At 44.7% G+C, this 71,354-nt stretch overlaps 1 long non-coding RNA gene across 1 annotated transcript; it reads left to right on the plus strand.

Moving 5' to 3' along the window:
• The first annotated feature begins 26,727 nt into the window (after positions 1-26,727).
• On the plus strand, positions 26,728-60,744 carry LOC135276083 (uncharacterized). Its single transcript, XR_010343660.1, has 4 exons — positions 26,728-26,835; positions 31,303-31,420; positions 55,876-56,037; positions 60,580-60,744. It is a non-coding gene; the product is annotated as an uncharacterized LOC135276083 (long non-coding RNA).
• The last annotated feature ends 10,610 nt before the right edge of the window (positions 60,745-71,354 follow it).

Genomic DNA, 71,354 nt, shown 5'->3' on the forward strand with positions numbered 1-71,354 from the left:
GACACTGTCTCCCTCTGTCACCCAGGCTGGAGTACAGTGGTGTGATCTTGGCTCTCTGCAACTTCCACTTCCCAGGTTAAAGCAATTCTCCTGCCTCGGCTTCCTGAGTAGCTGGGACTACAGGCATGTGCCAGCATGCCCAGCTGAGATCTTTTTTAAAAAAGATGTAGTTGTTTCCTACTGTAAACTTCCTTTATTTTTTAATTTAGATTCATAGGTTATATTTGCATATTTGTCAAATAGATATATTGCATAATATATCCATTTAAGGTTTGGTTTGGCTTCTAGTGTATCTATTCCTGAAACAGTAAACATTGTATTCAACAGACTTTTTTTTGTGTGTGATAGTTTCTGCTTTGTCACCCTGGCTGGTGTTCAGTGTCATGATCATGGCTCACTGCCAACAGATAATTTTTTGACCATCAGCCTCCTCCCATTCTCTCACTTTTGGAGTCCCACTATCTATTGTTTTCATCTTTATGTTCTGTTGTACTCATTGTTTAGCTCCTGCTTTTAAGTGAGAACATGTGGTATTTGATTTTCTGTTTCTGAGTTATTTCACTTAGAATGACGGCCTCAGCTGCATCCATGTTACTGCACAGAGCATGATTTCATTTTTTATGGCTGCATAGTATTCCCATGGTATATATATACCACATTTCAAAAATCCAGTCCACTGTTAATGGACATTTAGGTTAATTCCATGACTTTACTATTATGAGTAGGAATGAAATACACATAAGAGTGACAGTGACTTTTTTACATAATTATTTCTTTACTTTCAGGTAGATGCCTAGTAGTATAATCACTGGGTCAAATGGTAGCTCTATTTTTAGTGCTTTGAGAAAGCTGTATATTGTTTATTATAGAAGTTGTGCTAATTTACATTCCCACCAACAGTGAATAAGCATCCATTTTTCTCTGCATCCACACCAACATCTGCTGTGTTTGTAGTAATATCCATTCGGACTATGTAAGATGATATCTCATTGTGTGTGTGGGTTTTTTGTTTGTTTGTTTTTTGAGGTAGAATCTCACTCTGTCACCCAGGCTATAGTGCAGTGGTGTGATCTTGGCTCACTGCATCCTCCACCTCCCAGGTTCAAGCGATTCTCCTGCATCAGCCTCCCAAGTAGCTGGGATTACAGGCTCCCACCACCATGCCTGGCTAATTTTTGTATTTTTAGTAGAGATGAGGTTTCACCATATTGGTCATGCTGGTCTCAAACTCCTGACCTCAGGTGATGAGATCCACCTGGCTCCACCTCCCAAAGTGTTGGGATTACAGGTGTGAGCCACTGCACTTGACCTTTATTCCAGTTTTAATTTTAATTTCTCTGATGATTGGTGATTTTGAGCAATTTTTCATATGTTTGGTGGCCACTTGTATGTCTTCTCTTGAGAAATGTCTGTTCATATCCTTTGCACTTTGTTAAATGGGGTTGTTTATTCTTTGTTGTAGTTGTGTTGTTAGTGTTCATTGTAGATTCTGGATGTTAGTCTTCTGTCAGATTGCAAAGTTTGCAAATATTTTGTTCCTACTATGTAGTTTGTCTGTTTAGTCTGTTGACTATTTCTTTTACTGCACTCTTTAGTTTAAGTCCCCTTTGTGTATATTTTGTTCATTGCATTTGCTTTTGAGGTCTAAGTCATGAATTATTTGTCTAGGTCAATGTCTAGAAGAGTTTTTTTCTAAATTTTCTTCTTTGTTTTTATAGCTTCTGGTCTTTTATTTAAGTTATAACTGCATCTTGAATAAAAGTCTGTATATGAGGAGAGATGGGAATTGTTTCATTCTTTTGCCTAGTCAATTTTTCCAACAACATTTATTGAATAGAATGTGCTTCCCCACTGTTTACTTTTGCCAACTTTGTCAAAGATCACTTGATTGTAGGCATGTGGCTTTGTTACTTACTCTTTATTCTTTTACAATTTTCTCTCTTTTTTAGCTGTATCTTTGCTAGCAATGGACTCTCTATTCCATTCCATTAATCTATCTGTATGTTTTTGTACCAATGCCATACAGTTTTATTTTGTATAGCATTATAATTTGAAGTCAAACCCATGATGCCTCTGGTTTAGTTCTTTTTGCCTGGGATTACTTTGGCTATTTGGATGCTTTTTTTGGTTCCATATGATATTTAGGATTTTTTTTCTAATTCTGTGAAAAATGACTTTGGTTATTTGGTAGGAAATGTTTTGAATCTGTAGATTGCTTGATTGCTTTGGTTAGCATGGTCTTTGTAATATTGATTCTTCCAATCCAAGAATTCCATAATTTTTTGGAATAGTTTCAGTAAGATTGGTATCAGCCCTTCTTTCTAATTCTGGCAAAATTTGGCTCTAAACCCATCTGTTCTTTTTGTTTGTTTGTTTGAAAATATTTTGTTACTCAGTGAATTTTATTTCTGGTTATTTGTCTATTTAAGGTATATATTTTTTTCTGGTTCAGTCTTAAGAAGTTGTATGTTTCCCGGAATTTCACCATTTTACCTTTTTTTTTTTAAAAAAAAAGGAATATAAGTGGATTCATACGGTATTTTTCTTTATTTGACAGGCTTATTGAATTTAACATAGTATCATCAAGATTTATGTTATGATAAATGTTAGAAGATTTTTTAAAGCTGAGTAATATTCCATTATTTTTTATATTCCAAATTATATGTATACATTCATTTGATGAGGGAAGCTTGGGTTGCTTTTACCTATTGGCTTTTGTGATGATGCCACAGCAAATGGTGTTAACAACTCATTTGACCATACATGTGAGAGTTTTTATTTGTGTTGCATTCTGTTTTATTGATGTAGGGTTTTACTTTTATGCCAGTACCAAAGTGCTTTGATTACCCTATTTTCATTTTGTATTTTGAAATCATTAAGCATCACACCTCCAATATTGTTTTTCTTTTTTAAATAGTCAAGCTCTTTGTTGTTTCTTGATATTCCATATTTTATGGATGTCGTTTTTCTATTTTTGGAAAAGTGAAATTTAGAGTCTGAGAGGGATTGTATTGAATGTGTAGCTAGATCACTTTGGTTAGCATGACCATCTTCACAGTATTAAGCCTTCCAACGTTTGAACAAGAGTATACTTAAGAGTATTTTGTTTAATTTTCATATTTTGTGAATTTTTCTTAGCATTAAGAAAATAAAAGAATTTATTCATCAAACCTCTGGAGAGCCAAGGATTTTCTTTCTTTTTTAATTTTGTTCAATTTTTTAAAAATTTATTTATTTAAGTTTAGGTGCATACTATATCTGGCATTTCTCCCATGTTACCCATCCCAACCCTCCCCTCCCACCCTACCACCAACTCTTTCTCCCTTACCACCCCATCAACTGCCCCCAGTGTGTGATGCTCCTCTCCCTGAGTCCACATGTTCTCATTGTTCAACACCCACCTATGAGTGAGAACATGTGGTGTTTGGCTTTCTGTTCTTGTGTCAGCTTGCTGAGAATGATGGTTTCCAGATTCATCCAACTCCCTACAAAGGACTCATCAATTTTTATGGCTGTGTAGTATTCCAGGGTGTATATGTACCACATTTTCCTTGTCCAGTCTATCATTGTTGGGCATTTGGGTTGATTCCAGGTCTTTGCTATTGTACAAAGGGCTGCAATGAACATACATGTGGATGTGTCTTTATGTAGAATGATTTATAGTTCTTTGGGTTTATGCCCAGTAATGGGATTGCTGGGTCAAATGGAATTTCTATTTCTAGATCCTTGAGAAATCACCACACTGTCTTCCACAGTGGTTGAACTAATTTACACTCCCACCAATGGCGTAAGAGTCTTTCTATTTCTCCACATCCTCTACAGCATCTGTTGTTTCCAGATTTTGTAATGATCACCATTCTAACTGGTGTGAGATGATATCCCAATGTGGTTTTGATTTGCATTTCTCTAATGACCAGTGATGATGAGCATTTTTTCATATATTTGTTGGCCTCATATATGTCTTCTTTTGAAAAGTGTCTGTTCATAACCTTCACCCACTTTTTAATGGGGTTGTTTGGTTTTTTCTTGTATATCTGTTTTAGTTCTTTGTAAATTCTGGTTATTAGCCCTTTGTCAGATGGGTAGATTGCAAAAATTTTTTCCCATTTTGTTGGTTGCTGATTCACTCTAATGATGGTTTCTTTTGCTGTACAGAAGCTCTGAATTTTAATTAGACCCCATTTGTCTATCTTGGCTTTTATTGCCATTGCTTTTGGTATTTTAGTCATGAAGTCCTCTCCTATGCCTATGTCCTGGATGGTTTTGCCTATGTTTTCTTCTAGTGTTTTTATGGTGTTATGTTTTATGTTTAAATCTTTAATTCATCTGGAGGTAATTTTAGTGTAAGATGAGAGGTAGGGGTCCAGTTTCTGCTTTCTGCACATTGCTAGCCAATTTTCCCACCATGATTCATTAAACATGGAGTCCTTTCCCCATTGCTTGTTTTTGTTGGGATTGTCAAAGATCAGATGGTTATAGATGTGTGGTGTTTCTTCTGGGGTCTCTGTTCTGTTCCATTGGTCTATGTCTCTGTTTTGGTACCCGTACCATGCTGTTTTGATTACTGTAGCCTTGTAGTATACGTTGAAGTCTGGCATTGTGATGCCTCCAGGTTTGTTCTTTTTACTTAGGATTGTCTTGGCTATGAGGGCTCTCTTGTGATCCCCTATGAAGTTTGAAGTGTTTTTTTCCAGGTCTGTGAAGAAGATCATTGGTAGCTTGATGGGGCCAGTGTTGAATCTATAGATTATTTTGGGCAATATGGCCACTTTCATGATATTAATTCTTCCTAACCATGAGCCTGGAATGTTTTTCCATCTGTTTGTGTCCTCTCTTATTTCATTGAGCAATAGTTTGTAGTTCTCCTTGAAGAGGTCCTTTACATCCTTTGTTAGTTGTATTCCTAGGTATTTTATTCTCTTTGTAGCAATTGAGAATGGTAGTTCGCTCTTAATTTGGCTCTGTGTTTGTCTGTTATTGGTAAACAGAAATGTTTGTGATTTCTGCACATTGATTTTGTAGCCTGAGACTTTGCTGAAGTTGCTTATCAGTTTGAGAAGATTTGGGGCTGAGATGATGGGGTCTTCTAGATATACAATCGTGTGATCTGCTAATGGAGACAGTTTGACTTCCTACTTTCCTAATTCAATACCCTTTATTTCTTTTTCTTGCCTGATTGCTCTCACTAGAACTTTCAGTACTATATTGAATAGGAGTGGTGAGAGAGGGCATCCTTGTCTAGAGCCTGATTTCAAAGGGAATTCTTCCAGCTTTTACCCATTCAGTATGATATTGGCTGTAGGTTTGTCATATAAAGCTTTTATCATTTTATGACATATTTCATCAATACCTAGTTTGTTGAGAGTTTTTAGCATGAAGAGCTGTTGAATTTTGTCAAAGGCCTTCTCTGCATCTATTGAGATAATCATGTGGTTTTTGTCTTTGGTTCAATTTATGTGATGCATTACATTTATGGATTTGAGTATGTTGAACCTGCCTTGCATCCCCAGGATGAAGCCTACTTGATCATGATGGATATGCTTCTTGATGTGCTGCAAAATTTTTGGATTTTTCTTCTGTTATTGATTTTTAATTTCATTCAGTTTTAGCCAAAAATAATAGTGTGTAAGATTCAAATTTTAGAAATTTATTAAGACTTCTCTTGTGAGCTAACAGATGTTGTATTTAGGAGAATTTTCTTAGGAGATACTGAAAAGATTGTGTATTCTGCTGTTGTGTGGTGTGTTCTGCATATGCCTTTTAGGTGTAATTGTTTTACAGTGCTTTCAAGTCCTTGTTTCCTTATTAATGTTCTGTCATGTTTTATTATTTATTACTAAAAGTGTTAAAGTATTCTCCTGTTATTATGTTACTTCATGTCTGTCAATGCTGCTTTATATATTTGGGAACCCTGTTAGGAGATATCAACAGTTTCCCAGTGTATGAACCATTTTATTATAATTTAATGTCCATGTTTGTCTCTTGTTGAGTTTTGACTTAAACTGTATTTTATTAAACATGGCAGCTTTTGACTTACTGTAGCTAGTTCTCCACCTCTCATGTGGTTAACATTTGCATGGAATGTTTTTTCCATCCTCCCACATTCAGTCTATTTTCACAATTAGATCTGAGGAGAGTCTCCTGGAGACATGACATACATGGATTTTCTTTTCTAAATTAAGAAAAAAATCCTTTAATTTACATTTCCCTTTTGATTGGGAAGTTTAGTCCATGAATATTTTAGTGCTTTACTGAAAGGAAATGACTTACAATTACCATTTTATTGTTATTTTTGGCTCTTGTAGCTATTTGTCCTTATTTAGTTCGCATTCCTTTGTGTCTTGTGGATATATGTAGTGGCATACTTTGGTTTTTTATTTTTATTTTTGTTTCTGCATTTTCTTTATGGTTACCATTTAAATTAGACTGAACCTCTTAAAGATACAACTGCATGTTTTAAACTGGTAACTTGCATTCAGTTGCATATGAAACATCTTGTCCATTTTATCTGCCCTCGACTTATAATATCACTAAATATATCATAAATTTATGGCTGTTTTAGTTTTCATGGCTTTCAGATTTTAAAGCACAATTGTTTCTGCCTAATAATTATAGTGCTACAAAGTTTTTCTTTTGTGTACAGGTGGAACCCATATAAATGTGAAGAATGTGGCAAAGTCTTTAACTGGTTCTCAAATCTTACTCAAAATAAGATAATTCATACTGGAGAGAAATCCTACAAATATGAAGCATGTAGCAAAGCCTTTAATCAGTGCTCACCATTTATTGGACATAAAGTAATTCATTCTGGAGAGAAACATTACAAATGTGAAGAATGTGGCAAAGCCTTCAACCAGGTCTCACATCTCACTAGACACAAGATAACTCATACTGGAAGGAAACCCTATGCATGTGAAAATGTGGCAAAACTTTTAACTGGTTCTCATGCTTTTCTCAATATGATAACAAGGAGAGAAATCCTACAATTGTGAAGAATGTGAAAAAAACTTTTATGCATAACTTCATCCTTACTAAACATAAGAGAATTCATACTGGAGAGAAACGCTACAAATGTGAAGAATGTGGCAAAAACTTTAACCAGAGCTAACATCTTATTGGACACAAGATAATTCATACTGGAGAGCAACCCCGCAAATGAGAAAATGGTGGCAAAGCTTTTAACTGTTTCTCAAATCTTATTAATGTAAGAGAATTCATTTGGAGAAAAACCATAGAAATGTGAAGAATATGGTAAGTCTTTGATCAATGCTCAATCCTTACTGAAAGTAAGATTATTCATGATAGAAAACCCCTACAATTATAAGGAATGTAGCAAAGGTTTCAATTTGTGCTTAACTTTTAATATAAGTGAATTCATTATGGAGAGAAACCCTACCAATGTATGAAATGTGGCATAATCATTAATGAATGCTGACATCACAATCTACATCAGTACTTTAATACTAAATAAAAGTGGTAGAAATGTCATGACTGTTAAAGAATCCTTCACAAAATATAACCCTTAAAGGGTACAAGATTATTTTACTGAAGATAAACATTACAAATATAAAGAAAGGCACAATACCTTACCTATATCACAGATTTTACTGTACACTGGAAAAGTTATATTAAAGAGAAACTCTCTAGGAGTGCCTCAAACCTTATATTGGGGAGAAATCCTATGGATGTAATTACTGTGGAAAAACTTCTATTTCATACACATACCTTAGAAAACACTGGAGAGTTTCTACTAGACAGTATATACAGATTTAGGAAATGTGAAAAAGTAAATTAGAAATCAAGTCCAACTAAACATCATAGATTGAGAGTAAAAAGCACTAAGGCAGTAACAGTTTGAGACATTACTCTTAACCAGGGTTGATTATAGAGAATAGTTTAATTTGCTTACTTACATGTAAGTTTAAATGGAGAAAGATTAATTTTCTCTTTTTTGGATAATTATAATTACATCCAAATTATACTTTTTGGAATTAAGATAATTTTAGTTATTTTGCAAAGCAAATATTTTTTCAAATTAAACTCACAAATTTCTTGATGTTGTATTTCTTTTTTTAGTGCTTATGTGAAAGCACATGCTTAATAGTTTCTGCATCAGAGCTCTGAACCATCTTTCTCTATTAGGTTGGCACCATTAATACACTTTTCTATAGAACACTAAGGACACTTGAATGTAAGATGCATAAAGAAAATCTAAGTGAAGAGGCCCTTTATAACAGTGTTGTAAGTGGCTCATGAGGTATTTTTTCAGGGTAATATTATTCTGCATTGTAGTAAAAGAGAAGCATTTTGTATCTTAGAAGTAAACCGTTTTACTAGTTACACATTAAAATGATGAAATGCAATGGAGCTTAAAATGCTTTTTGAGATAATGTTTGAACTTAATTTATTTTAATGGAATAATATTGTTTTTATTGTGTTAAAACTGTTTTCCATTGAATGAAATGCATCCTACCACAAATGTTAACCTATCCCACATTATCCCATGTTGTAGGTAACTGATAGTAGCAATATACTATTGAATAGCATGGTGAAGAATAACATAGTACAATGACATCTTTCATAATCCCTTTTCCCAGTGGAATTTTGTTACCAGAGGTAATATTTTTATTAGTTTTTGTAACTACAAGATCATTATGATGGTCATAATAAAGATTACTTAAGACTATAATAAAATATATTCACATATTTCCAAATTCTGAATGACTTTTAAAATTTTTTTACTTTACATTTTTCTGAATGTGCCCACTCTAGTCTGCAAAACACTGATTTTTAGTTTTGGTTTGCATGGGTTTATATAAACAAACATATCACTTTACAGATAAACTTCAGGTGTAAGAGTTTGTGGTGAATGTAATTACATTTGTGTATGAGTGTGCCTATTTTGAGAAGAAAAGACAAACCTTAGATCAATACAGATAATTTTTGAAAGTGTTGATCATTTACTAGGCAGATCAAACTTAATGGATCTAAAAGCAAAATTATTTTCTCTTCTTTTTAATGAATTCATTTATCTAAAACCTTATGGCCCAATTGGCTCAGAATTCCCATGGAAATGGTCTGTCTTTTTCTTGCCTGTTTCTTATGGTGGACTTAATATATAATTTTCTCATTTCAAGGTTTATGAAGCATTCTTTATATGATGTCCTATGGGATTATAAGAATGACATTTATGAGATTGAATAGTGCTCAGAAAATAACTTTTAGATCTTAGTGTTTCTACAGTTAGTGATTTCAGTTACATTCCATTGTTTTTCTTTTAATTGGATAACTTCATTTAAGCCACGTTTTCTTTCATGATTGTTCTTTTTGTAATGGACATAATCAAGTTTATTGAGCCAATTTGTTAATGTAAACAATAGGAGTCTTCATACATCATGAGGTTGTTTTGGCACATAAATGAACACACACAGGGCAGTGCTAGCTGTGTAACAGAAGCTCCATAATTAGCAGTAAATATCCAGAACCCAGGGACTGTCATCTTTGTTTATTGAATTATGCCAAGCATCTAGAAAACTGACTTTACACATTATGCTTAAAATATATGTATTGAATAAACAAATCTCAATGAGAACCTCCTTGATATCTAAATTGGAGAGAGACTCCTGTTTCAGAACCCTGGGAAGTTTGTTCATTCTGTGTCAAGGACAAAATCCAGTAAGAAGGAATCTCAAATGTAGCTTACAAATGCAAAAACAGCTTTGCTTTCTATGTGGTGTTCCAGATGCAGAGGGACACAGGCCAATGAGGCAGAGAACTTCTTGTGCAAAAAGACAGGAAAATGTATATATAAGCAACTAGAACATCCTAAGCAGCCTTTGTGCAGAGCCAGGCACTAGACATCTGCTCACTGTGTCTTATGCCATTTGGTCCCTACAAGAACTCTATGAGATTCATCTTCCCACTTTTCAGAGGCATAGATTGAGAGAGCTGCTGTGATATCCTTAGTACACACCTAGTAGCTTGCTGAGTCACCAGTGTGTCTTGAAGAAGATAGACACCTACACCTGGCCCAGGAACTGTGGACTGGGGGTGAGGTACTCTTAGGAGCCCAGGAAAGTGGTAAAGGAGAAGATGTCTCTACATAGAAGTCCAGTACCAGAGGCTCATTCAGCTTCTCCCTTGTACCTGGTTGAGAGTATCTGCATAATTCTCATCTCAAGGTTTAGGGTAGACTTACTTTCATATGGAGTGGAACAAGAAGAGACATATGCTCAATGACATCACTGTGAACCACTGGAAAATTGGGGGCTGGAGCTTACACCAGGAAGCTCCTATTCTTCAGACACTTGTGCATGTGGAGGACATATGTGTCCATGGTGAAGAAGGTTCTAGGCTTCCAAAGATGTATGTGGGCCAGGCACAGTGGCTTATGCCTGTAATCCCAGCACTTTGGGAGGCCAGGGCAGATGGATCACCTGAGGTCAGGAGATCAAGACCAGCCTGGCTAACATGGTGAAACCCTGTCTCTACTAACAATGCAAAAAATTAGCCAGGTGAAGTGGTGGGCAACTGTAATCCCAGCTACTCAGGAGGCTGAGGAAGGAGAATTGCTGGAACCCAGGAGAAGGAGGTTGCAGTGAGCCAAGATTGCACCATTGCATTTTAGCCTAAGTTACAGGCACAAAACTCCATCTGCAAAACAAACAACAAAACAAAGTTTTATGTGGAGGTGGAGAATAATTAAGCCATTAATACCTTCAAGGCATCTTCATGATACTTTTTCATCTGTGGAGCAACAGCACTCACCTATATTAACAGCCTGTATGAAGAGAATTATCCCAGCGAATCCTCATAAAATGTCCTTTTGTAGAGTTGGGAAAACACAAGTTTTGCAATGTCAAATGTCTGCTCAACAGCACATGGGTCAGAACTGAGAACTATAAACAGCAAGGGATGCAAGAAATTTCCTTCAATCTAATCGAGGCTGTGTCTGCTCCTCACATGGATTGAAAGGGCCTGAGGAAAGCTCAATTTCCATTTTAGAGACAGTGCACAAGGCAAGAGAGCCTAGGAGTACCTTTTTGACTTTAACACAAGTTTTTAACATTAAAAGCAACCTTGCCAAGCAGCTACATTCCAGCCATGACAAGGGGGAAAATGCTGGGAGAGTCCGGGATGGGAGAAAGTTGGTTTAAAAGCCAAGAATCTGAGCAGATGACTCAGGGAAAACATATGTATTAAGCAATTGAAAGATGACTTGAAAATTTCAGTCAGAAAACTGGAAATCCACATGAATCAATATGATTTTATTTTCCTCATGGACATATATTGACAAAAAATTAAAGTTAGCATCCAGGTGAATCTGAATTGAGAGACTCAGCTAAATTCAGAAATTTCTGTTGGTAATGTCCCTTCCAAAATTCTTTTTGAAAGTGATCTAGCTATAGCTATTACAGTTTTACATATGCATATACTTCCACTGAGTAACCTCCCAGAAGTTCATCATCTACAAGGGAATAAAACACTCAATGGGCTGAAAGATGTCCCTTCCCCAAAGGTTATGTACTAACACTGAGTACCTCATAATGTGACTGTATTTTGACATATGGTCTCCAAAGAGGTTATAAGTTTTAAGTTCACTGGAGTGGGCCCAAATCCAATATGACTGTAGTCCATGTTAGAAGAGGCAGTAAGGACACAGAGATAGAAATCAGCCATCTCCAAGCCAAGGAGAGAGTTCTCAGAGAAACCATCCCAGCTAACAGCTTGTTGTTGGACTTCTAGCATCCAGAATTGTGGGAAACTAAATTTCTTCTGTTAAAGTTCTTTGGTCTGCAGTGCTGTGTATGGAAGCTCTAGCAGTTGGTTACAGACTATTATGGCATGTAGAGGGTGTTTCCTGAGGACTGGCTGAAATGTAAATAGAAGATGATAGTGTTCAGGCTCCACCTGTATTGCAAGGCTGAACTGCTGAGGAAAATGGTCTCCTTTATGGAATATTATGAAGACATCTGAGGTTGCAGCTCCAACCCTAATGGGGCTACCAGAATGAGTTCTGTGGGATAATCAATACATAGAGTAACTTAGCCATCCTCCCTCCCTCTTTTAACCCTCTTTTTTTGTGTAAAAACCTCCCTAGTAAGAGTGTGGGCTTTTACATCTTAAAGGTCTGGCAGGGAGGTGGAGTTGCCTGCTACAGGAAACACCTGGGGTGGATGTTAAAAACAATGTAAATAGGCTTGGCATTGTGGCCCATGCCTGTAATCCTAGCACTTTGTGAGCCTGAGGCAGGAAAATCACCTGAGGGCAGGAATTCAAGACTAGCCTGGCTAACATGATGAAACCCCATCTCTATTAAAAACACAAACATTAGTTGGGTGTGGTGGTTTGTGCCTGGAATCTCAGCAACCTGGGAGGCTGAGGCAGTAGAATCATTGGACCCTGGGAGGTGAAGGCTGCAGTGAGCTGAGATCAGGCCACTGGACTCCAGTCTGGGTGACAGAGCAAGATGGTCTCAAAAACCAAAACAAAATATAAATAGTAGCAACATGCAAATATATTCACGGCCCAGTGTAAACAATACAAAACTATTTTCTCTCCTCTTTCTACAACTATGTGAGCAAGAACTTAGCACCAAACCAAGTTTCTATTGGTGATGAATAGAGGACCATTTCTTTTGGGAGGAGACTGTGGGTTACTTAGGTGTGAAAACCCTAGGACAGAAGCAATAGAGACTCCATATTTGAGTCTGAGTCCTGGGCCTGCCCTGATCTTGGATCTCTGTCTGAGGTGACCCCTCTGTTCCTACTGTCATCCCAGACCAGCACTGGCCCTGGTTGGTGGTTTGGTACTCCTGCCCTATGTCAATGGAGATAGAGTGGTTGAACCTATCACTCATTTCTACTGATCTACATGAAGTTCTGAAAGGAGAGTGCCCAGCAGCTGGGTCAAGAGGTGTCAGTGACCTGCCTGGCTAGCTCTGCATGGGGAAAGCCCAATTAGAAATTCTGTTCCCCAGATCAGGCACATAGGATCATCTGCATAGATTTCCAGCCAGAGAGAAAACCAGATTACAGTGTGAAATCTAGGGATTCTTCTCTGAGTAGAGAAACTTGTTCCCCAATGCCCAACTTATTCTGCCAGGCATGACCTGGGATATGATCCTGGCAGATCCACCAGACTCCCAACACTTGACAACCTGCTCCTGTCCGGGAGAGACCCCTCATCTCTTTCTCCCTCAGCACATGGTCATGGGCAGGGGTATGGGGTTGCCTAGATAGGATCATAGGTGAGGTCTGGCCTGGATGGGTCTGCTCTGAGTTTCTCTGTGTTACCTATGGGTATCCCCTGCCAAGTGGCCTAAAGATTTGTGGATGAGAGCTGAGCCAACATCTGCATCATTGGAAAATGTCCTCACTTTGAGCCTTCACAGATGAGAGCCTCAGGAAGTCAGCAGAACGTCTTGCTCTTGAGCGTGTCCCATGCAATTTGCTTGATATAGGGCTGTGTCTAGAATAAGGGTTTCTGATTATCAGAGTTTTAAGTTCTGGTGTGTCTGTCACCAAGGAAGTGAGGTTACTTAAAGTTTGCATCACCTGGGTCCCTTCCTTCAGTGCAACTTACCCAAAGGCCCTGCTGGAGTCCTGACTGCTCACCCTCCTTTCTCGTGTCAACTTCTGGAACAGTCTTAATTGCAAATAACGTAATCCTTTATATAAAAATGTGTAAGTGTTTCAGTAAAATACCACTAGAATTAGTAAGTTGATCAGTGTCACAAGATAAAAGATACACATACAAAATTATACATAAGTCCCAGACGGAGTCACAGGTGAGGTCTAGCCTGCCCTTAGCTGCCCTGAGTTACCTATGGGGGCACCCTACCAAGTGGCCTGAGAATTTGTGAATGAGAGCTGAGCCAACGTCTGCAACAATGAAATAAATGAACATATCAAACAATGAAAATAAAATGCATAAATTTGATTTATAATAGCTTTAAAAATATTTAGAAAAAACAATAGAAGTGCAAAGATTTTACACTTAATTTTTTTGAGATGAGGTCTTGCTCTGTCACCCAGCCTGGAGTGTAGTGGTGTCATCATAGCTCACTGCAGCCTCAACCTCCTGGGCTCAATTAATCCACCTGCCTCAGTCTCCTCAGTAGCTGGGACCACAGGTGTGTGCTACTATGCCTGACTAATTTTTGTATTTTTTTGTAGAGACAAAATTCCTCCATGTTGCCAGGCTGATATCCAACTGGGCTCGAGCAATCTGCCTACTTCTGACTGTTAAAGTATTGGGGTTACAGGTGGGATCCACCATGACTGGCCTACACTGAATTTTTTTTAACACTGAAAGAAATCAAGATCTGAAATAATTGAAAGGTATTTAATTTTCAAGGATAAAAATACTTAATCTTTCCAAGATAACAATATCCCACAAGTTGAACAAGAGATCCAACATAATCCCTTCAAATTCCTGGCTGTTTTTTGTAGAAATTGACAACTCTCCCCACTCTGAAATTGATATAGATATATACAGGAAACCAAATATATGAAACAATCTTGAAGAATAACTGACTTCCACATCCCAGTATAAATTCTTACTGCAGGCTGTGTGTGGTGGCTCACACCTGTAATCCCAGCACTTTGGGAGGGTGAGACGGGAGGATCACTTGAGGTCAGGAGTTCCAAAGCAGCCTAGCCAATGTGGTGAAACTCTGTCTCTACTAAAAATACAAAAATTAGCTGGGCATGGTGGTGGGCACCTTAAAATCCAGCTGCTTGGGAGGCTGAGGCAGAAGAATTGCTTGAACCCGGGACTTGGAGGTTGCAGTGAGCTGAGATAGCACCATTTTTTGAGATGGAGTTCCACTTTGAGGTGGCCTGGTCTCCATCTCAAGGTGGAACTCCATCTCAAGAAAAAAAAAATCTTACTGCAAAGAATGATGTCTATTACCCCACTTCTTCCCCATGTTTTTCTCTATCCATACTGAGAACTACAGAGTAACTTAACCACTCTGTAATATGGCCAGCTGCAGGTTTTTCCCTGCAGGCTTAAACCCAAGCCAGGGTCTTAAATATTTGCAGGCACTGATAAAAATGTTTAGGATGTTGTCCACAGCACTGAAATAATGTAGCCCTGGCTCTCAGCCTAATTCCTTGAACCTTTTTATAAACTCCATAACCAGACCCACTCATTGCAGACACACTGCAGTAGAACATCTCTGCTTTGTCCCTTGCAAGAATATGCTGCAGCCCTCTCTGTGTGTCTGTTCCTCTAATGTATACTTTGGACAGAGCACTCTGGGCTTCAGAGCTCCCTTTGAAATTCCAACTGCTGCATTTCAGGATGGTTTGGGAAAGTCTCTTGTGAGAACTCCCCTACTGTCACTTTTGGGGGCAACTTCAGCCACTGGTTCAGCCTGAGGGAAGAACTGGGGTAGTTGGGATTATTCAAAAGAATGGACTGGGTGGACAGGCACAGTGGTTCACACCTGTAATCCCAGCATTTTGGGAGGCTGAAGTGGGTGGGTCATGAGGTCAGGAGTTCGAGACCAGCCTGGCTAACATGGTGAAACCCTGTTTCTACTAAAAATACAAAAACTAGCTGGGCATGGTGGTGGACACATTTAATCCAAGCTACTCAGGAGGCTGTGGCAGGAGAATCACTTGAACCCAGAAGGCAGAGTTTGCACTGAGCTGAGATCACACCACTGCACTTCAGCTTGGGTGACAGATAGAGACTCTGTCTCAAAAAGAAAAAGAGAGAGAGAGAATGGGCTGGGGAAAACAGGATCCTGCTGGGGAGATCCTGGGTTGCCTGCAACTGCTTATGTGAGGCTTTGTCATCCACTGTCTGATGCCTGCAGACTGCCCTGTGAGTGCCAAGATGCAGTGAAAATTCCACCAGGCTAGAGGAGACTGATGGGGTGTTTGAAATTGCCAAGGATCTCGGAGGTCGGTGGGCAGAGGAGGGTTAGGCTGGCCTCTGCCATGGGCTGTCCACCTGGGAGCAAAGGCTCTACTGGGGGCTGAGAGCAAGGTCCCCAAGTTAGAGAAGCAGAAATGAACCTAGAGTAAGGCCTGCCCACTGCTGCCCACTCTATTAGTTGCCCCTGTGGAGGTTAAATGGAAGAGAGGATTGGCAGAGAGATATCAGGGGATCCTGAAGCCTCAGGCCTGCTTCTGAGGATGGCTTTGAATGGCAGTGGCAGCAAGGGCTCAGGGTCCCATTTTCTGTGGCAGACAGAGACTGTGGCAGACAGAGAAGAAAAAAGGAAAGAGAAGCTGTGCCACTTGCCTCACACTCACTTCAAACACACTGGGACTCCAGGTGGTAGCCGGACCAGGTCAGACCTTAACGGGCAGGGCTGAGTTCTGATACTGGGCAGATACTGGCAGGCCTGGCTGATACTGGGACACACACCGGGCCAGGAGTGGAATTTTGGGGGCTGGGGATGGAGTGTGAGTGCCAGTGTGAGGAGCAGGCTGGTCCCACCACCTCCTCCCTCTCCCAGGAGGGGAGTGAGCACCAAAGCCACAAATTCTACCTCTAGGTGAGGGTGACAAAAGCCATGCTCTGAGGGGAAGCCACATGGAAGCTGGTGATATTGTCTCACATGAGAGGACTGGTGTGCATTGAACAATAAACAATATCACCTCCCAGGAGGGCACAGGCCATAACAGATTTTTTCTTTTCTTTTTTTTTTTTTTTTTTACGAGTCTCACTGCCACCCAGACTGGAGTGTAGTGGCACAATCTTGGCTCACTGCAAATCTCTCCTCTCAGGTTCAAGAGAGTCTTTTACCTCAGACTCCCAAGTAGCTGGGATTACAGGCATGTGCCATGATGCTGGCTAATTTTTTTTTTAATAGGATTTTTATTTATTTATTTATTTATTTATTTATTTATTTATTTATTTATTTTTTATTGCATTTTAGGTTTTGGGGTACATGTGAAAAACATGCAAATTTGTTGCATAGGTGCATTCATGGCAGTGTGATTTGCTGCCTCCCTCCCCCTCACCCATATCTGACATTTCTCCCCATGCTATCCCTCCCCAACTCCTCCCCCCGCTGTCCCCCCCCACTCCCCCGCAACAGACCCCCGTGTATAGTGCTCCACTCCCTGTGTCCATGTGTTCTCCTTGTTCAACACCCTCCTATGAGTGAGAACATGTGGTGTTTGGTTTTGTGTTCTTGTGTCAGTTTGCTGAGAATGATGGTTTCCAGGTTCATCCATGTCCCTACAAAGGATGCGAACTCCTCATTTTTAATGGCTGCATAATATTCCATGGTGTATATGTGCCACATTTTTCCTGTCCAGTCTATCATCGATGGGCATTTGGGTTGGTTCCAGGTCTTTGCTATTGTAAACTGTGCTGCAGTGAACATTCGTGTGCATGTGTCCTTATAGTAGAACGATTTATAATCCTTTGGATATATGCCCAGTAATGGGATTGCTGGGTCAAATGGAATTTCTATTTCTAGGTCCTTGAGGAATCGCCACACTGTTTTCCACAGTGGTTGAACTAATTTACACTCCCACCAACAGTGTAAAAGTGTTCCTATTTCTCCACATCCTCTCCAGCATCTATTTTCTCCAGATTTTTTAATGATCGCCATTCTAACTGGCATGAGATGGTATCTCAATGTAGTTTTGATTTGCATTTCTCTAATGACCAGTGATGATGAGCATTTTTTCATATGTTTGTTGGCCTCTTGTATGTCTTCTTTTGTAAAGTATCTGTTCATATCCTTCGCCCATTTTTGAATGGGCTTGTTTGCTTTTTTCTTGTAAATCTTTTTTAGCTCGTTGTAAATTCTGGATATCAGCCCTTTGTCAGATGGGTAGGCTGCAAAAATTTTTTCCCATTCTGTTGGCTGCCGATTCACTCTATTGACTGTTTCTTTTGCCGTGCAGAAGCTGTGGAGTTTGATTAGGTCCCATTTGTCTATTTTGGATTTTGTTGCCAATGCTTTTGGTGTTTTGGTCATAAAGTCCTTGCCTACGCCTATGTCCTGAATGGTTTTGCCTAGGTTTCCTTCTAGTGTTTTTATGGTGTTAGGCCTTATGTTTAAGTCTTTAATCCATCTGGAGTCAATTTTAGTGTAAGGTGTCAGGAAGGGGTCGAGTTTCTGCTTTCTGCATATGGTTAGCCAGTTTTCCCAACACCACTTATTGAACAGGGAATCCTTTCCCCATTGCTTGTTTTTATCAGGTTTGTCAAAGATTGGGTGGTTGTAGATATGTTGTGTCACCTCCGACGCCTCTGTTCTGTTCCATTGGTCTATATCTCTGTTTTGGTACCAGTACCATGCTGTTTTGATTACCGTAGCCTTGTAGTAGAGTTTGAAGTCCGGTAGTGTGATGCCTCCTACTTTGTTCTTTTTGCTTAGAATTGACTTGGCTATGCGGGCTCTCTTTTGGTTCCATATGAAGTTTAAGGTGGTTTTTTCCAGTTCTGTGAAGAAGGTCATTGGTAGCTTGATGGGGATAGCGTTGAATCTGTAAATTACTTTGGGCAGTATGGCCATTTTCACGATATTAATTCTTCCTAACCATGAACATGGAATGTTTCTCCATCTGTTTGTGTCCTCTCTTATTTCGTTGAGCAGTGGTTTGTAGTTCTCCTTGAAGAGGTCCTTTACGTTCCTTGTTAGTTGTATTCCTAGGTATTTTATAACTAAGATCAAAGCAGAATTGAAGGAGATAGAGACACGAAAAACCCTTCAAAAAATCAATAAATCCAGGAGCTGGTTTTTTGAAAAGATCAACAAAATAGACAGACCACTAGCCAGACTAATAAAAAAGAAAAGAGAGAATAACCAAATAGATGCAGTAAAAAATGATAAAGGGGATATCATCACAGATGCCAGAGAAATTCAAACCATCATCAGAGATTATTACAAACAACTCTATGCACATAAACTAGAAAACCTGGAAGAAATGGATAAATTCCTGGACAGTTGCCTCCTCCCAAGCCTAAACCAGGAAGAAGTCGAAACCCTGAATAGACCAATAACAAGGTCTGAAGTCGAGGCAGCAATTAAGAGCCTACCACCCAAAAAAAGCCCAGGTCCAGATGGGTTCACAGCCGAATTCTACCAGACATACAAAGAGGAACTGGTACCATTCCTACTGAAAATATTTCAAATAATCCAAAAAGAAGGAATCCTTCCCAAATCATTTTATGAGACCAACAGCATCCTAATACCAAAACCCGGCAGAGACTCAACAAGAAAAGAAAATTACAGGCCAATATCCATGATGAACATAGATGCAAAAATCTTCAATAAAATACTGGCAAGCCGATTGCAACAGCACATCAAAAAGCTTATCCACCATGATCAAGTAGGATTCATCCCAGGGATGCAAGGCTGGTTCAATATACGCAAGTCTATAAATGTAATTCACCACATAAACAGAACCAAAGACAAAAACCACATGATTATCTCAATTGATGCAGAGAAGGCCATCGACAAAATTCAACAGCCCTTTATGCTAAAAACTCTCAATAAACTAGGTATCGACGGAACGTACCTCAAAATAATAAAAGCTATTTATGACAAACCAACAGCCAATATCATACTGAATGGGCAAAAACTGGAAGCATTCCCTTTGAAATCGGGCACTAGACAAGGATGCCCTCTCTCACCACTCCTGTTCAATATAGTACTGGAAGTTCTAGCTAGAGCAATCAGACAAGAAAAAGAAATAAAGGGTATTCAATTAGGAAAGGAGGAAGTCAAATTGTCTCTATTTGCAGACGACATGATTGTATATCTAGAAGACCCTATCATCTCAGCCCAAAATCTCCTGAAACTGATAGGCAACTTCAGCAAAGTCTCAGGATACAAAATCAATGTGCAAAAATCACAAGCATTCCTATACACCAATAATAGACTTAAAGAGAGCCAAATCAAGAACGAACTGCCATTCACAATTGCTACAAAGAGATGCTGGCTAATTTTTACATTTTTAGTAGAGATGGGCTTTTACCATATTGACAAGGCTGGTCTCAACTTCCTGACCTCAAGTGATCCACCCACCTCAACCTCCCAAAGTGCTGGGATTACAGGCATGAGCCACTGTGCCTGGCCTGAGATCATAGCTTCTCTTCAGGACTTGGAGAGGATGGGGATTGCATGTCTGCACAGAGCCCATAAAACAGCTTTGTGTGATTGGTGCCCAAGCCTGATGGAATCTGGAGTGTGACAGTTGATTATTGGGTTAATATAACAGTTGATCATTGATTATTGGGAACTGAATAAGGTGACTCTGGCCATGTGTGCTGCTATCCCCCAAATGGCTCAAATCCAGGAAAAAATAAATAGTTGCTCAGGTCCATGGCACAGTCCTGACTTTGGCAAATGCTTTCTGCAGCATACCCTTAGACCCAAAGTCCCAGGACCTTTTTGCCTTCAGCTAAGAGGATCAACCGTGTACCTTTTGGTTGTTCCCAGAGAAACTTACACAGCCCAACAGCCCACCTATCTGGCATGTTTTAGAGTGAAGTGAGACATTTTGGAGTGACGTGCCTCCTCATCCTCTGGGAACATTGTATGGATAATATTCTTTTACTCTCTACAGATTTAAGTATTTTGCAGAAACCTACCCAGAAACTCCTAGAGCATTTACAATCCAAAGGATGGGCCAGTAGTGCCCAGAAAGTCCAGGGACCAGGGGCACCATAACATTCCTGGGCATGGTTGGGTTAAATAAGACCCAAGTTTTGCCAACAGCTGTGATTAGCAAAATCCAGACATACCCACAGGCCACTATATAGTTTGGATCTATGTCCACACCTGAGTCTCAAATCTAACCGTAATCTGCAGTATTGGAGGTGAGGCCTGGTGGGAGGTGATGGAATCATGAGTGTGATCCCTCATGAATAGTTTAGCACCATACCTCCCATGCTGTTCTTGTGACAGTGAGAGCTCTCACAAGATCTAGTTGTTTGAAAGTGTGTCGCACCTCTCCCCTCTTATTCTTGCTCCTGTTCCAGCCAAGTAAGATGTGCCTGCTTCCTCTTCCCTTTCCAACATGATTTTAAGCTCCCTGAGGCCTCTCCCAAAGCTGAGCAGAAGCCACTTTGCTTCCTGTACAGCCTGTGGAACTGTGAGCCAAGGAAACTCAGTTCCAGGTACTTATTTATAGCAGTGTGAGGATGGACTAATATACCTTGTTTTATATTAGTAATATACAAAGTGCTGTATCTGCAAAGGGATCCCCAACACAGAAGGAGTCAAGAAACCAAAGAATGAGACAGACAAATCCAATGTTTCAGTAAAAGGTAATTTATTGGGGGGAATTTATGAACAGAAGCATGGTCTTAAATGGTAGCAACTTAAATAGTTCTCCAAGCAGCTACCCCCAAGATTTAGGGCTTACTTAGTAGAGGTACTCAGATTGTACAGGACAATTAAAGTCAGGCTTCCAGGAAGAGAAGGATGTTCCCATTGTAGCCTGTAATTTGCTTAATACATCCAGGTTGCTTTGACCTAAGGAGAATATCTGCAGTAAGTATGTGCTCTTACACAAGAAACAGTAGGTCAAGTAGAAATCTTAAAGGCATTCCCAGAACTGGGGTTAATCCAAAGTCAACATGGTGGATTTGCATCCAAGGCAAAGTTGCTTTAGCCTCCACAGGGCTCTCTTCCCAGATCCATGGAGCCCTAAGTGTTTAGAGGACCAGCATAGACATTCGCATCCAGGCAGTTTGATCTTTTTGTTTCTCAAAAGAAAATTGAATGTACACATTGGCTTATTATTCTCAAATGATTTCTTCTTTTACCTTATTGTTTCTCAAATCTTTCCTTCTTTTCTCTCTCCACAGAAAAAGCTCCAGAAAATTTAAAAATATTTTCAGAAAAGATGGTACCCTGAGTAGGATTTGCACATCAAGCAAAAGTAGAGATGGGAGATGGGAGTCAGGTGTTTTGGGGGGTAGAGAAAAAGATTAGGCTGGAAGGGGTACTGGGCCAGGTGTGGGGGTGTGCACACCTGTGTGTGTGTGTCTTTCTTACTAAACTTTTACTTGAAAACCTCCAGCCCTGTCTAGACTAGATTAACTGAAAGTTGTGTGTTTGCCTGTGGGCAGGTGGAAGTTTTGGGGGCAGGCAACCCCAGTAATGGGATGTGCTGATGGCAGCTGGGCTGTTGAGCAGGCATGATGAGATGCAGAAGGATCAGGGCTCTGGTTCCCACATTGATCCATCCTGCTAGCACAGACTTTCTGCAGGCTGTGGGGTGGGTGTTGTAGATGGGGGTTCCTTCTTTCCCCAAACTAGCGCAGCAATTCCACAGGAAGCCAGGCCTCTGCTACTACTTCTTCCTGTACTGCACCTCTATAGGGAGGGCCACCCTGTCTGTAACAATGATGTGGACAGCAGAGGAATATCACAGGCCAGGTGGGTCTCCATTGGTAAATGCGGTGTGGATATATATGTGTTTGCTGTGGCTCCCCACTCTGTCCTTTGCAGACACTGCTTATCAGTCACAGTCACAGGATTCTCACCCCAGTGCCCAGTGAGTACTACTAAAAGATCCAGATGGTTTATAAGTACCTGGAGACTTTTGAATTCCCTGTGGATTCTCCTGACCAGATTTCAGAACCTTCCCTGGAAATTAGGAAGTGACATGTCACCACCCAGTACCTCAGGAAGACCCTGCCCTGTCAGTCTGAAATGGCATCTTGGGTGACTACTTCCTGAGTGGAGAAAGAGAGGGTTCTGTGCAGGGAATTCCCTTGGTGGATCATAGGGTAAGTGAAGCCTGTGGTCTATCATAAGCCTGGCATGTGGAGCAGAGATTCCAGTGGTTCTGGGACAAGTAGGTGCTGCTCAACCAGGCCTCCCAAGACTCCTTTCCCTCTCCCACCATAGCTGAGTCTGGATGGGAGTGTGGACACCCCTAGACTTCAGAGGATGGGACCCTAGTCATTGGTGATGCTGGGGTGTGAGGGGAAGGCAACTGGGACAAGGCCTCCAGGTGTGGGAGGAGTCATCCTCTCCTGGAAGGCTCTGGGCAACTCAAGGCCCTCTTTGGGCCTCTGTTTCCTCATCTGGCAAATGTACAAATGATGAGCCTGTTTTGCAGGCCTCACAAGATGATGATGGGGTTCAGGGAGGAAGAGAATTTGAGGTTGCTTGTGCCTGGCCCTTTCCATGAACAATGATGGTGATTGCAATGCTGAGAGCCATGTGAAACTGAGTCTTCAGGAGGCCCTGTGAGGAAGGTGTGGTTCCCATCACACCTCCCAGATGAGGAAACAGTCTCAGGGAGGCCTGGCCACCTGCCCAAGGTGACACAGGCAGTGAGTGTTGGAGCTGGGAGTGAATCTAGAATCAGGGCTCACTGGAGCGGTTGGGAGCATTGCCACAGCTGGCTCAGGCTGGTTATCCAGGATTTGAGGTATAACTGAGTGAGGAGAGGAAAGAATAGTCTCCCTGACCTTGTTCCAGATGCTGGCAGATGGGAACCTCCAAATTGCCCATGCTAGAGAAGAATCCCCAGACAGCCCAGATGAGGCTGTAGGAGCAGCAGGTGAGTATATGTGTGTTGGGGAGGGGCTCCAGGGAGTCAGAGGACAGGCTTCTTCCCTCCGCACTGGAGGCCTCCACATCAAGAGAGCAGGGAGTCTTACTCCCCAAGCTATACCCTAATGTGGCCATAAGGCCTGAAATGCCTCCATTAAAGAGACCAGAGAAACCACCTGGGTAAGCTGGGCTCAGCATAGATTTGGGGAACGGAAGGACAGAGGCTCCATGACCTTATAACTTGTTAAACTCCCACTGTGGAAGTAACTCGGGGTGTCTAATGGCCTTGGAGATTAGCTGGGGAGAAAGGGAGAGAGGGAGAGTGCTGGGGGAGGCAGCTGAGAGTCCCAGTCTCTTCCAAGTAGGAGACCTGGGGAGGGAGTGTCCAGGCTGGAGTGGTTGGTGATATTTCAGGAGACAGGCCTTGGGTGGGCACCTGACAGTGGGGACTCACCACCACTACCACCCCAATGGCCCAGGGTGATGGGCCCTTTCTGGGCAGGTTCCTCATTAACCTGGTAAAGGTAGACACTGCCATGAAGGACTGTGTGGATGGGGGTGAGCCTGGGGCAGGCAGGTCGGGGACCAGAATCCTGAGGCTTGGGAGGAGAAAGCCCTGGATTCAACCCTTCTATCTCAGCAAGGCTCCTCCTGTGTGAGCTCCATGGTCCTCCCCATGCCCTGTGAGCCAGGGCATTGGCCCATCTTACTTCTGAGTGGTGGAGGCTCCAGAGCAGCCGCCAGTCCCTGCTCCCTGAGTGCTGAAGCTGTAGAGCTGCATGACTGCAAAGCTGCATGAGCTTCAGGCTGAGCTGGACTCAGCCTTTCCCTCTGCTGGTGCCCTTGGTAGGAGAGGGAAATTGGGCCCCTCCCAGGTCAGGTGGCTCCTAAGTGGCCAGGCATTTTTGTTCTATACAGGGCCTCCTTTTATCTGTCTTTTGTAAGAGAGTGTTGGGGCAGAAGTTCCCTGAGCCACAACTCCCACACCTTCTCATCAGAGCCCAGAGCCTGATTCAGGTTCCAGTGCTGTTCTGTGCACATCCCTCACCCCTGGTGGCCTGGAAGTAGTACAGTGTGGGAGGGTGTGGAAATGGGGACCAGTCATGGGCCACTTATACTGCCTGCTTTTTAAATTGTGTATTGATTACATTTCATTTTTGTGTTTCTTCACATGTCTCATCAATTTTAAAGTTGTGTGCTAAAACTGTAAAGAATCATTATAGAGACCCTCAATTCTGTTGTGTACCTTTGAAGAGTAATTGAGGATGTTTAAAGGCAGCTATTATAAATCTGTTCATGGGAGTAAAGGAAAATATTCTAACAATGAATTAAGAGATGTGGAACATCACTAAAAATGGAAATTATGAAAAAAGAAGATAAGAAATTAAAAAAAATACTTTTGAGCTTATTCAAAGATTAGAAACGGAAGACAGAGCAATAGAAATTGTCCATTCTGAATAAAAGAGTGAAAAAGCTTAAAGAAAATGAAGAGTCTTAGAGACCTTCAGAGTGATGGAGTCCAAGTTAGAGAGAGGACAGAAAAACTAAATGAAGTGCAAAGTAAATCACCAACTGATAGCTAAAATTTCCAAAAATTGGTCAAATCCCCCCAGTTTTTATACCTAACATGTCAACAAACCCCTCCAAACATACAAATAAAACCATTCCAAGGCCATGTTGTGAGTTAGGAGACTGGCAGAGCTTTCTACCAACTTTCTGTGATTTCTAATTTTAATTACTTAGAAGAATGAAAAATATTTTCTCCTCAGAGCTCCTTTTGTTTTCTTGGAGAAAATCTGACGTAGGCACAGATGACTGACAGTTATTAAAGGCAGATGACTTTCCAGTTTTCTCTTAAATTTCCAGTGTCTTAAATTGGAAATTATTTAAATTTGCTTCTTCCAAATCTGCAGTAATATTGATGCTCCAGAAAGACATCCCACGGAGATTCTGCTCTTGTGCATCCATCCTGCATGGAGCTGAGGCTGTTCCTCTTCTAGTTTCATTAGCACATAGTCTTAGAATACTTCGAGTTAATTTGAAAAACTAAATGTTAAAACGTGTTCAGGCCGGGAGTGCTGGGTCATGTCTCTAATCCCAACACTTTGGGAGGCCGAGGCAGGTGGATCACTTGTCAGGAGTTTGAGACCAGCCCAGTCAATATGATGAAACCCCATCTCTACTAAAAATTCAAAAATGAGCAAGGCATGTTGCCATGTGCCTATAATTTCAGTTACTGGGGAAGCTGAAGCAGGAGAATTGATTTAACCTGAGAGGCAGAGGTTGCAGTGAGCCCAGATAGAATCCTAGAGCCTGGGCTACAGAGTGAGACTCGGTCTCAAAAAAGAAAAAAAAAAAAAGGATTCAATGAATTATCACTGTTAAATTCCACCAGCAAATTATTAAATGTGGTTCCAAAGGGATATTTAAAAAGGGAAATTAAACGTGTTTCCAAGAAAGCCCTATTCACAACAGAAACGCAGACACTGTCCATGACCTTATCACACAAGCTTCTCTCACGTGCCGGGAGGGACCAAGGGGCTCTCTGATCTTGCACCTGTGTTAACTGAAGATCCACACTAGGACCCCAAGGCCTGGGAACCAGCCTGGGTTGGGGAAAAGAAGTGGTAGATGTGGCTCCCAAAGTGGTTAAGGGGCTCCCTTCCCTGTGGCTATTTCCTGACTGGATGCAGCTGGGCCAGGCTTTTCACTGTGACATTTTCTATATTTTATTAGAGTGTCAGAAGTGTCCCTGTTCGAGGCCTGACCCAGTAGCGGGCCATGCTGATGGCTCGAGGTCCAAAGGGCGCTCTTGGGGTTCATAGGAGGATTTGTGACAGCCCAGATAATAGAGGAAATGGTGGCTTTGAAAAGGCAAATGCCAGGTTCAGGGACCATGTATATCCATTTCTGTCAGTGACCTGAGGGTTTCAGACATTCATGAGGGAGCTGCCCATGTGGGAGCCCAAGAAGTCCAAGAACTGTCAGACACTTGGCCGTTAGCCCCATTTCTATACAGGGACTACACTGCGCATGTCCAAAGAAGCATTTTAGGGATGAAGAGAGAAGGGGCAGTGTCGAGGGGAGAGGAGGAGCTGAGGGAAGGGAAGGGACGGGGCCAAGGGGAGAGGCGGGGCTGAGGGAAGGAGGAGAAGGGATGGGGTGGAGGAAAGGGGTGGGGTGAGTCCAGCTACAGAGGGAGGATCATTACTATGGCAACACTGACAGGTTTGTGAGCAGCTCCAGGTCTCCTACTGCTCAGTGACAAATCAAACTGCTGGCACTGACTGAGCATGAAGCCAGTATGTTACGGAGAGTTATGGCATAATTACAAGGTAAGACCAGCAGTCTTGTCCTGCTGTGACACGCAGGAGAGGTCTGGGAACAGCCAGGGACCTTTGGCATGGCAGAACTGCTCTGGACTCTAGGAGGTCTGGATTGGAGAGGTGTAACTACGCCTGGCATACTGGGAGTTGTCGTCTTTGATTAGTTCCAGGTTTTTAATCACAGGGCAACAGGATTACAATCCCAGCCAGCAGGGACTTGGGGCGGCCCACAGTCCTGAAGGGGAAAGCCAGGCTGTGCTGGCCTCGCTGTGCATTCTGGGACTTGTGGTCTCTTCACTGCTCCCGCCGGTGTTTAAAAGCGCTTCGAAACTACAATTCCAGCATGTCATGGGCTCGGGGTCGGGGCGCAGTTCTGGGGTAAGAGCTGAGAGGTGCATTCCTGGCCCGGGGCTGGAAACTACCTCTTAAAGTTTCCCCGCCCATTAGTGGCAAGGCGGCTGAACTAGAATCCCAGCAGATGAAATGCGAGGAGGTGGTTAACACAGGAGGGTTTGCCAGGGCAGTGTAGACCTCGCCACTTCCACAGCGATGCTGGCTACTGATTGCCTGCCCTTGATTGCCATGGGAATCGAGTCCGCAGAAAGACAGGAGGGGCAGGTCCAGGTTGGGCAGTGAGCAGGGCATAGCGCTGCGAAGCACACCTCTACCGTGTCCAACTCAGACGTGTGTGGTCCTCACAAGACTTCCTGCTGATCAGCTGGGTTCCCTCCTCCAACTGATCCCAGGGTCTTTACTGGGCATCGCACTTTCTCCAGCCCAGGGAGCCTCCTGCTTTCCTAAGCTGCTGTGGGAACTGGCCTGAGACACAGACGCTGTCCATTGTGCCACTCCCCACTTTTTGCACCAGACAGAGAGCAGTTCAGACACTTTGGGGAGAAATCTGCTGCCTGGCGAGCCAGTGCACAAGTTCAGAGCTTTGTAAGGAGTGACATGGAATGTGGCTTTGTGAAAATGTCACCCTTACAAGCGCCTATTTCACGGATGTGGATGTTGAAGCGGCAGGGAGGATCATTATTGGTTTTCCCAGGAGATGCTAATAGCAGAGGAGAAAATCTCAATTCCTAGGTCCGTGTCTCTGGTGCGGTGGCACACAGTCTTCCCGGCGCTGCCCCTGGCACTGACTCCTCCGTGCAGCTGTGCGGCAGCAGCTGGACAGCGCCAACATTGCGGCTCCCCAGCCGGGCATGCGAAAGCACATGCGCAAGCAGCCTGTCACAAGCGCCAGTGCTGAGCCAGGGCTCGCGTCACAGTGATAGCCACCGTTGCCTGGGGAACGATCTCAGCAGCTTAGCAAAGCAGGGGCCCTCTGTGGCAGTGCCTCAGCATTGGGCAACGGATCCATTCTCCACGCGATAATCCTCGAGTCCTGCGATTTTAGGAATCCAGCAGGCCGAACCAGGCAGAAAAAAAGATATGGCGGGGCTTCAAGGATGTCCACGGCAATTCCAAGCCACGGGGCTGCTCTGTTGCTCTGTCCCCCATGGGCTTCCTGGCAGAAAGCAGAACCCCTCAGCCTCAGGAGCTGCCTGGCAGTGTGTGTTTCTGTGCGAGTGTTGGATGTCTCCATGTGTCTTTCTGTGTGTGTGTGAGTGTGTGTATGCGTGTATCTTTCTGAGTGTGTTGATGAGTGTGTGTATGCGTGTATCTTTCTGAGTGTGTTGATGAGTGTGTGCCTGTGTGTTTGGGTGGGACATGCTGACATGAGTGTGGCCAGTGCACTCCAGCGGGGTTTCTCTGTAGTCCGCCTACCTTCTGCTGCCGGTCTGTGTTTGGCTCAGTTTGGGGGCTGCGGTGCCCTGCATTCTTTGTTTTCCTGCTGCTTTCCAAAGCCTCAGTGTAGTGGGGTCTGGCTCCCACCTGCAGATGTCATAATCACCTGCTGATCCCAAGGTGGGTCACTCCTCGAGAAACAAGACGGGTGCAACACACCTACAATCACTTTCCTCCAAGAGCCCTTGGTCCTGTGGCACCTCTAGGGCTGGAAGGACCATAGCTGTCCCATCCTCAAGACCCCTGGTGGGGCTCCAGTGGTGTCCTTAAACTTACATGTATTTCCTCTACTTAGGATTCTTGTTAAAAGACAGATTGTAATTCATGTGTTGGAGTGAGCCTGACATTCTGTTTTTTATTTATTTATTTATTAATATTTTTAGATAAGGAGATGATGATTTCATATTTTCCAGGAGAGATATGAAAGGTCTAGGTCTCAGTAACTTGAAGAAAGTCTTGGTCTTGTCAAGGAGGAAGAGGGAATACATTTTCCTAGAAGACCAGTTGATGGGGTGAGGGGAGATATGGATAGATAGGTGATGACAAAAAGAAATGGAAGATTTTCATGAACAGTGGTCCCTCTTTTTTTGAGAAACACAAAATTCGTTCATATCCTGACAGTAAATAGGTATAGGGCAGTACTGAAGGCTCAACAATACAAAGTGACTCTAAGGAAGAGTTGAATAAACTGCAAGCAATGTTTCAATGTCCATTTGAGTTGGGAATCACAAATGGCCCTGTCCTGCTCCATGCTACTGCCTCCTTTGTGAATGCTTATTTAACCCTTCTCAGCTAGAGTTAGGTGCCATTTCCTCCAGCATACTATCTATGATAGAAGCCATCCCTATAACTTATTCACTTTGAATCACTGTGTTTCTGTCAGGTGCCTGGAACATTGCAGGTGGTCAATAAATGTCTGCTGCAGGAACATGCATTGCATGGAAGAGCATGAGCTAATTCCCAGAAGAATGGCCAGAATTAATTTAGATGAAAGTTTTAAATCAGTGAAATTTATCTTCATCTTCTTTCCACTTTTCTTCTCTTCTATCATTTTCTGTCTCCTGATGTCTCTGCCATCTCTCTTCAGCTGTACCTCCTATACCCACCAATAGTTGCCTTCCCCTCTTGAAAGAATCATCTTTGCTCTCAGCTGACTATATTCTAATTTGTCTCAAACACCACTTCAACTATTAATCCAAAAGTCAACAAAACTTAAAATAAGAGTCCTCTCAAGTGTATTTGTTTTAAAAAAGAGACACATTATGATTTGTCTAGAGAAGCAAATGAGCTCAAATATTAAAGAGAAAGAGTCCATCCTGACAGGTGAAAGCCTTCCCTCTGGGTGGTTTCCCTGATATTAGGCTCAACTAGTTTCTCAAGGAGGAAGCCACCATCACCAACTTTTCCATTCTTTTTTTTTTTTTTGGGAGGAAGAGATGGGGGTGCAGGCTAAGAAGGGGGAAGCCAAGTCAAAGGGAGAAGTAGGGTGGTAGCTAGAGAATGATTGGAGTCAAGGGAGGGTAACAATTTTTTTTTTGAAAGAAAGAAAGAGAAAGAGAAAGAGACAGGGGGAGAGAGAACAAGAGACTTTCTCTATTGCCCAGGCTGGAATGCAATCTAAAAATAGGTATCAAAAACCTCTTTTATGCCAATAATTGTGCTTAACAGTGGGGACAGGAAGGAATAAGGGAAGAAAATAACAAACAAACAGCCAACCAATATTTCATTTAAGTCTGTGAAATGCTATGCAAATACTGAAGAGTGATTTACTTCCAATTATATGGTCGCTTTCAAAATAGGTGTAATGTGATAATGAGAAAAATGTATGTTCTGTGGACCTGGGGTGAAGAATTCTATAAATATTCAGTAAGTTTTCTTGTTCCAGGCCTGAGTTCTAATCATAGATGTCCATGTTAATTTTCTATCTCATTGATCCATCGAATATTAACAATGTGCTGTCAAAGTCTCCTGCTATTATTGTGTGGGAGTCCAACTCTCTTTATAAGTCGTTAAGAACTTGTCTTATGTATCTGGGTGCTCCTATATTGGGTGCATATATATTTATGGTCATTGACTCATTTTGTTGCATAGATCCTTTTACCATTATGTAATGTCCTTCTTTGTTTCTTTTAATCTTTGTTACTATTGAAGTCTATTTTGTTAGAGATGAAAGTTACAACTACTGTTTTTTTTTTTTTTTTCTCCATTTGATTGGTGAGTCTTCCTCCAATCCTTTGTTTTGAGTCATTGTGTGTCCTTGCTTATGAGATAGATCTGGATACAGTGTACCAATGGGTTTTGATTTTTTATTCAATTTGCTTGTCTGTCTTTGATTGGGGCATTTAATCCATTTAAATTTAGGATTAATATTGATATTTGTGAGTTTAATATGGTCATTTAATGCTAGCTGGCTATTTTTCCCATTAGTTGATATGGATTCTTCATTATGGAGATACTCTTTACCTTTTGGTAAGTTTTTGGGATACTGGTTGTTCCTTTCTGTGTGTAATGCTTCTTTCAGAAGCTCTTGTAAAGCAGGCCTGGTGGTGATGAAATCTCTGAGTGCTTGCTTGTTTGCGAAGCAACAAGCAAGATTGAGAAATGTTTTTCATTAAATTTGTTTCCATCATATCCTGATTTTGATTGGTTATGATTCATTTTATTATCACTTGTGTGTCTGGAAAGAGTTCCTAGAGAGAGAAGACAAAGGCAGTCTGTGTTGCAAAAGAAGCCCAAGGCTGAAGATTTAAGAACTGAATACGCAACTTTGCAAGGGACTTGGAGACAAGGAAAACCTTGTCAGGTAAGGTGGATGCTAAAACCTTGTCTTTAGGGATTAACTGGAAATGTTTATTATTTTCCCATCACAGAAAAGAATGTGAAAATAATTGCAGAATAAAACCTTTCTTAAAGTATTCTTTAGTGGAAACAGTACTTCAGAAACAGATTTCATCCACATATTAAGCTCCCATACATGGTTATACACTGGATGTTGATGTAAATAAGAGTGATAATCTGACACAGGGAATTGCTTTTTTCTGGAGAAGAGATGTTGACAACAGTCTCTCCTTAGAGGCCAAAAAAGCAATTTGATCTAGGCACTTTGTACAAAGGTTATGATGTTTTATGTCCAAACAATAAAGTTTCTAAGTGAGAAAGATCAAGTAAAAATTATAGTAGAGAAAGAGAAAGTCCTTCAACAAATCTAAGAAAGTTGAAAGTAATAGGCTAATATTTTTGAGGTAGCTTTATGTAGAATGTCTTGGGAACTATCCTGAAGGTTAAGTTTCCAAAAATATAGGGTAAAGTACTAAGTAGTTCCATCTTAAGGAGATACACAAGAATAATTCAGACTACAGTATAACTTTTGCAGCATGGCAAAAAAAAAACAAAAAAAAAAACAAAAAAAAAACACTACAAGCATGAGTCTAATACAACAATGTAAATGACACAACAAAAATAAAGAAAACAATAACAATCTCCTACAATGAAGAAAAATTTAATTCAAGAAAATTTTGGGGAGGTTGAAGATGGAGCTGAGGATGATTAATTTGAAACAGTAGTTAAAAACATGGAGAGCTTGTGATCCTCTTATTAATTAATTAAACCTATGTGAGTATCTGCTGTGTCTTACTAATTGTCTTTGAAATACCAGAGTGATTGAGGTCTTTTTGCTGTAGGACTAAACCTATTAGTATTTATCAGGACTAATTTGCATGTGTGTGTATGTTTGTGCATATGTATGTGTGTGTGTGTTTGATAAGAGTTTGATTGAGGTCATTTTGCTGTAGGACCTACAGGTCTTATCAGAACTGAAGCTGTTGAATGCCAGGGATTTCACAGAGCTAAAGAGACTGGGGTTGGCTGGGTGCATGCCAGGTGGTGGGTAGTGATCCTGGTGTGGGGTTTGGGCATGTTGCCCTTTTGTGGGCTCCTCCTGGCTCCTCTGGCAGGAGTCCTTGAAAGAGGCTTAGATTCTGGCACAGGCCCTCTTCAGATCACAGATGTGATCTTCTTGTGCTTGACTTTCTTGGGGGTTCTCAGTGGCATGCCAGGACATCTGTCTCAGGCTTGGATTCACCAAAGAAAACTTTGGAGACACCCTCTACACCTGATCGACCCCCATGAGAACCGGATCCAGGCGTTGCCACCTATGCTGCACACTGGGCTTGCCTCTTTGTGGTTGTTCCTTCCATGTCAAGACAGTAGTTCTGAGAAGCAAGAGTTCCTGGGCTTGGAGATCAAGGCAGGGCCACTTGGTGGGTGGCCCAGGTCAAAAAGTGGCAGTCAGCTCATGGGGCCAGGGAACGTCCTGGTGACACCTGGAGTGCCCACTTCCAGGTCTGAAGCGCCCTCCTCCTCCACCTGATTGGAACCGAAGAGTGGGCTTAAGGAGGTACTGAGGTCAGGACTGTCAGGGTCCTTCGCTGCTTGTGGCAAACAGACTCCTTCCAGGTACCGCCCCTGCCACTGACTCCACCTTGCACCTGTGTGGCAGCAGCTGGACAGTGCCAACATTGTGGCTCCCCAGCTGGGCACGTGAAAGCGCATATGCAAGCAATCTGTTACAAGTGCCAGCACTGAGCCTGGGCTCGTATCACAGTGACAGCCACCATTGCCTGGGGAACGATCTCAGCAGCTTAGCAAAGCAGGCTGCCTCTGTGGCAGTGTCTCAGCTTTGGGCAATGGACCATTTCTCCACATGATCATTGCTGAGTTCTGTGATGTTAGGAATCCGGCAGGCTGAACCAGGCAGAAAAAAGATCTGGTTGGGCCTCAAGGATGTCCACTGCGATCCCCAAGTATCCCCATGATGCTTCAGGCCTGCCCAGACAGTGTGAAGGTGCCTCTCATAGAAAGCCCTCCCGGCTGTGATTTCCACCTGTCAACGTTATAGCCTGTCAACATTAAGATGAACATTTGCAACTGGCTTGATGGCAGAAAAAAACTCACTTTGAAACCGCAATTCGAGGACACGCAATCCCCCTTGCAAATAATTCAATGTTCTTATTGTAGACATGTATTTTTATAAATGATACACAATTATTATTATTTTAATATATATTATTTAACATTTTGCAAACTAGTTTGTGAACAACAAACTTGTTTTCTCTCTTGTTATGTTAATAATACTGATATGATACCCTCGATTTTACCACTTGGTCTGCAGAACCTTACATTTACTGTTTGGACCTTTGCAGGAAAAGTCAACATATCTTTAATCATTAAAACTGTAACAACTAGTGGGGCATGGTGGCTCACATCTGTAATCCAAAAGCAAACAAATAAACCAAAACTGCAACAACCTATTTTAAAGAGAAAAGTGAAGATTTTGGCAAAAGATAAGTAAGCTGTGCAAGGTTACCTAGTTAATGTCAGTATGTTAGTGGATCAGAAATTTTGGGAGATGTTTCTGACTTAAAAACTTAAAAAGCAAATTCACAGTTGCAGTTTAGAAGAAAATAGAAAAAAAAAATTTTCAGTGGGAGGGGTAGGGTTCTTGTCTTAGGGCATGCCTTTCCCAGGCTCCTGAACCAATTTTTGGCCAATTTACAGGCCAATTCATGGAGACCCAGAATTCATCAGACGGACTTCAGCATCCTATGGGATTCTCAAGCCATGCCACCCACATTCTGTTCTCCTCATCCTACTTCACTACCTGAAGCATATATAAAATTTTTTAAAGCTTTCCAATAATGTGATTTCATGCTAAAACAAAACATGTTAGCCAAAGCCCTGTGAATCATGTTAAGCACATGGGCCATGGGTCTGGGAGACTGGGTTTAACTCCCAACTCACTCTTATGAGCCATGTGGCCTCTGGTTGAGAAGCTAAACAGAGGTACCTGGATTTACCTTTTTTAAAATAGGATATAACAGGACCTATTCATAGGTCTTCTATGAGGCTGAAATGGGTTAATATTTGCAATGTGATTAGCACAGCACCTGACGTAGCATAAACATGTTACCAGCATATATTAAATAATAAAATAAATGCTTGATTAATCAGCAAATTACATCACCAGAAAACACATCTCTTCACTTTCTAGCTAATCAAAATGTTTCTGTATTAAAAGGGTCCTGAAAGACAGAGCAAAAGGAAGAGAAACTTGAAAACAACAGCATTGCCTCAACTTCCCCAGTGTGATCATTCTCTGCTTGGGGGACAGAGAAGCTGGGGGGGAATATATTTTGCTATTTTCAGCCTATGTACACACTCCCCAACTCTCCAATCCAGGAGAATAATCTAGGTTTCACCAAATTACAATTATTATTATTATTACTATTATTTGAGCAATACATAAAGCTTTTGATTGTGAAATGATGATCCTTGTAGTTGAAAGCAGCAATTCTACATCAAATTACATTTATAACATCATCGGTCTAGAAAAATGCAGCACTTTGGTGACATCTTGTCCTTTCATGTCAGGAGATCATGTTCGTGTCTCCATTTCCATGTTCCTCTCTGGGTTCAGAAAGCCACACCCAGCTGTGTTCCCTGCTGGCACCCTAATTAAGATTCTTCAACTTCTACTCCATTTCCCCAACACACACAAATGGCACTCAGTGCTGGTGAGAGTGTGAGAGAGATAGACTCATACACTGATAGTTAGGAGAAGCAATTGAGATATTTCCATCCAAAGCCTTAAACATATTCTTAATCCAAGATTCCACTTCTGAAAAGACAGAGACAGAAAGGGCATGTGTGGCAGGGTTGTAGGGGGAGTTGTAGAATTTAAAGGAGAAGAACTCAGAGTGACACATGTGAGTTGCCTGGCAAGTGTGTGGACGTCTGAAGCCACAGGGCAGTAGGTGGTGTGTTCCAGGCTCCTCCTGTGAGCAAACCTGCTGCACTGTAGCTGCTGGTGCCCAGAGATGGGCAGCACTGTAGACCCATGTGCTACAGGACACTGCAGTGCCCAAACAAGGCCAATGCAGTCCATCCACCTGCTGCAAGCATTGTCTACTGGAATCAGAATGAATCTAGGAGACAGACTCGACTCTGCCCTGGCTCAGACACCCTAGGACAGATTCTGCAGTCTGTTAGGGGCACTGACTGGGTAGAGTGAGTTCTCTGGCTTGGCTGCCTAAACCTTTCCCACCTCACTGTGGGTCTTGAGGACCTACGACATGAGCAGCTGTCTTAAAAGCAAAGTTTCTATACAAGTATTAGGAATTATTATCTAGATCCATACAATTTCAGAGTCTTTTTTTTTTTTTTTTTGAGATAGAATCTCACTCTATCACCCAGGCTGGTGTGCAGTGGTATGATCTCAGCTCACTGCAACCTCCACCTCCCGTATTCAAGCAATTTTTCTGCCTCAGCCTCCTAAGTAGCTGGGATTACAGGCACTTGCTGCCATGCCCAGCTAATTTTTTGTATTTATAGTAGAGACGGGGTTTCACCAGGTTGGCCAGGCTGGTTTTGAACTCCTGACCTTGTGATCCACCTGCCTTGGTCTCCCAAAGTGCTGGGATTGCAGGTGTGAGCCACCGTGACAGGTTGATTTCAGAGCTTTTTAATCTTCTTAGATTAAATTTTCAGATGCCCTATGGTGTTTTTAGCTGTTTGACATAATTCAAAAGAATTCATCTTTAGTTGCTTTAAGCAAATAACAGAAATACTACAATTTTAAGGAGAACTGTTGAAATCAAGTAAAGGACCCCAAGTTAATAATGTTACTATTCAGAGGCACAGGGAAAGGATTAGAAGGTTAGTTTGTTTAGCATGCGGGAGACTTGCACTGACAAAGATGACCTCATTGAATCCTCAGGAGGCAAGATCTTACTCCTATTTCCTACCCCAGGGAACAGAGGCCAAGTGCTTTATCTAAGGTTAAGGAAGGTGGAAATGGCAGAGGCAGGATTTGAACCCAGGCATCTGACCACAGGCCCATGCGCTTTCTCACCATTGTAGCTGGCCACTTGGCAGGGCTGGCATTTCAGTGCACAGTTAGTCCTCAGCTGTGCAAATGCTCCATCACAGAGGAGGACATTTATTCTGTTCAGTGATCTATGGACCCTCTCAGGAAAGGGAAGAGGAATTACAGGGATGAGTCATTCTCTGTCAGCAGGTGAACTGTAATGGAGTTTTTATTATGATTTTATTATTTATATATTTGTCCAAAAAAATGGAAATAATGCACCAGAGCCCCCTGAAGGCTATTTCCTCACCAGGCTCTGCCTGTGGGTGTGCCTGAGATGTGTGTGTGCACATCGGTCTCACACTCTCATGCAGGTCTCATGCTCTATGAGATTTGGGGTTGAGGATAGTTTGTGCGGAATTGTATGGGGGGATCTAGTGGCTGCATTTGTGTGTGAAGGAGGGTGTGTGGGTAAGAGAGAGCAAAGACTTTGTGTGAAATACTGAGAAAGTGCCTACTGAAATGTCCTGTAACTTCTGAAATCCTGAGCTTTGTTATCCTTTGTTTTAACTGGAAAAGGAAATGTACAGTGACATAGAGCTCTTAGTCCTCGGAGTCCAGCAGCCACAGGTGCCTGGTTTTGATGTTGCCCTGTAGTGAGGTGCACTCTGTTCTTACCAGGGACCTCCCTCTCTCACAGCCATCACTTCTGCCCTCCAAGGCCCCTCTTTTCCTCTCTCAAGGCAGAGAAGAATTTTAGATCCTCTCCAGCCCAGCTTGGTTGTTGACGAAGCTCACGAGTATCTCTCAGGGAATTGCTCTAAGGCACAGGTGGTGCATGGTCTGGGAGAACTCAAAGGCTCTCAAACCCATGCAGCTCAAGTCCCTTCTGAAATGGTGGACCCTGACTTCTAAAACCTAGGCCTTGACCTCAGTCTTGATCCCATCTGAGAGAACATGAGGATTCTGAACTTCAGTTGACCTCCACGCCGTCTTCTCTGGAGATAGCAGGACTGGTTCTGGGCTTCTGTGGGTTGACTGCAGGGAAATGAACTTGGTCAAAATGGGAGAGGCCATCCTCCAAAGAAAGAGCCTTTCATGAGGGATCTTTTTATTTTAGAGATGACATTTCATTTTGTCACTGAGGCTGGAGTGCAGTGGTGTGATCCTAGCTCACCACAGCCTCGAACTCCTGAGCTCAGGTGCTCCTCCCACCTCAACCTCCCCAGTAGCTGGGTATACAGGCACTTCATAAGGGATTTTAAGTCATTTGGGTTCCTTGGCCAGAAGCTATGTCTCTGTTTTGGGACTGGAGTTAGTAGAAGGGAGTCTGTCCATTTTTATCGAGGGTGTATTATACATTACATGCAGACCAGAGGCTCAAGGTGGTGACATAGTGGGGTGTAAGCTATGGTCTCTAGCCTATGGGATAAAAAAATATACCTGGGAAGATAGTGATTAAGTAAAGCCTAATAGCAATAAAAATGTAAAAAGTCCTTTTTATGAGATTATCCTGGGCTAGTACTCAGCACTCTCTGGAGTATAAGGGCACCTTAGGATCGATGATTTTGTGGCTTATGCTGCATCAGTTACTACTGTGCCTGGTCCGTGGTAGATACTAAGCAAATGTTTATGTAAAGAAAGAGTGAATGAACCTAGGTGCCCACACCTCAGACCTATAGGTCCCATTAAAATTCAGCTAACATATGTTGAGAACTTACTGCAAGCTAAGTACTATATTTTTGCACTTTCATGAATGCCTGTCTTTCTAACAACAATTTGAGGCAAGTATTTTATGGAGGAAGCAACTAAAACTCGGTGATTGGCCAAAGGCACACACGGTGCTTATAGGGTGGAAGTGGGATTTGAACCCAGGCTCCTTCCAGCGTGGTGCTTTGCTTTCCCTTCTATTTCACCAAGGGGGTTTTGCCTTTTTCTCTTTTGTGTTGCTTTCTCCCCTCCCTCCTTCCTTCCCGTGGGAGACAGCCCTCTCCTGAACCTGTGGGTTCCACTCTCCATTTCTGGACCATCTAGAAGGTCACTGCCCCTTAGCTCCAGATTCTAAATGGACAATGCAAGTCCAAAGTCACTTGATGGTAAGGGCCAAACAAATGTGAGCACAACTTAGCTCCATTGCTTCTCCTTCCCCAAAATGCATTAATAAAGTTAATTAGCATTGACCTGAAAAAAAATCAGAACAATAACCTCCTGGCATTAGGATCAAATGCAATGAAGCATAAGTAATAAAAACTCCATTACTGCTCCCTGCTGAGAGGCTGTCACTGATTCTCGGGGACTAGAGGGAGTGGGGGCTCACACCTCCCAGAACCCTCCCTGCCTGCTCCATGCCTCACTGCAGGACCCTGAAGGTGAGCTGGGCTGGGACCCAGGTAGGATTATGTATCGTTAAATGCACAACACTTAGTGACCTTGGCTTGACTTGGGCTGTCATCAATATCCATAAAGACTAAAACAGAGCCTGTAGGAGGCATCCAGCCATTGGAATTGGAAGCTAGTCCTCTGCCAGATGAGCCTGGTGTTTGTTTTCGTGGCTCAGATGATGAGAGACAGGGTCAAGTCTATTTTTTTATTTAGAAAAAGATTCATGGTCCAGCAAGAAGGCTAGGGTTTATAGCAAGGCCTCCAGGCCCTCTGGGGACCCAAATAGCCAGACAGCAAACAAAATAAGCTGCCAGTCACAGGGACTAAGTGAGCCCAGAAAGGAAAGACAGCAAGAATCTTAGGGGGTTTGAACAACCCAGTGCCTAGGACTCCCCCCAGATAGATCAGAAACCTGGCTCATATTGATAAGAATATTCTAGATCTCATTCCCTGGCAGGCCCAGGTGATTAATTGATTGCTTCTTCTGGTCAGAATTGGCCTAGACACTGGGTGAGGGTATGAAAGTTTTAAATGACCCTGCAAAGCACTGGGGATGTACGTTACTGATATTTTCCCACCCCACCCCTACTTTCCAGTGATCTCATTTGGATTCCTGTCCTGTGCAAGGCATTGAGGTACTAGGATGTGGAGACAGAAATATGCACAAGCCCCAGCATTTGCCCTTGAGTGGTCCTCACTCTGGGATGGTTTGAGCAACCCATTGGATTTCTGCCTCTCCTTAATACTTCCCTCTGCCCTTATTTTCCATGACACTATGAAATATTTGAGGAGTGTTCTGTGCTGAATGGAGACTTCCTTATCTCAGTCTCCACTTGGATCTCTCCAACCCATCATCTTGCTTGTGAGAGCAGCACTGGGAAGGGGATGGGGGGTCACTGCTGTCCCAAATCCTGTTGGTGCCCCTGCTGTTATATATACCCCATGGGCTGCCCCACACCCCTCCCTTGGCTCCTAAGGCCTTGCAGGGTCCCATGAACTCAGAAAAGCATGGTGGGAGCTGATGGACCCAGTTTTAGGAATAGAGGCAGATGCTCTTTGTAGAGTTGCCTCCAACTCCAAGGGAAGGTTAATTGGGGTGGAAGAAGGCATACTGAGTGGGACTAAGGAACACATACAAGTATATTTTCAGGTAGCTCTTGAAAAATACATACTTTGGCCCAAAAGTTACTTCAGAGAGAAGCTTGCAAACAATGGGAAAGATCAAGAGTGAGGAAAAGGAAAAACTCAATACAAACTGGGCTGCATGAGTGGAGGGAATGGGGACTTCTCGAGAACACAAGGAAGTCCTTTTAAAATGTTTTCAGTGGAGACAGCTCCCTCACACGTTAGCACTCAGTTCCACACAGTCCTGAGATCAAGCTGCCTGGGTTCCCTGCAGATTCTGCTCCCTATGGCTGTGTGACCCTCACACAAGATCCTTCTCTGTAAAATAAGGGTAATGACATTACTTACCTTTAAAGATTAAATGAGATCCTATGTGTAAAGTTATTGTTTGGTAAATGTTGGATATTATTATAATATTAGTATCTGTAGATTCTAAGAGCCCATAGCCCAGAAGCAACAGAGACAGACATGCACAGAACTCCAAGGCATGTAGAAATTTCCTCTCCTTCTTCCAGGCTATCCAGAGAACAAAGCCATGCTGCTGAAGTAGTCAACAGAGCAAAAGCAGAAAGCAGACTGGAGGTAGATTTTGCAGGATCCTGAATTACAAGAAGCACTCAAGGTTTCCTTAAATAGGTACCACATCTGTGTACTTTAAATATGGTCTTTAAATATGAATGCATTTTTGGGACAATGTTTCAAACAGTATGGGAGAGGGAGCTGCAGCCTCATGAGAAAGTCCCACTTTGCTCATCTGCCCACATTTCCATCCCTGCATCCATCAAGTGGCCCGTGTCTGGCCTACGATTTGCTAACAATTACCTCACCGCTCTCTTATTCATGTGTTCATCTCCTACTTTGCCGGAATTGTTTTCTCAAAGCACAGGGGTGGTAACTGTTTAAGAAGACCTTGAACACTCCCTGGAATTCAAGGTCGTGTGAAATATACCTCCATCCTGCTCTCTGCTTTTGCTCTGCTGACACTAGATTTGCTGTTCCTGTGGACGTTTCCTACTGCTGCCCCTCATCAGATTTAACTACTCCAGCAGCATGGCTTTGGTCTCTGGTTAGCCTGGAAGACAGAGAGGAAATTCTTATGTGCCTTGGAGTTATTTGCATTTGCATCTCTGCTTCTGAGTAGTGGGCTCTTGAAATCTACAGATACTAATACAGAGCTAATGATAATATCCAATATTTTACCAAGTAATGGTTATATAACTTTGCTCATAGAATCGTGTTTCATTTTTAGGGTAAATAATGTTATTGTTCTTATTTTACAGAGAAAGATCTTGGGGGAGGGTCACAGTCACAAGGAGCAGAATCAGCCAGGAGTCCAGGCAGCTTGACTGCAGAGCTGTGCTCTTGACCCGTATGTTAGGGTGTTTTTGCATTGCCATAGCAAATACTGGAGACTGGGTACTTTAGGAGGGAGAAGAGGTTTAATTGGCTTATGATTCTGCAGCCTACACATGAAGCATGACACCAGCATCGGCTTGTTTTCTGGGGAGGCATCGGGGAGCTTTTACTCATGGCAGAAGGTGAAGTGGTAGCAGGTGCATCACGTGGCAAGAACAGGAGTGAGAGACACAGAGAGACAGCAGAAAGTGGGAGGTGCCACACATGTTCTAGCAACCAGATATCACAAGTACTCACTCACTGTCATGAGGACAGCACCAAGTCATGAGGGATCCACCCCCAAGATCTAGTCACCTCCCACCAGGCCCCACTTCCAACACTGGGGATTACAATTCAACATGAGATATCAGGGGACAAACAGTCAAACTTTATCAGCCCCTAAGTTATGGCTGGGTCTCTGGAAATTTCAATGCACATAGAATGTCTCCAGTCACATGGTAGGGCCTGGTCAATGTTTGCAGACCAAAACAAAAGGCAAATGAGAGAGTAAGGGGATGGAAGGAGCACACCACCCTGGAAAGATGAGCCGATGGGAGTGTGCTGAGAATGAAGCTGTAAGAAGGGCTCAGGGCACGGGTATGCTTGCTCTGTCTCCCTCTTGACCAGCTCACCGACCTTGGAGGAGGCAGCCTCCAGCAGGGTTGTCCCTAAAGTCCTGGGGAGGTCCTTCTGCCTCCCAAAAAACACCTCTTTCAGCTGCTTAATGGTGCCTGAAATTGTACCATTACAGCCTAATTCCTATAGCTTAGGCTGCTATTCCCCTGTTAAAATGCAAATCCTCCTGGGAGAGGCAAGTTATTAAACTTATTAGTCTTTTATATCGCATGGCAAATTTATTGATCAGAGCCATCTCCTTAGAGGTGGCTGGGATAAGGGAAAAGGATGTAGATGGCATAAATATCCTGGGCCTCAGGGAGTGAAGTCACCTGAAATGCCAGAAGTGAAAGAGCAGGGGTTTATGGAGAAATAATGAGAGCTTTGGAACTAGAAAGCAGACATTTCCCATGTGTTCTACTGCATAGGGCCACAGGTGATGGTAGTATGTGGTTTTGAGTCTACTGGCTGAGGAAAGGGTCACAGGGACACCCCCAGCCTTGGGAGGACCAAGTTCCTGGGTCAAGATGGAGCTCTAAGTCACTAGAACAGCTTTCCTGGTCTCGGCCTTATGCAAGAGAGCAGCGCTGTGGGCAGCATCATGTCCACTGTCAGTAGAGATTTGCAATGTGCTCATACACACAGTACTCTTCCAGCATGGCGGTCCTGGAAATCCCTCTAGTCCACTCAAGCCCAGTGGGAGACCCTGAGATTCTCTTCTGTGTGTGCTGCTGCTTATTTCTTGCACTTTTCTCACCCCTTGGCCCTGAAGATGACAGCTTAGTTCCATGGTGAAGCCCCATCTCTACTAAAAATACAAAAATTAACTAGGCATGGTGGTGGGCACCTGTAGTCCCAGGTACTTAGTAGGCTGAGGCAGGAGAATCTCTTGAACTCAGGAGGCAGAGGTTGCAGTGAGCTGAGATCACTCCACTGTACTCCAGCCTGGGCAACAGAGCAAGACTCTGCCTCAAAAAAAAAATAAAAAGAAAAAAAAAGAAAAAGATGTCAAAGAGGTGGTATATAAAAAATAACATTCAAGGTCTGACACCTCTTCCAAACATGGGATTCTATCGCTGTGGCCCCAGCCTACCTACTAGAACAGGCACGAGTCTGGGTGGGTTTGCAGAAAGACTGTGTCCTAAGCTGTCAAGATGCAGTTACCAAGTTAGCCACTGCCAGAGCCCACAGGCTTTTTTGGGACCCGGTTCTGTTTGCCTCTCTTTGTTCTCGCTCTCCGTGGCCACCAGGGCCCCTCTGCTGCTGATGCTGTGAAGACCTCATTTTCTGCCCTGCTCCTCAGACATCATCAATGGAAGGATCAAAATCCATGTGAGCAAATACAACTACAGCTGTGGTCTCCACTCCCCTTTCCAGAGGCTAAACCTTCAGGTGTAGAATCCCCATATTTCCAGGCTTTCGCATAGTCAAGTTTCTGCAAAACACTGACAATATCTGTTTCCATCATTCCCGTTGCATGAAATGAAGCTAACTTATTGAAAAGTTACTTGCCAAGTACAAGTACATCATCTCTGTTATTCATCACCAAAACCCTTTGAGGGAAGGGTCATTAACCCCACTTTTGTAAATGAAAAGTGGCTACTCTGAAAGATTAAGTGACTCTCTGAAGTTCACGTTGAAAGAAGCAGAAGTGGAAGGCTCACTCTTTGATCTGCAAATGTTACAACTATTACTGGGTTAATGATGTGTCTGATTTGTAGTTCCAGAGTATATTCACATTCAGTTCTTGTAAGAGATGCATATTCTTAACAAACACAGAGATAAACACATGGATAACTATTTTATTGTCACCGTGCATGTATAATCCCTTACCTAAGTATCATTCTATCTGGTCATGTCCCACTTTACCAAACCTCAGAAGTGTGTTAGGGAGAATGTACCATTAGAGTACATTTCTACATAAGGTAGAAAATGTCCCCCAGACACTGAGCTGTGCTCAGTGGAGTAAGTGTGAGGTGAGATTCTGCCACTTAAGATTGCACCAAACTGCATTTCTCTTGAAAGTGACTGTTCCAGAAGCTCTTTCAGACTCCTGGCTGCCCTTTGGCTCTGCTTTGGGCTGCCCACTTAAGAAACCACTTTATCATGCCACCTCCTGATTATATTTACCCAAGGACCTTGTTCAAAGGTCCTTTTAAATGGAAAGGTTTTTAAAATACCTTTCTAAGCAACCTAACACTGGGAGTGAATCACAGGAGCCCTAAAGGCATCTGAGTTGCAGGTTACTAGTTTTCTGTAGCTGGAGATGTTACCAGTTTTCTGTAGTGGGTCATGGCCAGTGCCTGGGATGGGCCCAGATCATCCTGTAGAGAACATTAGGAACTAGAGTTACTCTGGACTCTGGAACATTATATGCACAGCATGGTTAGAGGACTTCTTTGAGATAGGATGCTAGGGATGATAACCCTTGGGTTTCTCTAGGATTTATCTCATTTTGAACCTCAACTATGCCATGGCACCCTGAAATCAATCTTTAGACTTAGGAGATACCTTTGATTATCCTTTATTTTATTTTTTATTTTTGAGACAGAGTCTCAGTTGCACAAGCTGCAGTGCCATGGCACAATCTCAGCTCACTGCAGCCTCTGCCTCCTGGGTTAAAGTGATTCTCTGTTGCTTACTAACTGAAAAACCTTGGGCATGCTAATTTATCTTATTTTGAATTGATTAATATATTATTTATTCATTTATTTCTTAGAGACAGAGTCTTGATCTGTTGCCCAGGTTGGAGTACAGTGGCATGACCATAGCTCACTGTAACCTCGAACTCCTGGGCTCAAGCGATCCTCCCACCTCAGCCTCTCAAGTAGCTAGGTGTACGTACAGTACAGGTGTATGCCACCATGTCCAACTTCTCCTGTTTGCCATTTTCTTTGTCTTTAAAATGAGGATGACAGTTTATACCCCTGAGAGGTATAAGTATTAGAAATAATATGTCTATTACAGAATAAATTGTGTTTCCCTCTAAAAAATGTATGTTGTCATTCTAACCCCCCAAAAATGTGTATATTGACATTCTAAACCCTCCTCGGGATGTGATCATGATTTGGACATAGGTCTTTACAGAGGCAATTAAGTTAAAATAAGGTCATTAGGGTGGGCCCTGAGCCAAAAGAACTGGTGTGTTTAGTAGAAGAGGAAATTTGGCCTCAGAAACACACAGAGGAAGACCATGGGAATAAGAGAGAAGATTCTGCCAGCAAGCCACAAAGAGAGACCTCAATAGAAACCAACCCTGCTGACACCTTAGTCTCCGAATTCCAGCTGCCAGAATTATAAGAGAATAAATTTCTGTTAAGCCACCCAGTCTGTTGTACTTGGTGCAGCCCTGGCAAACAAATAGACTGTCTAAAACTCTTGGCATAGGATCAAGCATGATCCTTGGAAATACAGGGACCCTGCCTCTCCCTCCCACTTCCTCTCCACCTGCTTCTCACTGGAGGCCCTTCCTCTTCCTCACTCCCTTCCCCTTCTGCTGCCTTCTCTTCCAACCTCCTCTCTCTTCCCTCTCCTCTTTCTTCTATTTCTCTTCCTCCTTATTCCTTGGCTTTTTTTTTTTTTCCTTAATCCTTTTTATTTCTGTAAGTTTTTGGGAACAGGCTGTGTTTGATAACATAAGTAAGTTCTTAAGTGGTAATTTCTGAGATTTTGGCGCACCCATCACCTGAGCAGTATACACTGAATCCAATTTGTAATCTTATCTCTCACCCGCTCCCATCCTCTCCCCCAAGTCCCCAAAGTCCCCAAAGTCCATTGTATCATTCTTATGCCTTTGGATCCTCATAGCTTAGCTCCCACTTATGAGTGCAAACATACAAGGTTCGCTTCACCCAAAATGCATAGGCCTTTATCCTCTCAGCTTGAAGTGGTAGGGCTGGCCACAGGGAAGCAATCTAAGGAGTGTTTATGCTCCTGTAAAAGGAACAGAAAGACTCTGGCATTGCCCCTGGGCTGTCCAGAGTAACAAGAGAATAACAATCCGGGGAGACACTGAGTGCTCATGAGAGGGAAGACCTCTCTCTCAGGATTATGGAGTTTAGCTGAATGGAATCTTGTGAGAATAGTGGCCTTGAAGTTTCTAATTGCTCATAAATTAATCTTTTGCTTAACTAGAAAAACAAGGAACTACTATGTAGGGAGATGCCGTGCGCTGCCTCATCCTGTGGTTTCAGGGCTGAGATCCTGGCTTTGGAAGAACCTTTTTTCCTATGGTCCCCATTATCTGAATCCATACCTGCAAAGGTAGCACAGGGCCAGCCCAAAGAGACCCAGGATGCCAGTGGAAACAGTGTCTGGGCCCACCCTGCAGCTCTTCCAGGGGCAGTTAGAACAGTCTCTGGCAATTTTCACTTCCAGAAAAGATAATTTCCTCCACCAGAAAAAATGAATGTAATCAGACTAGCTGGCAACAGTGTTTTGAGATTTCCTGAATGAGAGGTTCTGTGTAAACCTAGGGCACTGTTGTTTTCATATCTGCTTGCTGGGCCAGGAGAGAAGGGAAGTGGGAATGCAAAGCAAGAATGCCTCCCCAGCAGCTGGTCCCCAAGCCTCTCAATCACACTTGACATTTGTAAAAACACAAACTGAGCAGTCATGGAACTAGGCAGGAGAGTGAGGACCAGGCAGCCTAAGGATGCAGGCAGGCTAAGGTAGAGGGGGAATGGCAGGTCAGATGGGAAAACATCCACACCAAAGGACGAACATCTGGCAAGAGTGGCCCTTTGTTACTTTGAGCACCTTTCTTTGCCTTTGAGATGTGAAATTGGCCCTTCTTTCATTTCTCAACTCAGAGTGTAGAATGTCCAGAATTCCTCATCAGCAAGTGTAGAGGCAATCCTGGTCAGAGAACAGGAGAAGAGATACTAAGGGGAGAAAGTGAGAGTCAAATGGGGTGCAGATAAGGGAGGAGATGAGAACAGGAAAGAAGGAGGGAGGAAGGGAAAGAGAGAAAGATGAGGGAAGGAATTCTGTTTTCCCAGAATCAGTTCCCAACCTGCGATTGGCAAAGAGCAGCTTTCCTGATGGAGGCTTTGTTGCCTTTCATCTATGTTGGTGCTGTCACATCCAACAGCAGGATGAGAATTGCTTTGAAAAGCATTCCTGACCTTCCTAGGTAACATGCAGTTCAGGTCTTATTAAGAGAACCAGCAAAGATAGCAGCTGATAGCAGCTGAGTAGCTGGTTGTGCCACTGTGTGGAAGTGGCAAGAAATTTAGGTCCCGATTCTTTCTTTTTTATCCCTCCCAACTCCCGGACAAAAGAGCAGCTTTGAGATGGGAGGACTCCTATTGAGGTCTAAGGGGCTCCCTGGCATGACATGAAAGACCCTTTCTGTCTCATATTTCTCAAGACGGAACATTAAATAATGCTGCAGGCTTGTACAGACTGCTATCTGGAGAGGGCTGCCTGTGTCAGCTGCTTAATATGCAGAATGAAGAAGTCATGAAGTCAAGTGCCTGTAACGTTTAATGTGAATGATAAAGGAGGAAAAACACCCTGAGCAGAAGGCAGGCCCATGTGCCTCATTATCTGTGCATGGCAGACACTGCACCTGGCACCGCAGCCAGGAGCACCCGCCATGTGGGCACAGGTGCATGCATGTGAGAGAGGCACGTGCTTGGGCATTCACATGCACACATACTCACAAACGCCATCACAGGTGATGGCCAACAGCAGAGAGACTGCACTGCCTATGACTGGTGATTCACTGGCCTTCCTCAAAGAACTTCCCTCTGCTGGGACAACCACCTTCTCAGGACCAAGGAGAATCATGGAAAAGAATCGTAGAACTACCAGTTTGCTTTACTGCCACAGAGTACGTGGAAAACTATGGAAGAGTCAAAGTTACAGTATTTCTTTTTTGTTTGTTTTTTGAGACAGAATCTCACTCTGTCACCAGGCTGGAGTGCAGTAGCATGATTTTGGCTCACTGCAACCTCTGCCTCCCAGGTTCAAGCAATTCTCCCGCCTCACCCTCCTGAGTAGCTGTGACTACAGGTGCACGCCACCACACCAAGATAATTTTTGTATTTTTAGTAGAGATGGGGTTTTACCATGTTGGCCAGGATGGTCTTGATCTCTTGACCTCATGATCTGCCCGCCTCAGCCTCCCAAAGTCCTGGGATTACAGGCGAGAGCCACCATGCCCGGCCAGTTATAGGATTTCTAATCATCAATTGCATACCACCAAATCCCATCTTTCCTCTGATAGTGACCATTCCAATAATCCTGATCATGAGCTGTACCAGCTTCTGGCTGTTGCTTTCCGGGCCTGATGTGGGTTTGAGCATACCTGGTCTGCATCACAGCCATCATTATTCCCCTGACTTGGGGAAGAAAGCCAGCCTCCTCCTAACTACTCTGTCTTCTCATCAGAGAGATTCATTTTTATTTCTAAAAGGTCTCTCTTTCTTTGAGAAATCTGGAACATGTCTTGGGTAGGGTGGTAGCATGGCTGTCTCAGTGTGGATTTCAGGGCTTTCCAGACTGTGGCTTAGGAACAGCACAGGTGTGTTGGCCTCAGGTGAGTTACCTGCTCACCTGCATTATGCTCTGTGAAAGGCTCAATCCCGGTGACCCAGGCCGCATCTATCAACTACAAGAACTTCTTCTCTACTCTTTCAAGGTCACAATCCATGTCCTGACATGCCAGTGTCTCCTCAGTAGGCAGAAGAGCTCAGATTATCTTCACTTCCTTCCTCTGGGATTTTCTAGAAGGAAGGGCCATGATTTTATATCTTATTAATGAAAATATACTTCGTGACCTCCAAGGCAAACAGCTGCAAAATAATCTCTTTGGGGTGAGGACAACTAGGTATTCAACTTTGCCTCTTACTGCAGAATCTGAGCTTCTTGGAGTGTTTCATTGATTATGACCTCATCATTCTGACCTCTGCTAGAGGTGGGAGTGGAGATGGGGCAGTACTTCTCCCTCGCAACCCAGCTGTTGTTTAACTGAATCCATAATACTTTACGGTACAGTTGCAACCAGGCTGAAACATTCATGCAAGACTTTGCCAAAGGGTATGGGAATACAAGAGGAAATAAACACAAAAAGCAATATGGGTTCAGCCAATTTGGTTTACAAGCGATGGCCCAATGCCAGGAAGTAATACTATCTCACTAAGCGTGAAACTTAAAAAGAAAAAAAAACTGTGTCCCAGGGAATTTTTGTCTTTAAATTTGCTGTTTTCTTGTTCTCCTACTACTCTTCTAGATGAGGACACCCAGAGAATAGAATCGTCCAGAATCCACTTGTGCCTAGAAAGCTTAGCTCAACCTTAGTGTTCCATTGTGTCAGAGAGACTGTGGTTGGGGATGAGAAGGACAAGGGAGAGATGGCTATGGCTGGAATGGTATGCAGCGGTGAGAGTAAGACCAGTCTATGCAGGACACTCGGCCAGTGATGCATAAACAACTCTAGCAGTCGTGTTCTGGAGAAGGAAAGCCATGGGAGAGTACTGAGAAGCAAGACAGGGCGAAGACGGCGTGAGGGAGGGAATGGAAAAGCGGTTAATGAGCTGCAAGGTGAAATGTAGGGTGGAGGATGACATTTCAAGGGGACTGGCAGGGGTAAGCACGGCAGGGGAGAAGCATGCTGATGTCACTTAAAGAGTTTAATACACATGCACACCTCTCTTAATGCTCCACATGCTTGCTACAGCACTTTTCTTTCTTTGCCAAAAGAAATATTCACCACTGCATTTTTAAGCTAATATGTCTTTATTCAGCATCTACTGTGTGTGAAGCCTTTCATACAGCAGACACACAAATGGCACAGTCCCTGCCTTGCTGACGGCCTCATCAGAGGGACAACATGTGTAGGAATGAAAAAGCTGCATGTAAAGAACATCCTGGTGGTGTGTGCCTGACAAGAATGTGCAAGAGTCCACAGAGGAAAGAGATGGGGCAGGCAAGGAAGGGAGGAAGAGAATTGGGATTGACGTTGGGAGAAGGGAGGAGTTTTAGTGATGTGGCATTGAGTAGGGCTCACATTTCTGGGCTTCAGAAAAGGAAAAGAAAGATGGAATCACTAGATGACCTCAGTTGCCCCCCACCAGACTTCACAACCTATGGCTGTAAGATAGTACCATGCTCGTGCCGAATCAGAAAGTCAGCCCATGGACTTCACAGTATGACTTGTGGTGCGTACCCTCCTGTGCCCATAATTTGCACCTGCACCACCTAAGTGTGGAGATTATTTCCCAAGGAGGGAATTACTGGGAGAGAAGAGGTGTGTACAGCAGAGAAGAAAACTGAGATGGCTTTTACCAATATCAGCAGCACTCCTTCCTTGCTCCATCCTTATGACCAGATGATGTCTGAGCAAACCATTGGTGCATGTTTCTTTGTATCAAATCACAGCCCTGTTAATGATAAATGAAGGGCTGTGCTTAAAAGGGGCAAATGATTTGTCCAAGTCACCCAGTTTTGAGGAGTTGGAGAGCTGGGTTCAGAGCTTAGGTTCTGTAATACCAAACTTGTGTTCTGTCCACAGTCTGAGTTCCAACACACTTGGAAGCAGGTGGAGACACTGAAATCCTTATAAAGAGTTGGGATTTCAACAGGTCCAAATGATAAGGATTAAGGAAACATGGGTACATCCCTTCTAGATGGGTGCTCTAGCTGCCTACCTCTTGTGTCTGAGGACTTCTTCTTTGACCCTGGTGATGAGTTCTTTAGTATGAAGTCAAACAGGGAAATTTTCCCATAGAGACTAAGGTTGCCTTTTTCTCCTTTGGATTCTACCAAGGTCTATTATTGATGCATGAGATAGGTGGAGGGGGAGAAACATTAACAAAAAACTTTCTTGCTAAACTTTTATGGAACCTTGAACAATTCCCATCTGGGGCTAGTTTCCTTATCTTTGGAAGGTCTAAAGGGTACACCCCCTAAAAGACATGTAAAAAATAACATTCCCAGTGCCCTCCTAAGACATGGTATCAAAATATCTGAGGCTACGGCCCAGGAATCTCCATTTATAACAAGCTTCTCACATAACTCTGATGAGTTTCCAGGTGTGCAACCCACCCTGCTAGATGATCCCTGAGCTTTCTTCCACTCTAACACATTACATGCAGGCAGGATGTGAGGATATTCCTCAAAACTAAGACGAATCTCACTTCATCTTGGCCCTATGTCTTGTTTCTCAGCACTCTCCCATGGCTTCCCTTCTCCAGAACATGATTGCTAGAATTGTTTATGCATCACTGGCCGAGTGTCCTGCATAGACTGATCTTACTCTCACCACTGCAGACCATTCCAGCCATAGCCATCTCTCCCTTGTCCTTCTCATCCCCAACCACAGTCTCTCTGACACAATGGAACACAGAGGTTGAGTTAAGGTTTCTAGGCGCAAGTGGATTCTGGATGTAACTGAGAATGGGGTGGTGGAAGAAGTCATTGCCAAACAGATCCAGGAGGGGATGTCTGGGAAGTCCATGGAATTATGGCTTCTGCAAACTCTAAGCACCATCTCTATCTACCTGGTGTCTTCATGCACAGAGACTCTAGTTCTTTTAATTTATTTTATGATTATTATTTATTTGTTCAATTTTTTACTGCATTTTAGGTTTTGGGGTACATGTGAGGAACATGCAAGATTGTTGCATAGGTACACACATTGCAGTCTGATTTGCTGCCTTCCTCCCATCACCTACATCCGGCATTCCTCCCAATGCTATCTCTCCCCAATTCCCCACCCCTCGCTATCCCTCCCCTAGTTCCCCCCGACAGACCCCAGTGTGTGGTGCTCCCCTCCCTGTGTCCATATGTTCTCATTGTTCAACACCCAACTATGAGTGAGAACATGTGGTGTTTGATTTTCTGTTCTTCTGTCAGTTTGCTGAGAATGATGGTTTCCAGGTTCATCCATGTCCCTACAAAGGACACGAACCCATCGTTTTTTATGGCTGTATAGTATTCCATGGTGCATATGTGCTGCATTTTCCCTGTCCAGTCTATCATCAATGGGCATTTGGGTTGGTTCCAGGTCTTTGCTATTGTAAACAGTGCTGCTACGAACATTCATGTGCATGTGTCCTTATAGTAGAACGATTTATAATCCTTTGGATATATACCCCAGTAATGGGATTGCTGGGTCAAATGGAATTCCTATTTCTAGATCCCTGAGGAATCGCCACACTGTCTTCCACAATGATTGAACTAATTTACACTCCCACCAACAGTGTAAAAGTGTTCCTATTTCTCCACTTCCTCTCCAGCATCTGTTGTCTCCAGATTTTTTAATGATCGCCATTCTAACTGGTGTGAGATGGTATCCCAATGGAGTTTTGATCTGCATTTCTCTAATGACCAGTGATGATGAGCATTTTTTAATATGTATGATTGCCTCATATATGTCTTCTTTTGTACAGTGTCTGTTCATATCCTGTGCCCAATTTTGAATGGGCTTGTTTGCTTTTTTATTGACCTAACACCATAAAAACCCTAGAAGAAAATCTAGGTAAAACCATTCAGTACATCGGTGTAGGCAAGGACTTCATGACCAAAACGCCAAAAGCATCGACAACAAAAGCCAAAATAGACAAATGGGATCTAATCAAACTCCACAGCTTCTGCACGGCAAAAGAAACAGTCATTAGAGTGAATCGGCAACCAACAGAATGGGAAAAAATGTTTGCAATCTACCCATCTGACAAAGGGCTGATATCCAGAATTTACAAAGAACTAAAACAGATTTACGAGACTCCAGTTCTTTACTTTGCCTGGGCTTTTGTCAAAATATCCTATGTTGATTCTCCCTTTCTCTCTTCTCACCTCCCTTCACATACGCCCTTCACCCTCACACACACACACACACACACACACACACACACACACACACTCCACAACATTTTCTTTTCTTAATATAAATCACAGGTACAGGTGAAAATTCACAGGGCAAAGAATAGAAATTATTTTCCTCTTAAGAGTCTGACTGCATTTCCCTTGACTCATTTATATATTGGTATGAAGTCAGTTCCGGAGCTTTGGTCAACAGGAAATTTGATTCTATTTATCACTCTGTAGTGTCTTCTTTATCACTGCAAAATCTTACCTGTAGCACAGCATAAAAATTTAGGTCTCTTTTCCTTTAAAACAAGCTCCCCTTCCCACCACCACCCAGGTGGTTCAAAAGGAGATTGTGGAAGTTGGTTCTGGCCCAGTGCCCCTCTGAACAGAGATGCTCACTGCATGGTTTATGTGCATAAGCAGTCGAAGCCAGGGGCCAGTTGTCAGCAGGAGATGTATCCAGGCAACCTTGGTGCTAAGCCACAGATTGGAACTCAGAGTGTCCCGGTCCATGCCAGTTAGAGCAGGCTGTTCAGAACTTGGCCTTCACTGAAGGAAAGGTTTGATTTGCGAGGGGTAGAAGACAGAGGAGGAGAGGAGAAAAGGAGAGAAGAAAGGAGAAGAGAGAGAAGAGGAAAGGGAAGGGGAAGGAAGGAGAGAGGGGAGGGGAGGAGAAGGGAGAGGAGAGGACAGGAGACAGGGATATGAGAAGGGAAAATAGAAAGGGGAGGGAATGAGAATGAATAGAAGATAGTTGATCTCAAACAACATCTCTTATGTCATAAAGGCCAATATTTAAAGAATGATTTGAGGTTTTCCAAAAACAACAATTAAGCTTTTTGAAGTGTTTTTGAACATGTTATTTGTTACGTGAATGCATTTCCCAGGCATCAAAATATTCCATCTCCAGGACGTACATGACCTTGATCATTCATGGTCCAGAAATTAGTCTCACTTCACTTTCTGGCCTGCTTCTGGAGATCAGAAGCCCAGGACTGCCATGGGGGATTTATTCCTTAGGGGAGGGGTCTGGCATTGAAATGCGGATGGAGCAATGTGGCACAGAAAGGAAAGGGAGAGAGGAAAGGTTGAAGAGGGAAGCCAGATGAACGAGTCCAGCTTGGTGATGGGGCATAATTAGGGTCAGCCCTCATGGTCAGCATGAACCCCCTCCCCAGTCTCTACTCTCCTAAACATGTTCATAGGAAAGAGGCCAGACACTGTCCACAAATTCCCTCACTATGGATGAGACACCTAAGTGCTCAGATGACCCAGCCAAGTCTGTCACACAGACCAGGGAAAACAGCTTGACAGCCATATAATCATTAGGCTGTAAATGTTTTGGTGATTGGATAGAAAGACTTGAAGTATTAGAAAGCAAGGCAGCACCTGGCATATGAGCCTCCACTCCGGGGCCATTGTACTCCTGACCCACCCCACCCACTTCTCCACAGCATGCTTTTCTCATGTATCTATCATGCCCCATCTGTTCTAAACAAGCCTCCACCTCTATCACCACCTCCTCCTATTGGCTGCAAGCAGTTGCCACATGGCAGATATCACATGTGCCACTCATCACAGCCTCTTCTCACACACTAGCAGGATGATTAGATGCCTTTCAACAAGGCCCTGGAATAGGGTCATTAAGAGCTGTCATTCCCTTTTTCTAAGCCGATTTGTCTGTATCAGTTGTTGTCAACCATTAGAGCCTCGCAGACTCACAGAGAGGTATCTGAGTCAGAAAACATTTGGCATATGGCGAGCACATGCGTACTTATGAGCTGTACCTTGTCACTGATTGAGATCTACCATCCCCAGCCAAGGCTCTGGACTCAGCAATTTGCAAATCCCAGACTTTCACAGTTTGTCTCTTCCCCAGGGTGATTCCCAAACCCAGCTTTGCCTGGAAAGTACCAGGTGCATTTGGTCTGGGGTTGATGAGATGTCTCTTTTGGTTTGGCTTTTAAAAGCAAGACAAGAAGAATGCTAGGGACATCAAGTCCATGGTAGCGCTAGATGAAGATATTCTGAAAAAACTAGATGAGTGTGTGTGTGTGTGTGTGTGTGTGTGTGTGTCTGTGATAGAAACTAGAAACTATTCAAAGATAGGCTTCCAGGGATTTTATAACACATATACACACATGCTGGCAGAGAACCACACTTTTGGGAAAAATATTATGTGAAACTCATGCAAACCACCAGATGAAATGTTTATTTTCTTTATGGAACCCTATGTTTCCATTTAATGGGCAATTTGTTTAACCACACAATAACTGAACCCCCTTCATCTATTTGGGGAATTCTGTAGTGAGCTGAGAATTCTGATATTTTCTCCCTTTCAATAGTCAGTCTAAATTTAAGCAGCACCTAAAGTGAAGTGATAGACGCTTAAGCAGAGTTGTCACAAGCTGGGACCTCACTATATGACCGAGGAAACTCAACTAATTAGAAGATGACCATGGAGATTTTCTGTATCCACAGGGAGAGAGTTTTCCAGAAGATGGGCAAATCTCATCTTCTTAAAGTCGCATATGCCTCCAGTATGGCCCAGTTACTCTAGTTTTTAAGAAATCCAGGCTGGGTGCAGTGGCTCATGCCTGTAATCCCAGCACTTTGGGAGACCAAGGTGGTAGGATCGCTTGAGCCCAGGTGTCAAGACCAGCCTGGACAACATAGCAAGATCCTGTCTCTACAAAAAAATAAAAAATAAAAAATAGCCAGGCATAGTGTTGTTTGTCTGTGGTCCCAGCTACTCGGGTGGCTGAGGTTGGAGAGTTGCTTGAACTCAGGAAGTCAGGGCTGCAGGGAGTCATGATTATGCCACTGCACTCCAGCCTAAGCGACAGAGCTAGAACCCGACTCCAAAGATAAAAAAGAAATCAAAAAATTCTGGACACTCCAATTTCTTATTAGCAGTTTGAATCAGTAGGAAGAGGAGGGTCTTCCTATAATGGATAGTGATCTATGAAATAAGGTTGACGTTCTAACAAAAGAAACAAGACTAGTTAAGATCATTCCCCATTTCCTGTTTCAACCTGTTGCTTCATGTTTGTTACCCCCAGTGTCTGCCTTCAGCTCCTCCTTACTGAGACCATTGGACCTTCCAGCTGCCAAATCCTACTCCTTGAAGGACCTCAAATCTTCACCTATGCTGTCCAAATTCCCACATTAGGAACAGCACGAAGGCCAAATCACTGAAAAGAGAAGTGCTGAATGAAAACCAGGTAAGAAATTAATCTGTTTGGCATCTTGTTACCTCTCTTCTGTGTGTAATCTGGGAGGCTGTTAATTACTTGATTTACTGTATAGTCACTGCCAACAACAATAAATACAATTAATTAATATAAGGTAACTCACTGACAGTGAGGATAGTAATTACCAGGAAATTGAAGAGAAAGTCTCTTCATGATACCTTTAGATACAACTCATTATCCTCCTCCTCTAGTGTGTATTAATTTTAAAATTTGATTGCCTTAAGCTTTCTACAGAAATACCTTGGGTTCTATCATTTGTTATCTTTTCTTCCCTCCATTCACGGCCACACATGGGTCAAGAAGGAGTAACTAGAACAGAATGTGTCTTCACCTGTTCCTGCCACCCTGGGAAGGTGAAATGATTTTAGAGCACATGACCAGCCTGATGGGGTTTCTGAGAATACCCAGTCTTTGCTCTAAGAAGGGATCCACCAAGAGAAATAGGGGGAGAATATCTTGCTCTAAGCACACAACACATTTTTGCTTAATTTTCCTAAATCAAGGCTTTCTTAGATGGGACTTGGAGTGTGCTGTAATAGAAACAGAATGATCCTTGGTGTTAGATACGTGGGTTTATACATAATGGTTGAGAACATTTTAAGAATATTTCTTAACACAGCTTAGACGTTCAGTTTCCTAATCTTCAGAATGGAAGCCAACACCTTTTGCATAGAATTTACATTATGATTAAATGGAAGAGTGGCTGAATAAATACTTTCTGTTCCTCTAGCCTATTTTTACATCTTGCCTTAAAGTTATACCAGTTTTTCTTTTTTTTCTTCCTGGCTTGGATGCTGAATAGCTTAGAGCCCAATTTGTTTATGCCTTTACTAAATATACAATGTGTATCATGCATGCTAACCACTTACAATATCTTATCTTTGCCATTTTGACATTTCCTTTTCCCCACTGTCCTCATTTGAATATTTTAACTTTTATCTCATCTCTTTTTGATGTTCATATTTATAGAGTCATCTCAAATCCATGTAATTAGTATTTTTAAAACTGTCATATTTTCTGTGTTCCACTCCTGGCATACTGTCAGTTTTCTCTAAAGCCAAACGTATAGTTTCACGATAGCTTAACTGAAGAGGAAAAAATTCTCATTAGTGCAGATATACTTTCAAACACAAGTCTGCTGTGGCCTCAGAGCCCTAATCAGAGTCGGGCTTTGATGGGCACTGGAGAAGTGACATTCCCCAAGTGCTTCCGTTCACAGCCAGGGGAGCAGGCATGTGCTAACAGGAGACAGCCCAAAGTTCATTGTGCTAAAGGTTGAAGAGTTCTTGGTCCTGAGTTGCAATTTCGAGTAACATGAGTCTTTATTGAGTATCTGTTACATGATTAGTCAGATTCATACAGGTATAAAGACACGATGTCCTACGTGTTCTTCAAATATGCTCATTGTACCCACACTACAGCTGAAGTTTTAGCAAATGATTCATGCATCACAGATTGCCCTGCCAAAAGTAGCATCAGTTTTGGTTGTGTGTAAAAAAAAAAAATGAATTCCTATTTTTTTGGAGGGCATGGGGTGAGAAAATATGGTTATAGTAGCTACCACACCAAAGGAAAAAAAAAGTTACCACTCATTGGAAAGCGCCTCGACTCTGCAAGCCACATATCTTATATTCTGTGGGTAGGCTTATCTTAATTTAGGAATTACACCATGTCATTTTTGTAAATTTAGGGATTACACCATGTCATTTTTGTGTGGGTTGTTTGTGGATTTGGGGATGATGGTGGATTTTGGGGCTTGGAGGGGTTGGTTGTGGATTTGGCAGCTTGGGGGGATGGTTGTGGATTTGGGGGCTCAGGGGTGTGGGTTGTTTGTGGATTTGGGTGTTTGGGGGGCTGATGGTGGATTTTGGGTTTTGAAGGGGTTACTTGTAGAATTGGGACTCTGGGGGATTGATTTGGATTTGGGGGTGGGGTTGGGCTGTGGATTCTGTGTTCCGCAGGGTGCCCCTCTATCCTGGAGGATGGCCTCACCGCAGCGTGCCCAGATGACCAGGTGACCCTCTTACTGGAAATGGGTTTCTTCTGGCAGGCGCCCTGGGAGCTGTTCTGTGGCCCACATGGCACCAATTCCTACAATGTCTACTCTCAGGAGAGCCAGGTAAGGGAGGAGAGTCAGGTCGGGTGTGCGGGTGGGGGGAGCACAGAGGAGGTGACACAGCAAACACCCAGGACGGCAGGAGCAGGGCCTTGGCAGAGGCAGGGGGAAGCCCCAGCCCTTGGGCCATGGGGAGAGGGAGAGGGAGCGAGGGAGAGAATGAGAGACAGAGAGAGAGGGAATGACAGATGGAGAGAGAGAGGGAGAGAGACAGGGAATGAGAGGGAGGGAGGGGGAGACCTGTGGGCCCCACTCGCATTAGGTCCAGGGTGTTACTGGCTAGTGGTGGGTCTTTGGGGTGGGGGTGGGGCTTTGCTGGTGGTTTAGAGGGATCCCTGATGTGCGTCTTGACAGTCCCCGTGGGGTGTGGGGGTTGGTGGGGTGAGCCAAGCAGGCTGCGTGTGGACATCCCACCATGAGGTCACAGCAAGGCCCATGTGGCCGGTTCGGTGTCTGTCACACCGACCGGGGAAGCTAGAGGAGGCGGAAAATGGCAAATGTCCGCAGTGACTGAGCTGCTTCTGGTCTAAGAAAGCGAGGCCTCTATTGGCCATGGGGATCGAGGCAGTCTGAGTTCACGGGAACTCCACGCAGGGTGCCACGCAGCATCCCACGGTGGGGCCTCATCCAGTGGACGATGCCCGGCCATACTGCCGGCGATGGTGTTAGCCGGCAGCCATCCAGCAAGGCAGTGTCCCGGAGCCCAGGGCTTGGTGGGGCTGATTCAGGGTGGGCAGTGAGGACAGAGGGCCTCCCTGCTGTGAGCAAGGATGGGTGGGAGTGAGGTGTGCAGGGAACCAGACCCCACCCCCCACCCCTTGGGTACCCGGAGTTTGGAGGAGACAAAGCAATGAGAAAAAGATTAAGAATGGATGTGGGACCGGGGCCATCACCTGTAGTGGAGGCAGCAGAGGCCCCAAGCTGAGGTTCCCGCAGTATTTTCTGCTTACGATCACTCTGAGCAGTCAGCAGATGCTGGAGCGAAGCTGCAGTGATGGTGGGGAGAGGGCGGCAGGACGGTGGAGCATTCTTTGGTGAACAGGAGCCAGTGCATCCTTCTGAAGATTGCTGGCGCTGGCTGCTTTGTGGGAAACTTTGAAAAGCAGAAGCCTGGCCAGGCACGGTGGCTCACGGCTGTAATCTCAGCAATTTGGAAGGCTGAGGCGGACGGATCACAAGGTCAGGAGTTCAAGACCAGCTTGACCACCGTGGAGAAACCCCATCTCTACTAAAAACACAAAAATTAGCTGGGCTTGGTGGCACACGCCTGTAATCCCAGCTACTCAGGAGGCTGAGGCAGGAGACTTGTTAGAACCAGGGAGGTGGAGGTGGCAGTGAGCCAAGATTGCACCACTGCACTCCGGCTTGGGTGACAGAGTGAGACTCCGTCTAAAAAAAAAAAAAGAAAAAAAAGAAAAAAGATTGCTACTTTATCCGGAGTGACCTTACATTTTGCCCTTGGGTCAAAGGACCATAAACCCTACCCTTAAGCAGGTGCACATGGCTGTGCCTGAGACACCTTCCCTGACCCTCAGGGTCCTCCCCCATCAATACTGCTCTGCCTGCTCCTCCCTAGGGAGAAGCCCTGGGCCCGTGCACATGACCAGGATACACTCTCCTTCCAGACACAGCTTCTGTTCCTACCTCCCTGCTAAGCATTTCTTTCTAAGAATCTAAATTAGCCAGGCACAGTGGCTCCCGCCTGTAATCCCAGCACTTTGGGAGGCCAAGACAGATGGATCACCTGAAGTCGGGAGTTCGAGACCAGCCTGACCAACATGGAGAAACCCTGTCTCTACTAAAAATACAAAAAAATTGCTGGCCTTGGTGGCTCACGTCTGTAATCCCAGGACTTTGGGAGGCTGAGACGGGTGGATCACGAGGTCAGCAGTTCAAGACCAGCCCGGCCAAGATGGTGAAAACACATCCTTACTAAAAATACAAAAGATTTAGCCAGGCACGGTGGCGGGCACTTGTCATCCCAGCTACTCGGGAGGCTGCGGCAGAGAATTGCTTGAACCCGGGACATGGAGGTTGCAGTGAGCCAAGATCATGCCACTGCACTCCAGCCTGGGTGGCAAGAACGAAACTCCACCTCAAAAAAATAAAAAAACCTAACGAGACCCAAGGCTCTCAAATGGCACCTCATGAAGCCCAGGGGAGTGCTTTCAGGTGGGCCCCATGGTGAGGCTCTGTGGGATTACAAGCAGTTCTCTGGGACACACAGCACCTTGAGAATCAGCGAGGAGATGGTTCTGGGCAGGCTCCGGCCCAGACGTGCACCTGCGGGGTCCGGGGACCCCTCTTCTGGGTCAGCCAGCGCCCCTGCGCCTGTGAACCTCTGGTGACGTGCCCCAGCCTTTGCAAAATATCTCCTTTCTTCCCACCACCTGTAGGGGGTACATGGCTTCTGCATGGGACCAGGACTCCGGAGGCGTCCATGGAATCTGACCTGCTCCCTTCCAAGGCCGGCACCTCCTGATCCTGCTACCCCTCTGAGCCGTGCCTCTATCCTTGGGCCCCTGACCAGCTAGGCCCTGCCCTCCCCTCCCCTCCCCCTCCTCCCTTTTCTTTTCTTTTCTTCTTTTGGAGTCTAGCTCTGTCACCCAGGCTGGAGTGCAGTGGAGCAACCTTGGCTCACTGCAACCTTCACCTCCTGGGTTCAAGTGATTCTCCTGCCTCAGCCTCCTGAGCAGCTGGGATGAAAGTTGCCCGCCACCACTCCCGGCTAATTTTTGTGTTTTCAGTAGAGACAGCATTTCACCATGTTGGACGGGCTGGTCTCGAACTCCCAACCTCAGGTGATCCACCCGCCTTGGCCTCTCAAAGTGCTGGGATGGCAGGCATGGGCCACTGCGCCTGGCCAAGGAGCTGGGTTTTTTTTAATGCTCCTGGGTCCTCCTGTCACCTCACTGGCCGCCTAGACAGACAGAGCTCATTTGTCATGACCACAGAACTGAAATCAGAGCTGCCTGTGCAGGAGGCCAGAGTTTCACTATGACTCAAATCCGTCTCCCCGAAGACCCTGGGATTGGAGTTTTCAAGGATAATTTGGTAGGTAGCAGATCAGACAATGGGAAGTGCTGATTGGTTGGGGCAGACATGAAATCATAGGGAGTCAAAGCTGTCCTGGAGGCTGAGTCAGTTCCTGGGTGGGGCACAAGACCAGGCCAGCTGATTTATCATCTGGGACCTGCCAGCTCACCCTTCAGGATCTGAGATACACCTCAGCACCGACCTAACGTTTCACAATGGTGATGTGATCCCCAGGAGCAATTTGAGGGGAGTTACAATCTTTTTAATTTTGTGTTTATTTTATTTTACTTTTGAGACGGAGTGCAATGGTGAAATCTCTGCTCACTGCAGCCTCTGCCTCCGGGTTCCAGCGACTCTCCTGCCTCAGCCTCCCGACTAGCTGGGGTTACAGGTGTGAGCCACCACGCCCAGCTTATTTTTGTATTTTTAGTAGAGATGGTGTTTCAGCATCTTGACCAGGCTGGTCTCGAACTCCTGACCTCGTGATCCACCTGCCTCAGCCTCCCAAATTGCTGGTGTTACAGGTGTGAGCCATCTCGCCTGGACCAGAATCTTTTTAAAAATTAAATTAAAAATGTTTTTGAGATGGAGTCTTGCTGTGTAGCCCAGGCTGGAGTGCAATGGTCCAATATCCGCTCACTGCACCCTCCACCTCCCGGGTTCCAGCGACTCTCCTGCCTCAGCCTCCCGAGTAGCTGGGATTACAGGTGCCTGCCACCACACCCAGCTAATTTTTGTATTTTTAGTAGAGATGGGGTTTCAGCATCTTGACCAGGCTGGTCTCGAACTCCTGACCTTGTGATCCACTTGACTCAGCCTCCCAAAGTGCTGGGATGACAGGCATGAACTACCATGCCTGGCCCAGAATCTCTTTTTAAATTTATTTTTTTTCTTTTTTTGCTATGGAGTCTCTCTCCATTGCCCAGGCTGGAGTACAGTGACACAATCTCGGCTCACTGCAGCCTCCACTTCCCAGGTTGCAGGGATTCTCCTGCCTCAGCCTCTCAAGTAGCTGGGATTACAGGCCCCCACCACTATGCCTGGCTAACTTTTGTATTTTCAGTGGAGACGGGATTTTACTATGTTGCCCAGGTTGGTCTCGAACTCCCAACCTCAGGTGATCCGCCTGCCTCGGTCTCCCACAGTGCAGGCATTACAGGCGACAGCTACCATGCGGGCCCAGCTGAGGGTCAGAATCATGCAGCTACAGGTACCTAACTCCTAAACCATCATTTGTAATTATTTGTGGCCAATATGTTCCTCCTGTAAAGGCAGTGTCGTCCCCAGGCAAGAAGGACCTTTGTTTGGGGAAAGGGCTGCTATCATCTTTGTTTCAAAGCTAAACTACAAAGATATTGTGGCGCACACCCAGGAGTGAAAAAGGACAGCTGGGAGGTGAGAAGCAGGAGGGGCTGGGTGAGGTCACATCTCTCTCACTGCCCTAAACTTCTCACTTAAAATTTTTGCAGGGCTGGGTGTGGTGGGTCATGCCTGTAATCCCAGCACTCTGGGAGGCCGAGGCGGGTGGATCACCTGAGGTCAGGAGTTCGAGACCAGCCTGGCCAACACGGTGAAACCCCGTCTCTACTAAAAATACAAAAATTAGCCGGGCACGGTGGCGGGCGCCTGTAATCCCAGCTACTTGGGAGGCTGAGGCATGAGAACTGCTTGAACCTGGGAGGTGGAGGTTGCAGTGAGCGGAGATCATGCCACTGCACTCCAGCCCGGGTGACAGAGTGAGACTCTGTCTCAAAATTAAAAAAAAATAATAATTTGCAAAGGCAGTTTTGGTCTCAGGGAGTCAGGTCCTTTCCTGTGGGACTGACCAGGTCCCTGGTTCCCCTCCCTGCTTGGCCCACCCTGTGGGACCCAGGGGTGGGGGTCTCTGGGGGTTACCATGCAGTCCCTATGTGTTCCTGGGGGCTGCCTAGAGAGAGCGGAGACTACAATTCCTGCTGGTGTCACTTGAGGTTATGTTTAGTTAATTTGTATGTAAAAGCTGATGCAAGCAAACAGAGCAGTGACGTGGCTCATGTCTGTAATCCCAGCACTTTAGGAGGCTGAGGTGGGGGACGGCTTGAGCCCCAGACTTAGAGACCAGCCTGGGCAATATAGTCAGGTCCCGTGTCTACAAAAAATAATAACTATAAAGAAATAAAATAAAAAGTTCAACAGTAAAGATAAGTTTATAAGGGCCGGATGCGGTAGCTCACGCCTATAATCACAGCACTTTGAGAGGCTGAGGCAGGTGGATCACAAGGTCAGGAGTTCAAGACCAGCCTGGCCAATATGCTGAAACCCCAGCATGTCTACTACAAATACAAAAACGTTCACTGGGCATCATGGCACGTGCCTGTCATCCCAGCTCCTCTGGAGGCTGAGGCAGGAGAATTGCTTGAACTGGGACCTGTGAGGTGGAAGTCGCAATGAGCCAAGATCACGCCACTGCACTCCAGCCTGGGTGACAGAGCGAGACTCCGTCTCAAAAAACAAAAATGTTTGTAAAGTAAAAAAGGAAAAATAATTATTTTTTTACCTCACCTATTCTCCAGAAAAGGTAACCTGTTCATACTCAATACTTATTTTTAATCATTCAGTTGCAATTTAATTACTGAAATTTGCATTCAACTTGCATTTATTTATTTTTATTGTTTCATTTTTTTAAAGATGGGGTTTCACCATGATGGCCAGGCTGGTCTTGAACTCCTGACCTCAGGTGATCCACCCACCTCAGCCTCTCAAAGTGCTGGGATTACAGGCATGAGCCACCGCGCCCAGCGGCATTTTTGTTTTTAATCATTCAACGTGAAATTATATAATGTCAGCTTGCCTTTTCAAAGTGTGCACTGCAGTGGTATTTACGGCAGTCAAAGGTTGGCAAGATAGTTTTTTATTTTTTTATTTTTTGAGACCAAGTCTGGCTCTGTAGTTTTGGAAGCATGAAAGAAAAAGAAGTTTCCAAATCCCCAAATCATGAAGTTAAAAATAAAATTCAAGCTGGCAATTGATTAGGGCCAACCTGCCTCTTGTTCTGTTCTCATCTCTGCTCACTGAGACAGATGCATATTTGATTGCCTCCTTTGGAAAGGCTCATCAGAAACTCAAAAGAGTTTCTCCCTCCGGCTTCCAGTCTTCCTTCTGTTGTTCCAGCTGTCCCGCTTTTCCTGACCAAATCATGTTCACCTTGCATCTTCATGTCTCCTGTCTCCCTAGAACATATAAAACTGAGATGTGCCCCGACCACCCTGGGCACCTGTGGTCAGGACCTTCTGAGGCTGGGTCACGGGTGCATGTCATGACTCTTGGTGAAATAAAACTTTCTAGATTAACTGAGACCTGTCGCAGATTCTCGGGGCTCACAGGGGTCACAGTGGGGGTTGCTGGGTCTAAGGACAATGTCCATAGGGTGAATTCTTAATTTTTTTTTTTTGAGACAGAGTCTTGCTCTGTTGGCCAGGCTACAGTGCAGTGACAAGATCTCAGCTCACTGCAACCTCTTGGCTAATTGTTGTATTTTTAGTAGAGACGGGGTTTCACTATGTTGGCCAGGCTGGTCTCGAACTCCTGACCTCAGGTGATCCGGCCTCCTCGGCCTCCCAAGGTGCTGGGATTACAGGCACGAGCCACCGTGCCCGGCTGGGCGGATTCTTTCAAACGCACCCAGAAGCCACTGCACGCACTCCTGGTCTTGGCAGACTTGAATTCATGGAGTCCGTGGTGAGCCCTCTGCTGTCCCTGCGACACTCTGCCCTCCTCTAAATGTCCACCAGGTGCCCCCGAGGCCCTTTGCGAGCAGACCTCAGCCTCCACCAGCACAGAGCATTTCATCTCCACCTCCCTGCACCCCAGTAAAAGATATAAACCACCAGGTGCAGTGGCTCACACCTGTCATCCCAGCAGTTTGGGAGGCTGAAGCAGGCAGATCATGAGGTCAGGAGTTCCAGACCAGCCTGGCCAGCATGGTGAAACCCCGTCTCGACTAAAAATAGACATTGCCCATGCGTGGTGTCAGGTGCCCGTCATCCCAGCTGAGGCAGGGGAATCGCTTGAACCTGGGAAGTGGAGGTTACAGTGAGCTGAGGTCACACCACTGCACTCCCGCCTGGGCAACAAGAGTGAGACTCCATCTCAAAAACAAAAAAGGACGTGAAGCAACATGAACAGCTTCAGGTCAGGCCTTACTGCTGGGGTGGCCCCAGGCCCCATGGAAGTTCTTGCCAGAGACTTTCCAAAATAATTTGCTGTTTGTTCCAGCCAAGGCCAAGACACCACCTACCCCACCACCCTCTCCCAGAGCGTTTACAGAAAGGTGCTAAAGTCGAGTCCTCCCTCCAACCCTTGGAGACGTTTTTCAGCTGAGGCATGTCTGAAAGCCTCTCCTCTGAGTTGGGCCTCCTGAGAGCAGAGCATGCTTTGATGTCTTTGGCTCCCAGATGCCTGTCTCTGGAATTACACCAAGAAAACCTTTAACTCCTTCTTTGCCAACTGTGCCAAGCGTCCTTCTTTGAAATTCCCACTCAGCCCTGCATGAATCCAGGGTGAGATCAGGGCACACTAGACCCTCATCCCTCTTGCTGATTAAAATCTGTTCTTGGCCAGGCATGGTGGCCCACGCCTGTCATCCCAGCACTTTGCGAGGCCGAGGTAGGCGGATCACCTGAGGTCAGGACTGCGAGACCAGACTGACCAATATCAGGAAACCCCGTCTCTACTAAAAAGACAAAAATCAGCTGGGTGTGGTGGCACGTGCCTGTGATCCCAGCTACTCGGGAGGCTGAGGCAGGAGAATTAATTGAACCCGGGAGGTGGAGGTTGCCGTGAGCTGACATTGTGCCACTGCACTCCAGCCTGGGTGACAAGAGAGAATCTCCATCTTAGGAAAGGAAAGAAAGTTGGGGGGAGAAGGGAAGGAGAGGGGGGAGGGAAGGGGCAAAGGGAGAAATGGAAGGGGGAAGGGAAGGGAGGGGAAGAAGGAAAGGAAAGAAGCGAAGGAAAGAAGGGAATGGGGAAGTGAAGGGGGAAGGAAAGGGGAGCAGAGGGGAGGGGAGGGAAGGTGAGGGAAGGGGGAGGGGAGGGGAGGGAAGCAGGGAAGGAAAGAAGGGAACAGGGAAGGGAAGGGTGGAAGGAAAGGTGAGTAGAGGAGAGGGGAGGGAAGGGGGGAAGGGAGGGAAGGGGAGGGGGAAGGGAACGGGAGGGGAAGGGGGAAGGGGGGAGAGGGGAGGGGAGAGGATGGGAGGGAAGGGGGGAAGAGGAGGGAAGGGGAGGGGAGGGAAGGGGAGAAGAGGGAAGGGAAGGGGAAGGGGAGGGAAAGGGGAAGGGGAAGGAAGGGGAGGGGAGGGAAGGGGAGAAGGGGAGGAGAGGGAAGGCGGAAGGAGAGGGGAGGGTAGGGAAGGGTAGGGAAGTGGAGGGAAGGGGAGGGGAGGAGAGGGGAGGGGAAGGGAGGGGAGGAAAGGGGAGGAGAAGGAAGGGGAGGGGAGGGAAGAGGGGAGGGGAGGGGAGGGAAGGGGGAAGGGGAGGGGAGGGGAGGGAAGGGGAGGGAAGGGAAGCCGGGAAGGGAAGGGGGAGAGGGAAAGGGAGGGGATGGGAGGGGAGGGAAGGGAAGAAGGGAAGGGAAGGGAAAGGAAAAAGGAAGAAGGAAGAAGGGAGAAAGGAAAAAAGGGAGGGAGGGAGGGGAGGCAGAAGCCAGGCACAGAAACAGCCACATTGGTGGCAGCTTGGCATTTACCTTATTTGAACCCGGTTTCAACATTTGGCTGCCTTTGGCTGAAACTCAGCGGTCAGCAGAAGAGTAGGTTCTGGTCTGTTTACACTTTCTGTTACCTCACAGTTCACTGTGTACAGAGAAACCTTTAGGCCGAACTGAAAATATGTCAGGAGGCAATTTCAGGAACCGTAAATATTGGAGATAGAAGTTTCTTGTTTTTTCCTTTTTGAGATGGGATCTTGCTCCGTCACCCAGGCTGGAGTGCAGTGGTGCGATCTCACCTCACTGCAGCCTCCGCCTCCCGGGTTCAAGTGACTCTCCTGCCTCAGCCTCCCGAGAAGCTGGGATTACAGGTGCTCACCACCACGCCCAGCTAATTTTTGTGTTTTCAGTAGCGATGGGGTTTCACCATGTTGGTCATGCTGGTTTTGAACTCCTGACCTCATGTGATCCGCCTACCTCGGCCTCCCAAAGTGCTGGAATTACAGGTGTGAGCCACTATGCCTGGCCTTTTTTCCTTTCCTTGATTTTTTTTTTTAATTGCATTTTAGGTTTTGGGGTACATGTTAGAAACATGCAAGATTGTTGCATAGGTGCATACGTGGCAGTGTAATTTGCTGCCTTCCTCCCCTTCACCTATATGTGGCATTTCTCTCAATGCTATCTCTCCCCAATTCCCCACCCCCTGCTGTCCCCCCCACTCCCCCCCAACAGACCCCAGTGTGTAGTGCTCCCCTCCCTGCGTCCATGTGTTCCCTTTGTTGAACACCTGTCTATGAATGAGAACATGCAATGTTTGATTTTGTGTTCTTGTGTCAGTTTGCTGAGAATGATGGTTTCCAGGTTCATCCATGTCCCTACAAAGGACGCGAACTCATTGTTTTTGATGGCTGCATAATATTCCATGGTGTATATGTGCCACATTTTTCCTGTCCAGTCTATCATCGATGGGCATTTGGGTTGGTTCCAGGTCTTTGCTATTGCAATGAACATTCGTGTGCATGTGTCCTTATAGTAGAACGATTTATAATCCTTTGGATATATACCCAGTAATGGGATTGCTGGGTCAAATGGAATTTCTATTTCTAGGTCCTTGAGGAATCGCCACACTGTCTTCCACAATGGTTGAACTAATTTACACTCCCACCAACAGTGTAAAAGTGTTCCTATTTCTCCACATCCTCTCCAGCATCTGTTGTCTCCAGATTTTTTAATGATCGCCGTTCTAACTGGTGTGAGATGGTATCTCAATGAAGTTTTTTCATGTTTTTTTTTTTTTTTTTTTTTTTTTACAGACAAGATGCCACTGTGTCGCCCAGGCTGGAGTGCAGTTGTGTGATCATAACTCACTGTAGCCTTGACCTCCCAGGCTCAAGTGATCCTCCCCTCTCAGCCTCCAGAGTAGCTGGGAGTACAGGAGGAGGTGTGACATTGCTATAGCTGGTACTACAAGTGCACGCCACTATGCCCAGCTAATTTCTATCTTTTCTGTAGAGACAGGGGCTGGGTACACTGCCCAGGTTGGTCTGGAACTCCTGGGCTGAAGCGATCTGCCTGCCTAGGCCTCCTGCAGTGCTAGTATTTCAATCTCTGCTTACTTGATCGGTGGAAAATGGTCATCTATTTTAATGTTGAATAGTGGTGTCTCCTCACATGCATGTGTTTTGAGAATGCCATACAAAGTCAAGTGAGTTTCCTGCTGTGTGTCTGATCAGAGGTGATTTTGGTATTCGAAGGCCTGTGTTACGATTTTGAGCATGCGGATTTGGAGCATAAATGATTAGCAGGTGGACAAGTGCAGCTGGGATCGGGATGAGGAGCCCTCATCCCTGACTCTGCCCTTCATCCCTGACTTCCTAACTCCAGCTCAGTGCTTTATTTTATTTTATTTATTTAGTTTTTGAGATGGAGTTTTGCTGTGTCTCCCAGGCTGGAGTGCAGTGGCACCATCTCGGCTCAGTGCAACCTCTGCCTCCTGGGTTCAAGTGATCGTCCTGCCTCAGCCTCCCCAGTAGCTGAGATTACAGGCGCCTGCCACCATGCCTGGCTAATTTTTTATATACCTGGTACGGATGGAGTTTCACCCTGTTGGCTAGGCTGGTCTTGAACCCGTGATCTGAAGTGATTTGCCTGCTTCGCCCTCCCAAAGTGCTGGGATTACAGGACTGAGCCACTGTGCCTGTCCTATTTATTTATTTATTTATTTATTTTGAGACAGAGTCTCACTCTGTCACCCAGGCTGGAGTGCAATGCCATCACCTCGGCTCATTGCAACCTCTGCCTCCTGGGCTCAAGCGATTCTCCTGCCACAGCCTCCCGAGTAGCTGGGATTACAGGCACCCGCCAACACACCCAGCTAATTTTTTATGTTTTTAGTAGAGACGTGGTTTCACCATGTTGGTCAGGCTGGTCTTGAACCGCTGACCTTGTGATCCCAAAGTGTTGGCATTACAGGCGTGAGGCACCATGCCCAGCTTCATTTATTTATTTTTGAGATGGAGTCTCTCTGTCACCCATGCTGGAGTGCAGTGGCACGATCTCACATCACTGCAGCCTCTGCCTCCCGGGTCGAAGCGATTCTCCTGCCTCAGCCTCCTGAGTAGCTGGGATTACAGGCACCAGTCACCAACCCTGGCCTACATTTTGTATTTTTTTAGCAGAGACGAGGTTTCACCTTGATGGCCATACTGCTCTTGAACTCCTGATTTCAAGGAATCCGCCTGCCTCGGCCTCTCAAAGTTGTCTCTTTTCTCTAGTAAAGGGGTAAGACCCACCTTCGGAGACACCAGTCCGTATCCTTTTTGCTTCTCAGGAAGGAGAGGGGGAATGGAATTGGTGATGGTTTAAAAGAAGCCAGCTCAGGCCGGGCACAGTGGCTGACACCTGTAATCCCAGCACTTTGGGAGGCTGAGGCAGGCAGATCACATGAGGTCAGGAGTTTGAGACCAGCCTGGCCAACATGGTAAAACCCCATCTCTACTAAAAATACAAAAAATTAGACAGGAGTGGTGGTAGCTGTTGTGATCCCAGATACTTGGGAGCCTGAGGCAGGAGAATCTCTTGAGCTTGGGAGGCAAAGTTTGCAGTGAGCCAAGATCACACCACTGCCCTCCAGCCTGGGTGACAGAGCAAGACTCCATATCAAAATAAATAAATAAATAAATAAAATAAACATTTATCTCCACCTGGCGTCCCTCCTTGCTATTGGAGGGGGTGCTCCCCGTCCTCAGTATTTGAAACTCAATCACGGGGTGATGGAATGTTCCAGTGGAGAAGAGGGCTTTGCATCACAGGTAGCACCCCGACCAAGAGCTTCCATGCCGGGCATCAGGAGGGGTTGGCAAACACACCTTGCAGCACACAAGGGCACTGTCAACAGGGAAGTCCCAGCATTTCCAGGGCCCCACACTCAGCCCACTTAACTCGAGCACCTTTCACAACCCTCGGCTCACACGAGAGGCAGGGCCAAGGCATGGACGAGACATCAGTCAGCCCCCTGGAGGTCCCTGCCCGCAGTCGGCCCACAACCAGCGGCCGAGGACACAGAGGGGGAGGTGGGGCTGGGTGCCGTGACCACAGTTCCACATCACACCAGGACACAGACGGAGGACAGGCCCCATGTCCATGGTTCCACGTCACACCAGGACATAGACGGAGGAAGGCTGGGCCCTGTGTCCATATGTCCACATCACACCAGAACACAGAGGGAGGACGGGTCCCGTGTCCAAGGGTCCACGTCACATGAGGACATAAAGGGACGAAGGCCGGGCCCTGTGTGCACATGTCCCCATCACACGAGGAAACAGAGGGAGGACAGGCCCTGTGTCCAGGGGTCCATGTCACAGCAAGACACAGAGGAAAGACAGGCCCCATGTCCAGGGGTCCACATCACACCAGGACAAACAGGGAGGACAGGCCCCATGTCCAAGGGTCCACATCACACCAGGCTACAGAGGGAGGACAGGCCCCGTGTGCAAGGGTCCACATCCCATGAGGACATAGAGGGACGAAGGCTGGGCCCTGTGTCCACACGTCCACATCACACCAGGAAACAGAGGGAGGACAGGCCTCATGTCCACGGGTTCACAAAACACCAGAACACAGGAAGGACAGGCCCCGTGTCCAGAGGTCCACATTACACAAGGACACAGACGGAGGACAGGCCCCGTGACCAGGGGTCCACATCACACCAAGAAATAGAGGGAGGAAGGCTGGGCCGAGTGCCCACATGTCCGCAACACACCAACACACAGAGGCCAGACAGGCCCCATGTCCACTGGACCACATCACACCAGGACACAGAGAGCGGACTGGCCCCATGTCAAGGTGTCCATATCACACCAGGACACAGAGGGAGGACAGGCCCCATGTCCAGGGGTCCAGGTCACACCAGGACATAGAGGTAGGACAGGCCCCGTGTCCAGGGGTCCA

This window comes from Aotus nancymaae, unplaced genomic scaffold (genome assembly GCF_030222135.1).
Source record: "Aotus nancymaae isolate 86718 unplaced genomic scaffold, 86718_ANA_hifiasm-v0.15.2.pri h1tg000020l, whole genome shotgun sequence".
NCBI classification, from domain to species: domain Eukaryota; kingdom Metazoa; phylum Chordata; class Mammalia; order Primates; family Aotidae; genus Aotus; species Aotus nancymaae.